The sequence below is a fragment of the Talpa europaea genome (assembly GCF_964194135.1).
Source record: "Talpa europaea genome assembly, chromosome: 2".
Lineage (NCBI taxonomy): Eukaryota > Metazoa > Chordata > Mammalia > Eulipotyphla > Talpidae > Talpa > Talpa europaea.
In genome coordinates, this window is record NC_140068.1 from 30,524,095 (window position 1) to 30,591,392 (window position 67,298).

The following is a 67,298-nucleotide window of genomic DNA, read 5'->3' on the forward strand; positions in this document are numbered from 1 at the left end:
TTGTATAAATAAATAAATAAAGCTTTTAAAAAAAAAAAACCCTAGTTTAAAAAAAAAAAAAACAAGAGAGCCTGGGCCTCCCTGGTGGTTCAGGGGTTAAGTCTCAGCCCTATCAAGCTATCTCCAGTCACTGCTGTATGAGTACCCTATGAGTTCGATTCCCGACCAGGGGACCCACGTGGTGCAGCAGACTTCTGTCTCACCTGCTGTCCCCTCAGCAGTGGATTTCAGTAGAGCTGCCTGTTCTGCTCCCCACTCTGTCTCTGGTGACTCCTCTCCCCCCCTCCCACCTTTGGCCTACACCCCAGTTCTTGTATGCATAAATAATAAATATAAATCTTTAAAAACAAAACAAGACAGCCTACATGAATAGGTTGGAGCATGAACTTAATGTGTTCAAGTTTGTATTGTTTTAAGTGAGATAGAAACATGAGTGTGTCAAGACACACGTGGAGCTACAGCAGGAGGATGTCCGTCTCACAGACGTGAACTATGTTAGTCTCCGAGAGTTGTCCTAGGACCACAAACAGGTAGTTTAAAATAACAGAAATGATTTGTCTCAGAGTTCTGGAGACTGTAAGTCTGAAATCAAGCTGTTGGCAGGACCCTGCGCCCCAGAGTCCTCTAAGGGCCTCTTGTAACCCCAGGCATTTCTCAGCTTGTGGCAGTGCAGTTCCAATCTGTCTGGAGTCACACAGCCATCTGTGTGTCTCTGTGTTTTCACATGACATTCTCCACCCTATGCATCTTCTTACGCTTCTTCTAAGGACACCAGTCATCTTGGATTAGGATCAACTCAAATTGATCATGACTTCATCTTAAGTTATAGTCACAAAAGTCCTGTTCGCTAGTAAGTTCATATTCACAGGTATTGGGAATTAAGATTTCAACATGTTTTTTGCAGGGAGAAGGGACATAATTTAATCTACAGTATGAACTATGGGAGCTAATAGAAATGCATGGGTGGATATGCAAGTGAGAGTTCAGTGAGTGTGTGTCTGTGCATGCATACACGCACCCGCAGTACAGAACTATAACCAAGTAACCGATCCGTTGATCACTACTCTGCCTCCTGGTTCTCCCTCTGTGTTCTCTTGGATGGCTTTTATGCTGTCCCATGACTCCATTCACAATGAGTAATGGATCGTTTCCGGGCTTTCACTCCCACTTTTAATGAATACCAACGCTAATTAACTGACAGTAACATGTAGCTGCTCTTGGCTGCATGCATCTCTCACTGAGGTCATAACGGCTGTTGGTAATGTAATTTATTACCCTGTAAGGCACACTCTGGGACTCTCAGTGTGAAGACCATTTTTGTAAGTGCCAAAGCAGCGTAAGAAAGGCAGGCCTTTCTTGGTAAGGTAATATGTTCCATAGCTCCTGGGCCTTGGCATGATGACGCATCAAAGGCACAATGGTTCCACTGGAATGTTGTAAAGATTTCCAACCACAGTACCATCTGCTGAGAGGGACAGAGAACTACTGTTTGAACAGGGACTAGTGCTTATATCCTGAAAATCAGAAAAGCTACCAAGCTCACGCCTCCCCCAAATTATCAGAACACACTGTATTATTAGCATTATTAGTTTAGAATTGTTCTGGGAGTGACAAAATGGCATCTCAGAAAGAAACAACACCATAAAAACAATATCAAGGATTTCTGATTAAGAAAATGGCAGGCACCCAAACTCCTGTGTGCCCTGCTGTGAGGTCACTCGGGCAGGCTGCTCTAGGCCCCGAGTCTGTACTCCCCTTGAACTCTACCAAATTAGCTCTACACGAGGAAGCCTTCTTGCTTCTCTAGAGGATCAAAGTAGCTGGACCCAGTCCCAATGTTCTGTAGATAACCAGGTCACAGGATATGATTGCACCCTGTTCTCTCCCAGTACACCATGCTACAGATTCCTCTGCATTTCCCAGTTCATGTCCATAGAGGGAACTTGTATCCACATGCTACCTTCTATTATCTGAACTAATCTGGTGACCTGAGATCATTTATGTACCCTCCACTCTTGTTACAATGCTTCTGGAGCTGGATAACGTTTTGGTTTGTTTTTTTCTCATGTAAGGGGCTGCTATTCCCAAAGAAGCCCTTTTATCCTTTCTATAATAACCTTTGTAATAATAACAGCACCTCCTTGTAACACTTAAAATGCTTGTCTCACAAGGGTAGCATGACAAAGGAATGTATGGCAATATGATTTTTTAAATGACATCTGAACAGTGAAAAATCACAAGACTATCTGGCTAAAGAAATATGTAATAATGATAGCGGAAAGCATGTATTCAGATGAGTAAAAGAGACTGGGCGAGAATAACGTTAAGTCGGAATGGGATTTAGCTATTCAATGGTGATGTTATTAGTCAATATGCCATCCTCGGATTCATTCTTCTTTTCCTGCCAATCAGTTCTATATACTAAGATAATACTCGACATAAACATCCATCTATATAAATACATAGCAAATGTGGCTATAAAAAAAATTGACTCACTTTTTTTCTTAAATATCAGAGCTTAAAAATTTACCTCAATCCTAGAAGGATATGGTTATTCCAGCACTATTGTATTATCTAAAAGCCTCGTGGAACTGTTCATTAAGAAACACCTTTGAATTTAATAAAAGACAAACTACAAAATTATTATTTTCTAGTGACATCTTAAATTTGAAAGAAACAATTTAATCATCATGAATACTTACCATACTCAGAAATTTGGTTCCAAATATCTTTGTTTTATTTTTGTTTTCAAAAATCAAACCAGCCTTGTTTGAATGAATATTTACTCTCACATTTTTAATCTTATTAGATATTCTTAATAACAAAGTTGATATATGCTCATTGTAAGAAGTCAGATGAAGGATGTCAAAGAAAAGAGATAATAATATCCATCCTTCTCTCTTCCTCTTATCTCACCTTCATGAAGTAATCAAGTGTTATATCCATGCTAAAAAATAATACAACTACATGTATTAGTTGATTATAATCTAATTCTGAGTATAATCTAATTCTAATTTGTGATTAAACTACTCCAGTATTTGCCCAAACAAAAGCAGCCACTGCGCCCATTTGTGACATTTTCTTATGACATTCCCTTTTCTTATATGATCTCATTTTAAATTTAAATTTTTGTCTATACATGTGTAGATGGATGGCATGAATGTGCAAATTTTATTCATATACTGCCCTATATGTGAAAAGTCAGGATATTTGCAGTTTGTTGATACTTTGAGCAATGTTCCTTATTCATGAGTCTTTATACACAGGTACTGTTGTATCTGCAGATGGTTAGTGTAAGGTGAAATATCTGAGTATCAATCACATTTTTTGTTAATCCTAGGAATAGGAAGAAGTATATAGAATTGGTAAAATATTATTGAAATTCCATAAATAGAAAAACTAAAGCCCCATTTGCATTTCCCTGTGCCCATAATCAGAGAAAACTAACCAGATTATTGTTTACTGTTTGGTGAGAACGTGTTCATATTGTACAACCAGCCCATCACACCACGAGCAGCTGTGCTTGTCACTGTTGTCACACTTAAATGGTTTCTCACTCTTCAAGTGCTGAAAGTCAAGCTTCAAAATGAAAATGACAGTGATCCAGATATTTAAAAAATACTGTGACTATTCTGTTAGATATAACTTAACAAAAAGTACTCAGGATATAAGATATGAATTTGATTATCCTAACTAACTCGTGATTAAACTACTGTAGTATTTGCCAGAACAAAAGCAGCTACTGCACCTATTTGTGACGTTTTCTAGGGTCTCTCACTGAATATCCACCATAGCAATGTCTGCATTTCATTGTTGAGTCATTCTTCTAGCCCAGTCACCCTCCTAATATCAGCACAGTGACTTGTTAGTACATATGAAGCACACTGATGAAAAATACTGAGTGCCATTTCTCAAAGAGTACCTTGGACCAAGAGTATCAAATAACGTGTCTGCTAATAATCATTGCATGTTTTCTTTCATCTGTTTATTTTTATTATAACTTAGTGTCTTCAGCCATTCGGAAGAGGCAAGATACTCTTTATTCTTTATAAAATAACGAGAACCAAGGTCATTACTGGAAAAAAGCTCTAGTGTGTCTCATAAAGTAGACATTTTATTTCATTTAATACTTATTGAGTGCCTGCTCTTTGCTAAGCATGGGGGACATAGGAGTAGACAAATTGATCACTGACCCAGGGAGGCAAGAGATGATTTAGTAACCACATCACACACAGCACAATGTTAGGGGAACTCTGATAGAGATCCATATGGCCACCTACAGTATGTAAGATTTTCTAAAATACTTGTAAGGTCACCAGTATGGTAATAAGTATGCACATAGAGCTGAATGTTCAGTTTGCTAGATAGTACTGAAAGTTCAATGACTGAATCAAATGTCAAGAAAATTGGAAATAAATGATACAATATTAAGTTGAAAATCAGTAAGTTTAAATTTAAGCTTTTCATTTTGAAAAACCTACAATCAAAACAAGGTTTGATTTTATTACTATAATCTTAATAAGCAATGAAAATGAAAATTTTATCTTTTATTTAGTTTTTGTCAACAGAGGTAGATTTCCATGTGACACAGCAATTACAGTTAATTCAGCTTCAAGATTGAGTTATAAAATAAATTTTTAAATTGATTATGTGTTAGCTGTGAGAACATTTGTATAACCCACTTAAAAGGAAATAGTAAATGATGTGAATATACAGAAGCACTTCATAAAATATTTCCATCAAATGTTTAGTTTTAATCTAAATACATGTAACCTATAAAAGCAAAAATTTAACTCTTGAATTTTTCTTTTGGAAAAAAAAGTCTATTTTTCTCAGTTTTTCCTCCACATAGCAGAGGAGTATTTGCTGGCTTTACATTGTTTATACACACAAAGCATTTTTTTTTCTTTTTTTAAAGATTTATTTATTTATGCATACAAGAGCTGGGGCACAGGCCAGAGATATGGCGGATGAGAGGATTCACCAGAGACAGAATGGGGAACAGAACAGGAAGACTAACGACTAACTGAAATGCACTGCTAAGGGGAGCAGCGGGCAAGACAAAAGAGGTCTGCTTCACTATGTGGCCAAAGGGTCTTCTTCTTCAACCCTGGCGGGTGGGGAATCGAACCCGTGCTACAGAGGCTTCAGATTGCATCATAGTGTGGTGCTTAACCCCTTGCACCAACAGGAAGGCTCGCATTTTTTTTTTTCTTAAGAGTTATTTTTATTGGCCCTCCCCAGTGGCGTAGCGGGTTGAGCGCTGTGCAGTGAAGCTGTCTGCAGCCTCTGCAGTGCAGTTTCAATTCCTGGCCGGCCAGGGAGAAACCCACATGGCACGGCAGACCTCTCCTGCCTCACCCGCTGCTCCCCTCAGCAGTGTCTTCAGTCCGTCTGCCTGTTCTGCTCCCCGCTCTGTCTCTAGTGAATTCTCTCACCCTCCCACACCTCTGACTGTATGCCAGTTCTTGTATAAATAAATAAATCTTTTAAAAAAAGAGTTATTTTTATTTATTTATATATATAAGAACTGGGATGTAGGCCAGAGGTGGAGGAGGTGGGAGGATTCACCAGAGGCAGAGCGGGGAGCAGAACAGGTGGATCTACTGAAATACACTGCTGAGGGGAACAGCTGGCAAGACAGGAGAGGTCTGCTGCACCATGTGTGTCAGCTCCTTGGCCAGGGATTGAACTCATGCTGCAGAGGCTGGGGAGAGCTTGATAGTGCTGAGACTTAACCCCTGCAGCATCAGCAAAGCCCAAGACAAAATATTCTTAAGTAGTTTGCTTTTATGAAATATTGTGTACCTTCATTTAGCATTTTCCTACAAAGGAATTTAAAATAAAGTCTTAATTCTTTTTCTTAAGGTTATTTTGCAAGGACTCCAGTATATCACCACATAACACTCATTTACAAACTAGTAAATGATCATTTCTTTCATAGTTCATTCTTTCCGTCTTTCTTTCCTTTAATTTCTTCTTCTTTTCTTTTCTTCCTCTCTTCTTCTTTTCTTTCCAAACTTCCTTCCTTCCTTATAAAATGAAAGAAGATATAAAGAATTAAAGATTAGCATTAGAAAAAAATTTAAAATGAGGTGATTAGAGAAATAGAAAATTTGAAAAGAAAGGTGATGGAGCTATAAAGGAATTAGGTAAAAAAAATGTATCATTCAAGACTAAACTAGAAGGAATGCAAAAGCAAGTAAACACAACAGATAATATCTTTTAAGAATTAGATGACTCAACAAACTAGAAACAGAAGGGAATTTCTTCAACCTGGAAAGGGCATCTATAAAAAACTTACAGCTAATATTGTACTTAAAGACTGAGTGCTTCTCTGAAGTGAGAAATAAAGATAACTTCTCTTGCCTCTCTGTTCAACATTGTACTAGAGGGTCTAGTCAGGGCAATTACACAAGAAAATAAACTAAAAGACATCCAAATTGAAGTGAAACAAAACTATCTTTATAGATGATATGATTTTGTAACAGAAAATTCTAAGGCATTGATTTTGACACCATTGGAACTATTCAATAAGTACAGCAGAATACACGAATCAAATATACAAAAATCCATTATATTTTTATTTTTTTAATAAATTTTATTTTTATATTCCGCATACAATTGCAACCCCCCATTCTGACCCCAATCCCTCCCCTCCCGCCGCCCACACCCCCAAAAGTGTCTACCATCATATTTTTATAGACTTACAATGGACAGCGTAAGTGAAAATGAAATTAAGAAAACAGTTTCATCTATAATAGAATTAAAAGAATAAAATGCTTAGGAATAAATTTAACAAATGTAGTTTAGATTATATATTCTGGAAAATGTAAAACATTAATAAAAGAAGTGGAAATACATGTAAATCAAAATCTTATCTGGTTTCTTCATAAAAATTGACAAGAAGATTCTAAAACACATGTGGAATCAAAACCACAATGAGATACCACCTCACTCCAGTAAGAATGGCCCACATTAAGAAAGCCAGAAACAACAAATTCTAGAGAGGTGTGGAGATAAAAGAACCTTCTTAACACTGCTGCTGGGAATGTAAACTGGTCCAGTCACTATGGGAAGCTATGTGGAGTTTCCTCAGAACACTAAAAATGGACCTGCCATATGATCCAGCTATTCCACCCCTATGAATCCATCCAAGGGACACAAAAACACTAATTTGAAAAGAAACCTGCACTCCTATGTTTATTGCAGCACTCTTTACAATAGCTAAGGTCTGGAACCAACCCAAATGCCCCCAAATAGATAAATGGATAAAAAATTTGTGACATGTTTACACAATGAAATATTGCTCAGTGATCAAAAAAGACAAACACATACCATTTGTGGCAACATGAATGGAGTTGGAAGGGATTATGCTGGCCGAAATTAGTCAGAAGGAAAAAGATGAATACTGGATGGTTTCATTTATATGTGGAATATAGAGAAACCAAACAAAAGGGAAAGAAGTCAAAACTAGCAAGCTGACCATAGAACTGAGTCAAACAGCACAGGAAGGAGGGGGGACAAGACAGGGGAGGGAAAAACACAAGGGGATATGATGATTGTTCACAGATAATATGGTGGCAGGAAAACTATGGGAACTATAAAGATATAAGAAAAAGAATTAATAAAAAAGAATATAAAAAATAAAATAAAATACATGTGGAAAATCAAGTAGCCCAGAATGGCTTCAAAAAAAAAAAATTAAATAAAAAACATGGAAGACAGGCTGGTAGGAGATACTAAGAAGAAATAAAAAAACTCAAAGAAATGGGAAAGGATAAATGTTAACATTTATAATTCAAGAAAGCATTCCTGAGAAAAAGAAACTTTAAACTGTATAGTGAATCACCAGCATTGAAAACTTCTACTGACTTAAGGACTCAAAATTACCTGAAGGATTAAAGTGATGAGGTTTGGAGGGAACATTCAAGAATCTCCTTAGAGGTTAGTAATATTCTATTTCCCAAGCTTGGTCATAGAGATACAGATACTTGTTTTACTATTTATCTTCATATCCCTCAAATGTGGTAGAAATCTTCTATTGTGATTGTGTTCACAATTTACCACAAGCAATTAAAGAGGCTAACAACCTAAGATGCATCTAGTAAGTGCCCAATAAAGATACAAAGTGGGGGGAATTACCCTGTGAGTAGGGTTGTGCTTTCAAACTGACAATATATTAAGTAATATCTGACAATTGTTACACTCACATGTGCAGTAGAAACTATCTAATGTGTTTTGATTTCATTATACATTTTTGTATTTGTTAATTAATTTGATTTTTTTTGGCAGCCATATGAAGCAGGCATTGTTATTTTCCCCATTTGGCAGATGAGAAAGTTAGGGTACAAGTAACTTCTCCAAGGTTTGTACAGTGAGTTGGGGACAGAATGGGAATTTGAATGCAGAAAAACTAGCTTTAGTGCCCACATTCTTAATTCTTATGTTCCATGCTTTGTAGTTTTGCTTAGGCAGGGGCAGTGGTTGATGGTGACGAAAGTGGTAGGAGAAAGTTGAGAGTCATGTCTGCTATCCAAAAAGGATAATAGGGGAAATGTCAAAGAACTTATGAGATTAGTTGAAAAGCTAAAATAAAAAGGCTAAAACCAGATTCAGAAATGCCTTGAATGCCATGCAAAATTGTTGATCTTTACCCTTCAATAATGGCAGGTGTTGAAAGTTTTTAAGCAAGGAAATAAGTCGAATGTCATTTTAAGAAAGGATAATAATAAACTAGACTAGAAAGTTGAGGAAAAACTAAATGAAGATCTATTTGAGGACTCTGAAGGAAATAGATGTATTTAAAAGAGGTGACTTTGAACAAGGAGCCAGAATCCTCAGGTGCTATTTTTGACCACAATACAGAAAGGGTCCCAAGGGAAAGGGTGTATCGAGGACTGGGCCAGCCAAAGCCAGTCCTTTAATATTAAGGAGTCTTGACTCCTAAAGCAGATACCTCCTACTTGAAGTCAGATGGATGCCAAAGTCTGAACTCTGCCTTGCTAGTATATAGTTAGTTATAGAGCTTAGACCAAAGAGTGGTCTAAGCTTGGTCTAAGATTTCTTAGACCAAGAAATCTCATCTTTCTTAATCCTCCACAGCCTACCGTTAGAGTGAGGTCAGGGTAGTCTGAGAAGGCAGGAGAGAGGTGACCGCAAGCTGTGAACAAAAATGGGTACAGAATATCTTTTGAGATGGGTTGAACACATAACCTCCTACAATTCTGTCCCTTGAGACTAGGTTACTCTAGCCTTATGGGCAAGGACAGGGTTGAGATGGGATTCCAGCTGTGCCTGCAGGCAGCAAAGCATAAAAGATCTAAGTCCCCGTGATGGTGGGTGATATGGGAGGGAAAGGAAGGGACTTCAAATGCGATCACAATGATGAATAGGTTATAAAGTCTAGGGATAAAACCAGCATGAACGGATTTGGAGCCCAAATAATGAGAACAATGGTGAGGGAACTATGGAAACCTGAAAAAGGTGCTTACTCCAAATAAGCAACTACTCTTCCCTCTGTTTTCAGCATTGCAGTGTTGCAAAGAACAAAAAACTTCAATGAGATTTCATATTCTAGCTGTACCATGTTGAAGACATCACTGAAGACCAATAACTTAACCTGCAAATTTCTACAGGTTCGTGTTTATTTAGAGAAACCTTTTTTTGGAAGGGAGTATACATGTAACCTATGCATATTCCTTTCTGTGAAGTATAACAGAAAATTATATGGATTTCTTAATTAAAACAGTAGTTTCTATTTCACGAGTATGATTCTCGTTCCAAGCATTAAGTCAACCGCTTTTATACACAGTATAGCAATAAATACTCACAATAGCACTATGAAGACTATTATTGTCCTCGTCTTCCTATACGGAAGTGTAAGGACTAAGGAATGAAAAAATATTCTCCCCGTCTTCCCAAACTTTCCCAAGATAGGAAACAGGACTTTGCAAGGGAACATGGGGACGGGACTGTGAAAGCACAGGAGATCTCAGTTATGCCTCGGATTCTTAGCTCCTATTCTTTTTTTTTTTTAAACATATATATATATATATATTTAGATTTATTTATTTATTTATTTATTTATTTATTTATTTATTTATTTATTTATTTATTTATTTAGACAAGCACTGGGTACAGTCAGAAGCGCGGGAGGGTGAGAGAATTCACCAGAGCCAGAGCGGGGAACAGAACAGGCAGACTGAGGAAATACACTGCTGAGGGGAGCAGCGGGTGGCAGGAGAGGTCTGCGTGCCATGTGGGACCCTCCTCCAGTGGCCGGGGAGCAGCCGGGGATCGAACCGGGGCCGCAGAGGCCGCGGGCAGCTTTGCAACCCAGTGCTCAACCGCTGCGCCGCCGGGGAGGCCCATTAGCTCCTATTCTTCAGGAAAAATTTTTACTATTATTTAGCCCCTCCCCACCCATTCTATGCTCTGTGATCTCATGAAATGAAACTCACATTACAGTCTTACAGCTCCAAACAGGAATTTTACAACCAAGTGGAGCTAAACTCTGAGCAAAGATGAGAAAAAGAATAATGACTTCTTAACAAACCTCAACATAGTTCTTTCCAGCTTTATCTTAAAATCACACCTTTTAATTATTTGGGATGAATGTAATACACTTAGTAAACCATTCCATGAATGCTCAGGTCTCTAGTGTTAAAAATAGTAAAAGTAATGAGGTGAATGTCTTAGAGTTTAGCCCAATAGTGCACATCTGCTTAGACTGGATTCAAATAATGCTTAAAAAATTGTCCCATGTTCAGTCACCAGGAGACTATATCTTGTAATATTGTTCCATTTGATAAGGAATCAATCATATTCAGAAACTCCATTAAATTAAACTCACATCTTGCTGAAATAAATCTTAAAGCAGCCCTCAAATTAGTCACACAGAGAAATAGGTTATATATTGAAATGCAACCATTTTTCTGCATGTGTGGTAGAACACAGAAGCTATTTTGTTTCACAAGTACAACATGATGATTTTTATGGGGGAAGTGAAGAATAATTTATCCAGTGGAGGAGGAATGTAATTAGCTTGAATACAGAGTATTGGAATTGGGCCAGGACAAGCCAGTTACTAAAAAAGAAGACTTCATTTTAGATACCAAAAATCAAAGTGTCCCCCTAGAAGCTTCTGTTTTCTGTGATTATTAATTTCTCTTTCTCTAAGTCGAAAATATACTGAAGTAATGTATCAGATATAACATTTGCTGAGTATCCACTGCCTACCAGGTACTGTGCTAACTGTTCTCAGTCTTCACTATGCCTCTGCCCCAGTGTGTACAGCAACACTCATTCTTTCTACAATCCTACTCCACCCCCCACCCCCTCAATCCTCCCATCGCCCTTGAATCCATGAGTGATCCCCCAGCAGTGCAATGCACTTTCAGAAGAACAGACCCAGAAAGAGCCCTGAGGAGACTGGACATAGGCTCAGGTTGTTGGACAGGAAATTCCAGAGTCCCTGGTACCTGGATGATGGGTGTGTGCCCCCTTGACCTGCATACTCCTCAATTCCTGACCCAGAAATCATAACATGGATTTTATTTTATTTTTTTAAAATAACATAGTTTTTTTAAAAAAAAATTTAAACATTGATTTATTTATGCATACAAGAATTAGGGTACAAGCCAGAGATGTGAGAGGGTGAAAGGATTCACTAGAGCAGAGTGGGGAGCAGAACAGGCAGATCTACTGAAATACACTGCTGAGGGGAATAGCAGGCGAGACAGGAGAGGTCTGCTGCACCATGTGGGTATCTCCCTGGCTGGCTGGGGATCAAACTCATGCTGCAGAGGCTGCAGATTGCTTCACAGTGCTATGCTTAACCCCTTGTGCTATCAGGGAGGCCCATAACAGGGATTTTAAATGTGGAGCCTGAGACAGATCCCCCAATTTTTCATCTCTTGCCTTATTCTAAAGTTAGTGCTACCAAAACAGTAGCCCCAACTCCAAAGCTCATGCTCTTAGCTACTAAGCTAAATAGTTCCATGGAACACAAAAAATATTGACAAATTGCTATTTGAATGAGTGATTATGAGACACCCACTACCTGTTCTTTGGAAATCTAGTAAAAAAAAAAGTGACATGTTATCTATGGAACAAAATTGAAGAAATGCTGGGCTAAATTTAGAAGCAAAAGGCCTCTGGTCTAACAGATTGCATAGCTGTGCTGTTTAGTTATACCTCGTGGCTGGGCTGCCAGGAAGACACTTACTTCCCAGCGCACAGGCTCCTGGCAGGCAGAATTCCAGCTACAGTTGAGAACTCAGTATTCTGGCCTGAGAATCCCTCTCAACCAAGTCCAGAAAAGAGTAAGTCCAGGCTATGTTGCTCAACCGGCTGTGCACTTCCAAGCGTGGATCAAGAAGAAAATAAAATAACTGAAAGTCACTCTAATCATGTTCAAAAATGGTCTCAGCAGGGCCTTCTGGTTAAGGTGTTGATGCATTTGTACTGTGTTTTAACAAAATAAGCCCCATGAGTAAGTTTGCTCCAAATTTAGAGCCTCTTATTAGTTTTTTTACAACAGATAAAAAAGTTTTTTAAATAATTTTTTTCTTTTATGATCACCAAAATGATATATGGATTTGAGGAATAATTTTGAAATGTGGAAATGTGCAGTGAAAAATCAACCAGAACCTACTGACCATAAGCATATACTAGCCTTTTGTACGCTAAGATTATTACCACCGACTCAATTATAGCTTATCCTTTCACCTACCACTTACCCAATTTTTCATATTATCAAGAATCTTTGGAAACATCAGTTTTATTTTTCTTTTTTAATAGAGACATGTTCTATTTATTTATTCGTCTGTTTGTTTGTTTGTTTGTTTTTGTTTATACATGCACTGGGTAGTCAGAAGCGCGGGAGGGTGAGAGAATTCACCAGAGCCAGAGCGGGGAGCAGAGCAGGCAGAAGGACTGAAGTACACTGCTGAGGGGAGCAGTGGGCAGCAGGAGAGGTCTGCGCGCCATGTGGGACCCTCCTCCAGTGGCAGGGGAGAAGCCAGGGATCGAACCGGCGCCGCAGAGGTCGCGGGCAGCTTCGCAACCCAGCGCTCAACCGCTGCGCCACCGGGGAGGCCCGGAAACATCAGTTTTAATAGCTACACTTTTTTTTTAAAGGGCTTCAAACTTCTCTGACATCACTTTTTTTTTAAGATGTATTTATTCATTTATACAAGCACTGGGTACAATCAGAAGCGCAGGAGGGTGAGAGAATTCACCAGAGCCAGAGCGGAGAACAGAACAGGCAGACTGACGGGATACACTGCTGAGGGGAGCAGCGGGCTCAGCAGGAGAGGTCTGTCATGCCATGTGGGACCCTCTCCAGAGGCCGGGGATCGAACCGTTCAACCGCTGCGCCACCAGGGGAGGCCCTTAATAGCTACACTTTTAATATCCATCATGCAGCGTATTAAGGGTTAAGAATTTACTTAATTGACTCTATTATTCTTATTGTGTTTGGATTTCTGTTTTCCATTGTCTGTTTTTGCTTTTATTTTTACTTTGCTGAGTGTTATATTTACTGCCTTATTGCCTTTAATATAATATTACATATGTATCTGTACAATGCATAAACAAATAAAAGTTGTTTTAAGAAGTAGGGTAACCAAGACATAGGGGATAATTATTAAGTTCCTGCTAAATTGCTTTGAAACTGGGGATCCAGTTTAAATATCATATCCTCATTCCATCTCCCCCACCAATGTGAAACATAATTTGTTTGACTAGTTGATAACTAATAAGTAAATCAGACACCTGTTATTATAATTTGTACCTAAATTATGCCACATTTTCCATTGAAATGTATTGAGAGATCATTTTTTAAGCTGGCTATTAAAACCATTTCCCAAGTTTCACCCAATAATAAATAAGGAATAAATATTTCTGAATTTACTTTGTTATTAAAGATTTTATTTTAGTTATTGCTGTCTTTAAAATCAGAGTTAAAGGTGTCCTTGAATTGCTCTACAGAAAAGGGCAGACTTTCGGTTTCATGCCCAAAATTTGAAATTGAGGTAAAGTTGTTCCATTTGTAGCTGAAAGCTTATTCTCTATATGCCCATCAATTTTTTTAAAGATTTATTTATGCATACAAGAACTGGGGTACAGGCCAGAGGTGTGGGGGTGAGAGGATTCACCAGAGACAGAGTGAGGAGCAGAACAGACAGATTGACTGAAATACACTGCTGAGGGGAGCAGCGGGGGAGACAGGAGAGGTCTGCTAGCCATATGGGTAGCTCCCTGGCCGGGAGAATGAACTAGTGCTGCAGTAGCAGAGGATTGCTTCATAGTGCTGATGCTTAACCCCTTGCACCACCAGGGAGGCCCCTCCCTTCAGTTTCTTAAGAATCACACTGGTTTTTTGCACTAGTAGGAATTATTGCTTATTTCAGAAGCTTATTTTGTTATCTTTTTATAAGTATGACATTTCATTTTTATCACACCCCTCATTTTCCAAAGGTATTGCATGCCAAATGTTTATTTTTCCAAGTTTAAATCTAATTTTTTGGTAGACAGTGATGAGAATTACTGATGTGGTATAATTCAAGCTAACTCTTTTAAAAACATCAAAAAGGGTGGGGGGACCAGATATGAGGATTATGAGCTCAGAGAGGGAGACTCACTTGCTAGAAAAGCATCCACACATCAACTTCAGCAGGATGTGGGATTTTTGCCACTGACTTTTTTCCATTCATGGTCTCACTTGTGAACAGTAGAAGCAAAAAGAGTGGTTGGTGGTCTGCGCCGTCCAGTCAATGCTGGGAAACTGTCAGGATTACAATGGTCCTTTGTTGGCTGGCTTGGCAGCGATGCCAAGAGCTGAATGGGCCACAGAGACTGAACTAGTTATGACGACTGCTGGGTTCCCCCAAACGACCAGGGGCCCTCCCCAGCCCATTGCCCAGACACCCTGGGATGACAGCCTGGATGACAGCCTGGAGACCTCCATTCCTCCCACCGATGTGCCGCACCAAATTGAGCAATGGAAACATCTAAGTTAGGAGGAGTACCCATCTCACTTAAAACTTGCAAAAAGAAAGCAGATTAACAAGACAGAAAGTAAACCAGGAAAATGCTATGGCATAATGTGTTAATCTCTCCCACTGAAATTGCATGGAGATTGTTGGAGATGGAGAGTAAAGGATTAAAAAATAAATCCAAAACAAAACAGAAAAAGAAGCTCCCCTATGATGATATTCAAGGGGAAAATCTGATCTGCCCAATTTAGGTCATAATGATTTTGTTTGTTTGTTTTGCTCATATCAAATCTCCCTGAGCCCCAATTTTCAGATTTAGATGCAGCTCCTAATAACAGAAAGAAGGAAACTGAAGATTATGTAGCAGGTAGGACACAAAGATTACTAAACAGAAAAAAAAATAAGTTGTTTTTAACAGCTTTCTGCAAACTCAGACTCCTGGTTTTATTTAAGAAACCCACTGCCTTTGAAAACACACAGGGTCTTTTCAATAGCGAAAGATCAAATGATGTTAATCAGGCAGTGGGGCCTAATCCTTTAATGCAGCTGTCTCTTTACATTATAAACATTCTAACTCTATAAGCTGGACTGATTTTTATCGTAACTTGTCTTCTTCCTTCCTTCTCCCTCTTTCTTCCCTCCTCCTCCTGCTCCTCCCCCTCCTGACTTCTCCTCTCCCTCTCTGTAGCTCTAGCTCTATCTCTAGCCCTCACCTCTCTTTCTCCTCCCCTGCCCCAGAAAATCTTAAATTTTTGCAATCAGTACCCAAAATTTGTTTCGTACTTTTGTTCAACCCGCATGAAGAAACAACCTGTTGTCCTTAGAATGAAAGAAGACAAGGAGATGAGGCAGTAAGTGCCTCTGCCCATCCCTCCCCTCCCCCCAAGTCCCTCACACTTTGGGTTGGCCATGGAAGACCACGTTCCACTGGACGGTCCTAACACGGGGCACTGCCTGGGGCTCAGACTTTCCCTGCTCATAAGCTCTGCTCCTGCTCAGCTATTAGTTTGGCCTGGTGGATTCGGCTCCATTTACCACAGGTGTGGGCTCATTTGCAGCTGTTATCAACAGCTTTTGGGGGGAAGATAATCTTTTCTTCAAGAATTCAATAACCACTGTTTTATTTTTTAAAAGATTTGTTTATGCATGCATACAAGAACCATGGTACAGGCCAGAGCTGTGGGGGTGAGAGGATTCACCAGAGACAGAGTGGGGAACAGAACAGGCAGATTGACTGAAATACACTGCTGAGGGGAGCAGAGGGCAAGACAGGAGAGGTCTGCTGCGCCATGTGGGTAGCTCCCTGGTCAGGGATCAAACTTGTGCTGCAGTGGCTGCACAGGTTAGCTCTTAACCCCTTGTGCCACTAGGGAGGCCAAATAATCATTGTTTTAATTCTGTCATGTTTTGCCTGAAGAAGAAATGATTTGGGGTGAGGACAAGGATAAATAATAGATGTCTTCAGATGTTTGACCTTCCTTTGGATAGGACTTCTAGAGGAATATAGAGCCATAAGAGCAGCTATTGCCTGGGTAGACACAGTTACTGGCACGTCTGCAGGTTACAATCCCTCTCTCTTTTGAGATGCAGACATGTCTGCACTAGAATGACACTGTCACTCAGGGAGTGTGTCCTATTTCTTAGGGACATTAAGATGGAAAAAATGGAGAGATCTACAAACTGGACTATAAATTCCAAGAGATCAGCTGATCTATTTATAATTGCTTCGTCTTTTTATTCCTAAAGCCAAAGGGGACTGACTGAGGGCGATTCTCAAAAATGCTTCTTGAGATATTACGTTGTTGGTGAATTAAAAAAAAATATCAGAGAGGCAAATTTCACTTTAACAGAAATTGAATGATCTAACAAAAGCACTGTCCGTGGGCCTCCCCCATGGTGCAGAGGGTTGAGCACGGTGCTGTGAAGCTGTCTACAGCCTCTGCAGTGCAGGTTCGATTCCTGGCCGGCCAGCGAGATTCCCACGTGGCGCAGCAGACCTCTCCTGTCCTCCCACTGCTCCCCTCAGCAGTGTATTTCATCAGTCTGCCTGTTCTGCTCCCCACTCTGTCTCTGGTGAATCCTCTCACCCTCCTGTGCCTCTGGCCTGTACCCCAGCTCTTGTATAAAAAATTAAATTAAATTAAATTAATAAATCTTCGGGGGAGAAAAGGTACTGTCCAAGGCAGGCTTCCATGAGAGACAGTAAATGCTCAGACATAAACTGGGGGTGTGTACACGAGCTGGAGAATGGAGTCAATCTGTGAGGCTGAGAGAAGGAGGCAATTTGGCTCCAGACCAAGGAAAAACCCCAGCACTTTCGACTTGGTGAACATGGAGAGCTGCATTACTAGAAAGGTGTAAAATGATGCATCCTGTAAAGTCATCAGTTTAACCCAGGTGTCTAAACCCTGTGTCCTGCTTTTTGGGAGCTCTGTGTTAAACATGAGACAGAGTTGATTAAATCCTAAGTTTTTCATTTGTAGCTCCTTTATTTTTTACTAGAGACCCATGTGAATGTTGATACATATTAGACCAGCCTGTGGCACATGGTCCTGAAACCCAGTATGTTGTGCCGACACGGCCAGACTCAGAGCTCACCTCTTAGTCACACTCATTTGGAATCCAGATTTTCAAGTCAGTGTGAGTGTGGTCCACAAGAAAATGCCAATATTTTTTGAAACATTGGAACTTTTTAAAAGATTTTTCTTTCCCTCTCCTCTTCCTCCTTCTGCACCTCTTCCTTCTCCCCCTGCCCCTCTCCTCCTGTTCCTCCAGTTCCTCCTCCCGCCTTCTTTTTTCTCTTCCTCTTCTAATTTTAATTCTGAATGAAGTTTACCCTACAAAGGAATGTGGTCCTTTGAGTCGCTTCTTTGATATCCATGCATTTCACATTCATTTATACTGAACATCTGGGGCCCATTAAAGAGGAGGAATAAAGTGGCCCCATCCGAAACAGCAGGTCTGATCTCTGGGCAAAGAGCGCCATCTTGCATCCGTAAGCCAAGGTGGCCTTTCTGTAGAGCAGGGTCGGGAGGAGACACGATCATCAGAGGAAGAAAGAATCAGCTATCACTAGCATTGTCAGCGGCCAAATAAATACCTGAGACTAGACATCATTCCTGTCAGGAATGGGCACTTAAAAGAAAACTTGTTATCTGTGTCAATATGTTTTCACCATGTAGGAATTCACTTTTGAAAAAGAGAAAGAGTAATGGAAAATTCTTTTTTTTTTTAATATTTATTTATTTATTTGTTTGTTTATACATGCACTGGGTACAGTCAGAAGCACAGGAAGGTGAGAGAATTCACCAGAGCCAGAGCGGGGAGCAGAGCAGGCAGAAGGACCGAAGTACACTGCTGAGGGGAGCAGCAGGCGGCAGGAGAGGTCTGCGCGCCATGTGGGACCCTCCTCTGGTGGCCGGGGAGCAGCTGGGGATCGGGGATCGAACCGGCTCTGCAGAGGCTGCGGGCAGCCTCGCAACCCAGCGCTCAACCGCAGCGCCACTGGGGAGGCCCGGAAAATTCTTAACCTGTTCAGTCTGGACCATTTGAAATTGTGGGTCTTCTGATGAATAAAACACGACTCCTGACTTTATTCTGCTTTGAAATTATTCGTTATCTTTTTAGGGCTCTTCAATCCTAAACTATTCCTGTTACATGTGAGGAAAATGGAGTTCAGAGGGGTGCGGTGACACCATTTACCTCCCTCTGGATTCCACACCCCCTGACTTGCTCTCCCCTGGCACTGGCTGTTCCTGAACTTCACAAGTGACAGAATAGTGGAAAGATTGGGACTGTATGAACACTCATTGTCACATTTGAGGCTATCTCTGAATAGAATTCTTGTCTTTATACTTTTACTAATGTTCTACTTATAGTTACAAATATGCCATAAAACACAGAAAGCGCAGGGGTTGACTCTTAAATAGAATCACTTCCGCTGTCTCTAAAATCATTCACCAACAAGTTTTAAAGCATTTTAGATTCTTCTTCCTTTGTAGAGAGTTTTAAGAGATTTAAAATATATACCTGCAGGTATTATTTGATGTTCATATAGCTTTTACTAACAGCAGGTTAACTTTTAACAAGCTTTGGGGATAAGTTATTCTGAGTGTTGATAGGGAAATTTTACCTATGATATGTTATTTACTATAAAAAGGTGATGAGAACTTCCAAGGATGAGAACTTACAGTTCAAGTACAGTGTCTGCTACTTCATAGGTCTGGGACTTAATCCAAATCACCTAAACGTTCCTGGTAAAGTATGTATGTTAGTGTGGCAAGAGAAAGGGAGTGGTATGAAAATCTAAACTATCTTTCTCATTGGGTTATGGTTAGCATCAAATCTAATGGTATACTTAAAATTTATAAATCAAGTTAAATTAGTATTACAAAGGCCAGAGCATTTGCTCGTTCTCATGCAGCAGGCTGAGTGGAGATAATGCGTTCACAGGTTTAAAGCTGGGATCTCTGATCTGCTGGTATGGGCGAGCCCCAGCTGACCCACTGACTGGCTGTGTGCCGTGTGGTGAGTTTCTGAACCTGCCTGAGTGGACAACCTAAAGGAATAACAAATTACTACTTAGCTTAATGAGTTGTGATTAAGTTGTGGTGAAGAGCAGTGATGCATGCTAGGCATCAAGTAGAATGTCCAGCCCATCACATGCCTTAGTGTTAAAAGATTCTGATTCTTGCTGTGTGTACAATTCTGTGGGGTAAATAATCCTGGAAAGTTAGGTCTCTTAACCCTCAAAACAGTTTACTTAGGTCTGTATTCATTTAGAGCCTCCAGACATCACCACAGAGGACTTAGAGCAAATTAAAGTGTGATGAGATAAAATCATCAACAATAGGAATCTCTGAGTTTGAAGGTTAAACCCCCAAGTATCTGCTTTTTTATTCTGCCTTACCCGTTTTTGTGTTCAGGATTACGTCCCTTCCACAACAATTCTATTCAAAAGAAGAGTAGATTTCAGGGTGTACCTAATAAGTGTCCCCAATAATCTCAAGATATTTACAAACTTCCTGTATTTACAAGTCATATATTGATTTTTTTTTAAAAAAAAGATTTATTTATTTTATTTGTACAAGCGCTGGGTACAGTCAGAAGCGCGGGAGGGTGAGAGAATTCACCAGAGCCAGAGCGAGGAGCAGAGCAGGCAGAAGGACCGAAGTACACTGCCGAGGGGAGCAGCGGGCGGCAGGAGAGGTCTGCGCGCCATGTGGGACCCTCCTCAGGTGGCCGGGGAGCAGCCGGGGATTGAACCGGCGCTGCAGAGGCTGTGGGCAGCTTCGCAACCCAGCACTCAACCGCTGCGCCACCGGTGAGGCCTCATATATTGCTTTTTATCATTTCTCTACCAATAATTGGTACTTTGATTCCTCTGTTTATTTCTTTTCTTAGGCTGAACTTCACAAAGATTTTTCTTTTCACAAAGAAGAAATCAAAGTTTCTTTACTCATAAAATGAAGGCAACTTTTCAGGGTTCTGTGACTCCTGGAAGTAATACCTGGAAAACCCTCAATACACAGCAATCCTTCAATAAAAGGTCACTGTCAATATTTCCCTCCCTCAGGTTGTATCAGATTATGTTTATTCCCACTTGGACGTCATCATCTCTATATCTAGTCCTAGTTATTAGCCCAAATTCCCAAGAACTAAATAAATTCAGGAAAAGAGACTGAAAATGATCAGGAAAAAATGGTGAGAGCCCAATGCTTTCACTAAACTCAAACTGGCAAACACAGCCCCATAAATGTAGTCCACAGTTTGGAAATGAGGGCCCAGCAGGCAGCTTCCCGCTGAGACCAATTCTGAGAACATGCTGCCACCTAGTGGTTGTCTGTTAATACTACAGATGACGACTTTGTAAGCCGCGGGGAAGTAATTGCCAAAGGAATCTCTGATTTATTCCTCCTCGTCTATGGAGGAGGTGAGAACACGATGCTAGTCCCCATACCCTAGTCTCTCGGCCATCACAAGTGGCAGTCCACATGGCTCTGCTCAGAAGCGCTTCACTGTCTTGTTACTTGTCCATTGATAGTTATCTTTTTTGTGCTTATAAAATTAGCTCTCTAGCAACTACCCAGCAATTAAAATCTTATTAATCAACACAAAGCAACAAAGGTTGATGAGATAATTCTTCACATTTGCAATTTAGCTGCGGTCTTGATCTCCATTTAGAATACTCTTTCCTGAACTGAAAATTATGTTAAATATGCTCATAGATGATTATTAAAGTCTGAGGATGTAGATTCCTTCTGATGGTGCATTCTGTGCTTCCTGACAAATTACTGTCTTTTAAAAACAATGATGTTAGGTGAAGAGTCCTGTAGTGCTCTGCGGACATCCAGCTCTGAGTCCCTGGGAAAGACAAAATGAGTACATCCAGTTATCCGTATATTATATGTTCACTTGTTTCTAAATCCGTGAAGAAAACCTAACTCCACTTGGAGAGGGAAAATCCAACAGCCCCAGTGTTAAACAGCCTATCCTGTAACTGTGAGGGAATATTGTTTAAAATGTTAAAATTTTAGAGTTAGAAATCACTTTTAAAAGTAAAACATTTAAGGCCTCCCTGATGGTGCAAGGGGTTAAGTGTCAGCGCTATCAAGCTATCACTAACCACTGCAGTACAAGTTTGATCCCCGGCTGGCCAGAGAGCTACCCATATGGCACAGCAGACCTCTCCTGTCTCGCCTGCTGCTCCCCTCAGCAGTGTATTTCAGTCAATCTGTCTGTTCTGCTCCCCACTCTGTCTCTGGTGAGTCCTCTCGCCCCCACACCTCTGGCCTGTACCCCAGCTCTTGTGTGCATAAATAAATAAATCTTAAAAAAAAAAAAAAAACATTCGTTCCTTCTTTAATAGATGACACTACTTAACTCACATTTTGTGATTTTACGCTTTTTAAACTTGATTGCCATGTTAGGTTCCATTACAGAACCTTCTGGCCTTACAACCATGTCAGGCTATAAAACGCCTTCTACAATGTGTCATTTATTGAGGGAGAGTGGGTCTGGGAGAGAATTAGAAACAGCTAAAGGAACATTTAAGTCCATTGCTGCTCCTGTCCGGAGGCAGTTTAAAAGCTCAAAGAAGAGAGAATGGGAAGAAACAGAAAGTTGGAGAACAGATGTTGCTCTGCTGACACTGTGATGGTAAATGGCCTCAGAGACAAGAACAGTGTGGCATGCTTCCTCCCCAACTCCCTGTCACCCCAGACTCACCTGGGTTGGGGGGAGAGGGCAGCGCAAGTGTCCCCATCCTGAACACCCAGTTCTTCCCTTACTGTGTGATTCTTTCCTGTGCTTCTCCTTTCTGATCATCAAGTGTGTAGCCACGTTTCCACACTGCTGAGCACCTCTGTGACCCAGTTGGGTGTCCTGCACCTTAACTCAATTCTGACACGCCCTACCTAGAGACAACATTGGATCACACAGGTTAAGAGCTCAGTTCCACAAAATGGCCTCCCTCTCCCCGTGCACACCCACTTCAGACGTTAGTCAGAAGTCCAGGTGGTTGCCTGCCTTCTGACTGACGGACTATAAATCAGAGGCTCCCACGACCCTCTCCTTGGATTTAATTTGTTTCTCACACAACTAAGAAGAGCGTTTTACTTCGGGATCTTAGATTTATTGTAAAAGGATATAACTCAGGAACAGCCAGATGGAAGAGAAGCATAGGGCAGGTGTAGGGGGAGGGCGTGGAGCTTCTGCTCCCTCCTCAGGCACCCTCCTAATTTCCACATCTTCACCAACCTGAAAACTCTGTAACCCTGTTGTTTTGGGTTGTATGGATGCTTCATTACAAAGGCACGATAGATTAAATCAATGGCCACTGGTGATTGAACTCCACCCATAGCTGGTCTCCCCTTTCTGGAGGGCTGGGGTGTTGAGGTTGGGAGTGGGGAACTGAAGATTCCACCCTCTAAACGTTTGGCTCCACTGGCACCCAGCCCCATCTGGGTCTAAATGGCACCTTATCACTCTCAACACTTATAAGTCCCCAAACATTTGGAATTTTCTGAGTCAGAAACCATGTGTAAAAACTAAATCCATATTTGTTTCTTCTACCAACATCTGTTCTGGTAGAAGATGGAAAGCATCTCCCAAATAGAATGATTTTGTTCACTGAATTAACATTTTTGAACCCTAGATTTGTGGCATTCTAACTATTTTTTTCTAGAATGTATTCTATGTAAAGTGAGATAAACTTCATATAGAAGGACATTTTTGCTGATTATGATGCCATGCTCTAAAATATGATTCCTTCACAAGAAGGCCCCTTGGATTCACGCAGCACTCAATCTCACACAACCTGCCTGATCCTCTCTCTAGCACTTAGTATACTATACAGATGACTTTAGTGATCCCTGGGTTTTCACATTGAGATTGTGGAAACTCCTAGGAGACAGTGTGGGCCCTGGAGAATACCTAAGCGAGGCTGTCACAAAGTTTAAATCCCGAATAGCAATTTAATAAGAGTACAACATTGGGCAAGTTATTTACCTTTTCTGAGCCTATTTTTTCTCCTACAGAAAGCACATACTGACATTGTGAGGGGTGGGAGGAAGTGTAATAACCTGGTAGAGCTCCTAGCAATGTGCTTGGCATAAGTGAAGTGTCTTTTAAAGGAAGGTGTTCTTGGGCCTCCCTGTGGCACAGGCAGTTGAGCGCTGCACTGTGAAGCTGTCCACAGCCTCTTTAGCGCGGATTGGATCCCAGCTGGCTGGGGAGAAACCCACATGGCACAGCAGACCTCTCCTGTCTCACCCGCTCCTCCCCTCAGCAGTGTATTTCAGTCAGTCTGCCTGTTCTGTTCCCCACTTTGTCTCTGGTGAATCCTCTCACCCCTCCCCACCCCCCCACCCCCATCTCTGGCCTGTACCCCGGTTCTTGTATAAATAAAAAAAAATCTTTAAAAAAAGCAAGGTGTTCTCACTACTATTTATATTTCACACCCTGTTCTCACTCCCTGATGCCTCTCACCAACCCCATACCACCTGCAAGACTTCCCAACTGTGTTGAGCTTTTAGTGAAGCCAAGTTCTGCAGCTTTAGCAGTGGTTCTTCTTTGTATTTTTTTTAAAGATTTATTTATTTATGCATACAAGAACTGGGGTGTAAACCAGAGGTACAGGGGTGAGAGGATTCACCAGAGAGAGTAGAGAGCAGAACAGGCAGATCTACTGAAATATGCTGCTGAGGGGAGCAGCAGGCAAGGCAGGAGAGGTCTGCTGCACCATGTGGGTATCTCCCTGGCCGGCTGGGGATCAAACTCTTGCTGCAATGTCTGGTAATAGCTTGACAGTGCTGTCTTTGACCCCTGCACCACCATGGAGGCCCTTTAGCAGTGGTTCTTGTATCTATTTTTTCTAGAGTCAATGTCTGTTGCTACCATTGGGCAATCTTTACCCTTGTTGCCTTTGTTCTTTTGTCATCCTCCTTGTTTTCATCTCCCTGCCATCAAATTTCCTCTGCTCTTCAAACATGAAACCTAGAGACAACCAAGTACCAAGAGCCATGTTGGGTCAAGTACAATGTAGCCTCTTTTTTCTTTTTTCATGTTTGACACACTTTTAACCTTTTTTTTCCTTTATAACTCTGTGGGTTCCAAGCCATTCTAGAAGTATAAGGTGACTGGAATTTTCATCCCTGTGATAACTGAAGTCTTGCTATAAAACATATAGGCCTACTGCTTACTCTTCAACTGTAATGCATTGGAATATCAATAGCTTTTCCTCTAGTTAGAAGTAAAGAAAAAAACACTCCAAGTGATTATAAGCTGCACAATATCAGAAATTTTTCCTAGTTCTCTTTTAATATAATTTATTCTACATTTTATGGTACTAACTTTTTATTTTAAAGGGAAATACTATTGCTACATATGTGCCATAGTTTAATTTCTTTTTCTGTGTGTGGAGAAGGGCTAGGCCACCAGGTCTAAGATACCCGAGGGGTCACCAAGGTGTCCTGGGTAGTTGTTCCCCAAGACTGTGGCAGGCTTCAAGGTCCTCTGTGAAGTTCACCTGGAAACTGTCCTATTCTTGATGATGTCTGCCAATGAGCAGGGTCAGGCCCTAGCTTTGGTCACTCAGGAGGAGCAAAAGTCCAAATCTGTCCCATATGATGAGGATGGGGTGATAGTCACTAAAGATTCTTGCATAATCATGAACATTTTTTTAATAGAAGGAGACATTATATTTTTATTTGATTTGATTTGATTTTTTAGATTTATTTTTTTTAAAGATTTATTTTTATTTATTTATACAAGCACTGGGTACAGTCAGAAGCATGGGAGGGTGAGAGAATTCACCAGAGCCAGAGTGGGGAGCAGAGCAGGCAGAAGGACCGAACTACACTGCTGAGGGGAGCAGCGGGCGGCAGGAGAGGTCTGCGCGCCATGTGGGACCCTCCTCCAGTGGCAGGGGAGAAGCCGGGGATCGAACCGGCATCGCAGAGGTCGCGGGCAGCTTCGCAACCCAGCGCTCAACCGCTGCGCCACCGGGGAGGCCCAAGATTTATTTATTTTTATACAAGAACTGGGGTCCAGGCCAGATGCGCGGGAGGTGAGAGGGTTCAACAGGGACAGAGCGGGGAACAGAACAGTCTGACCGAAGTACATTGCTGAGGGGAGCAGCAGGCGAGACAGGAGAGGTCTGCTTCGCCATATGGGATTCTCACCGGCTGGCTGGTATCAAACCCGCGCTACAGAGGCTGCAGACAGCTTCACAGTGCTGTGCTCAACCGCCTGAGTCACCAGGGAAGCCTGATCATGAACATTTTTAATTATTGAAAATGATCTGCAGTGGAGAAGATTTGAGGACTTACCAGAAAACTGGTGCAGGGGATTTTTTACAGAATTAATAATTATAAACAAAGCAGGAGTGTTATCTTAATGCATGCAGAACTCCTCCACTCTAGTCCAGATGTGTCCAGGGGTGATACTTACTGGCAATTGTCTTGGAACCAGTTGGCTTGGCTCCACTTGAGTTAACTGGAAAGAAGGCGTGTCTTTCTTAGCAATGTCTCCACATCACCCTCCATGACCACGGAACTGATTTATTGGGTTGCTGCTCATTTTAGCAGAAAGCCCTCCCTTAGCTAGTTAGTTAATGGCTCATTTTGTGGAGGGAGTGGGTGTGCACGCTGACTCTTTTTGCTGGCCACACAGCACCAGAGGCAAGAAAGTTGCAAAATAGAACAAAGCCCAATATCTTTCCCTTAAACAAACATTCATTTTGTACTGTTCCTTGACTCCCAAACTTAATATCTTACATTTATCTTCCGTGAACTGAATTGTTCCATCTTAACCTAGTTACATAAATGATCAAAGTCATCCTCTAATCCCCTCATCTTTCCAGAGGCCCTGTCAGGGCCAAGCTTGGGAGTCTTTCTGTGCTCCATTAAAAGGAGGATCTACTAGTGAAACTTGCTTGTTTACTTTATTTCCTCACTGTAACTGAAATATAATGTCAAGATTCTGCTGATTATGTAACTTATCAACAATATGAGGATTTTAATTATAAGCATTTCTGTGGGGACAGATAGACTGTGACTTGCGAACCTCAGCACCAGTGACATTTTGTGCTGATAATTCTTTGTTGTGGGAGGCTGTGGTGTGCTTTGTAGAAATTTTAGCACCAGCCTAGCCTTTGCCCACACATGTGAGTATGTGTGCATATACTCTTCTCTCTCCTCTCCCCTCCCATCCCCTGTCCCGCTCCCCCTACTCCTCTGTGACAACCAAACATATCTCTAAACATTGCCAAACATTCTCTCCAGGGAAACAATAATCACCCTGAGTTTAAGAACCATTGCTATAAACTCACCGTTAACCCTTATATCTATAAAGATATAGCAGGAAGAAACAATGTGTCTTCCTTAGATGTCTTAAGGCAAAAAAAGAATTTGGATTTGGAGCAGACTTGGTCTCTGTTCTAGTCAGTTCCTAAGGCATACTTATGAATGTTTCCTGAGTAAATTTTCTCCAACGAATGGGAGGTGATCAGCAGTTGAGAAGGTGCCTATTCCCTTCTTTAATTCTTTACATAAATAACAGTTTAGAAAATGATTTCACACTTGGAATTTAATTTCCATAATGATTAGAAGTGGGTGCTAGTAGCCAATTGGCTGGGCCCAGTAGGATGAGATGGAAAGAAGCATCTGATGGAAACAGGTGAGGGGTGCAACTCTGGCGCCAGCTGCTTGCTGGCCCTGCGAGCTAAGGTCAGTTCTATCTTCAGTTTCTCATCTGAAATGTGGGATAATTCATACCCTGGAGGGCTGTTGGGAGAGTTACAGTGAGGTGCGATATGTAACAATCTATCTCCCTGGGTGAGGCTCAATCAGTGTGAGCTTTATTATTATTCTTTTTTTTAAAGATTTATGCATACAAGAACTGGGATACAGGCCAGAGGTGTGTGAGGGTGGTGAGAGGATTCACCAGAGACAGAATGGGAAACAGAACAGGCAGATTGACTGAAATACACTGCTGAGGGGAGCAGCAGGCGAGTCAGGAGAGGTCTGCTGCACCATGTGGGTAGCTCCCTGGCTGACCAGGGATCAAACTCATGATGCAGAGGCTGCGGATAGCTTCACAGTGCTGTGCTTAACCCCTTGCACCACCAGGGAGGCCCTATTATTATTCTTATAACACTAAAGCCAGAGCTCTGTGGACGTGGCCACAGCTGCATTTTGAAGCAGTTTTCTCAACAGTGCAGGCCCCCCCAATCCCACCCACCCCCATTCTGGTTACAGACCACTTCAAGGATATGCTAAACAGGAACTTTCTCATAAGCAATAAGTCTGTAGACAATTTTAGGATATTCACAATTCTCTGAAATGTATACTGAGACCAATTAAAAAATTCCTTCGGTGAGAGCCTTCTAATTGCACCTCTCTTCCAATTGATTCAAGTAAATGGCATCAAATTGTTCCCCATTTGCTTTAAACTGGCACTCCTTCCGTGCAAAGAATTGATTCCATTGGTTGATTCCTGTTTCCCCTGATGCTAGAGGGAGGTGGTTTATCCATGAGTCATTGAAATAAGTCACTGGTTGGGTCAAGAGAAAACAGACTTGCCAATTTCCCTTCTTCAACAGAAAAACAAGGGGAAGAAGGGTAATTGGTTAAAGCAGGTCAAGGTCATCCAATATGACTAGTCCCAGTATTAGTCTCCTATTGCTGCTGTAACACATTACCAGGCTACAGTCCTTTCTAGAGCCTTAAAGGGAAAATCTAATTTTCTTTTCCAGCTTGTCGAGATAGCCTGCAGCCCTTGGCTCTTGTGCCCTTTCATCGTGTCAGCAATGGCCAGGTGAGTCTTCTAATACAGAATCATGACACTTTCTCTTCTGACCCCCTATGACTATACTTGACCCCCCCCCCATGACTATACTTGACCCATCTGGATAATCCAGGAACTCCAGTGATCCCTTATTTTAAATTCAGCTGGACTGCAAATTTAATTCCATCTGCTTCCATTCCCCTTTGCCTTGTAATGTAGCACATTCACAGAAATTAGATGTAGCAGTATTACCTATTTTAAACAATGATATGTAGATAAAGGGCCATATATTGCTTCCAGAGACAGGCTTTAAGAGGTGGGGTGCCTCTTTTGTTTCTTCCTCACTTAGCAATATGCCTGGCTCCCTGAAAGATGTTAGAGCAGCACCCCATATTTGACCAATAGTAGATATTTAGCTTGAGAGAGAAATAAAATATTAATATGCTAAACCACTGAGATACAAAGATTGCTTGTTAGTACAACATAACCTAGTCTAGATTTTGCTTCCTACTAGAGTGAGAAAATAAAAACAATCTGATGAGAATTCTCTAACCTTAATCTGCCACTGGTCATCATATATTGTTCATTCCTCCTGTATTGTGGATGAATTCTCCATATTCCTAAGGCCAGTCTTGCATCTTGTACACTAAACTGCATCCTGTTTTATCTACTTTAGGACATCATTTCAGCATTTCTCTCCTCTGTCTGTTATAGAGGGAATTTGTGCCTTTCTACTAGATCACCTCCATCAATAAATAAACACATTATAATTTCCTCTGTCTTAAAAAAAATCTCTTTCCTAGTCATTTTACGTGAGTTGCAATACTGACTTCCGTTCTCCCTGTAGCAGGTCACCCTATCAAATGAATCTGCTCTTGTCAAGGTCACCAACTGAATTTGCTAATTCTGGTAGTCAGATCTCAATCCTTATGTGACAGAACATTAACTTGACATTCCTTCCTTCTTGAAATATTTTCTCCATTTGGTTTCCAGGACATAATTATCTCTTTGCTTTTTCTACCTTACTTGCTGCTTCTTCTCACTCTTGGGTTGCCCCAGGGTTTAAACCACCGACTTCTTTACTTCTTCACCTCCACTTTCTTGAGAGGTGATCTCATCCAGTTTCTGTGATTTTACAACCAACCTTATATGTTGTTGATACAAATTTTTTATCTTTCCCTGACCTCCAGATTTACATCTCTATTAGGTATCTCAACATATCCCAAATTAAACTTCCAATTCTCACCCTTCCTCAAACCTAGTCTTCGTGCACTTTCCCCCAGCCAGCCAGCCCCCCTGCCTCCCTTCCCCAATTCTTTGTTTTTCTTGGAGTAAATAGCTCTTCCACCCTTCTAATTGGTGAAGCAAAAATATGTGAAATCATCTTTGACTCCTCTCTTTTCCCATATCCCATGTCCAATTTGTCACAAATCCTGTTGGTCCTACCTTCAAATTGTATCCAAAATACAATACAACAACAAATAATACAACACCACCTCACCAACTCCACTGTTACTACAAGGAACCAAACAAAAGATCATCTACCAAAAGAATAATTTCAATTATGTCTTCATTGGCCTCACTATGTCCTCCCTGACCCATATAGTCTATTCTCAACATTACCCTCTGCCCCAAGTCCTTCAGTATGCACCTCCACTGCATTCCTTTAAAAATCGGTGGCCCTGGTTATTGATGGAATTAAGACAGGTGCTTGGGATACACACTGGCCAACTATTTGAGGTGGGGGATTCTTCCTTCAGCGCTTAAGGTGTTAGGGAAGCTGTGATTTCATCACGGGATTGCTTTTACTGCCTAGCCCATGTATGGTTATCTCCAAAACCCTTTGGCTATGGCTACTAATACTTTTCTCACTACTAATTAATTTCTCCCCTCCATAGTATTTTCTTGTGCCTTTATAAACGCAATCTGCCTGCTTTAAAGTAGAATTCCTTATCTCTTCCCCCAAGCAGATGTGCCGATTTCCTAAAAGCAAAGATTTTGGTGCAGAGTGGCATTGTGCTCCGTTCCTGGTCCCTCCTGCAATCCCTGCCAGGCGTTCGACGGTTTGTCTCACAGACGAGTCATGAGTGCCCAGGGACACCAAGCACTGTGTCTGCGTGGCTGGTGCACTGCCCAAGGGGCAGCGCCCAGGCCAAACGCCAGCAAGGTGGACTCGAGAGAACGCGGGTCTGTGAAAACCCTCAGCCCGGCGGGAAAGCGCAGGAAGAGGAGGAGTCAGGAGGGCGAGGTGGGGCGCAGGGGGGGCGGGGAGGGGGAGGAGTTCCGGGCGCGGCCGCGAGGCCTGCTCGGGCCTGACAAGAGGGTGCCCCATGGCTTCCCACTCCGCCGGGGGCGGCGCGGCCCGGAGCCTGCTGCAGCTCCTGCGGCTGGTGGGGCGGCTGAAGGTGAGCGGGCGCCGGGCCGGGGCGTCGGTGGTCCGGGAAGCGGGTGCCCCGGGAGAGGCCGGGGCAGACCGCGAGGCGCCTCACTCCAGGCTCGGCCCCGGCCGTCACCTCCCTCCGCCCGCCCGGCCGCGGCGGGGGAGGGAACGGCCGGGTGCGGTCGCGCGTCCGGACGGCAGGCGGAGCAGCGAGGCTGCCGAGACCCGCGGCCGGGGTGATGGGGCCGACCCCGGGCCCCGCGCGGTCTGAAAGGCCGAGCATCCCATGTTGGGAGGCCAGGCCCGACCGGTGCTGGCACCTTTCGACAGGTGTTTGGACAGCGGCCGGCGTGCTTTTGCTGGACCTTGACCCGCCTCTGCGCTCAGTCCATGTGGGGCTCACGAGCCCCAAACTGGGCTGGTGGGGATGGGTTTCTTAATAGCAGGTGGAAGGAACAGACCCCAGTGGCCCTGCAGCTTTTAAGTGGAATGCTGAAATCTCTCTCATAGAAACTTCTAGAAATAGCAAACAAAACTTTTTTTTTTAAAGATTTATTTATTTATACAAGCACTGGGTACAGTCAGAAGCGTGGGAGGGTGAGAGGATTCCCCAGAGCCAGAGCGAGGAACAGAACAGGCAAACTGACAAAATGCACTGCTGAGGGGAGCAGCGGGTGGCTGGAGAGGTCTGCACGGCCCGGCGGCCGCGGGGATCGAACCGGTGCTGCAGAGGCTGTGGGGAGCTTCGCAGCCCAGCACTCAACGCTGCGCCACCAGGGAGGCCCCAAACAAAACTTTTTTAATAGAGGATTTTTAATCTTTACATCACGTTTCCTACCACCCACCCCAGTTAGGGATTTTGCAGAATTTCTCTTTAAAGCAGGTTATCTTGTTTCATGCTGCTAGTACTGCTGTTTATACTAGTCTTTAGAAAACAAACTTATGAGGAGAACATGCGGTCTCGCAGGAGCACATCATGTTCAGAATAAAGGACGTCATGACTTCCCATGATGCAGTCAGACATGCCTTTCTCTCTTCTTCAGAATTTGGAAGTCTGTCACTTGTTCAAGTCCAAGCACGCACCACAATGTTTTCTACTTATGTCGAGTGCCGTTGTTTGAAGCCAAAAATCCTACCTCCTGTAGTTATGAAAGATAGAGTATTTTACAGTTTTGTCTTTTATGTCTAAAGGGCTTTTATATGTTGAATAATTTATACATTTTTATGTCAGTAATACAGAATAACTTGGTTATTGGATTCTTATATGCTTGAAAATATTCCATACACTCCCCACAACCCATTCTCTTAATTTTTTTTTTTTTTTTTATAGAGGCATGTTTTCCTTCCTTCCTTCCTTCCTTCCTTCCTTCCTTCCTTCCTTCCTTCCTTCCTTCCTTCCTTCCTTCCTCCCTCCCTCCCTCCCTCCCTCCCTCCCTCCCTCCCTCCCTCCCTTTCTTTTTGTTTATACATGCACTGGGTACAGTCAGAAGCGTGGGAGGGTGAGAGAATTCACCAGAGCCAGAGCGGGGAGCAGAGCAGGCAGAAGGACCGAAGTACACTGCTGAGGGGAGCAGCGGGCGGCAGGAGAGGTCTGCGCGCCATGTGGGACCCTCCTCCGGTGGCCGGGAAGCAGCCGGGGATCGAACCGGCGCCGCAGAGGCCGCGGGCAGCTTCGCAACCCAGCGCTCAACCACTGCGCCACCGGGGAGGCCCCACAACCCATTCTCTTACCTCCTTGGTTTATTTGATTCCAGAAGTCAATCATTTTGCTTGGTTATGCATTTTTTAATAGGTTCTGAAACCATGACTCTGCTTCTGTGTTTCATTCCCAGGGCTTTATTTGAAGAGCATAGCAGATAGCTAATACTACACCATGCCCACCCCCAAAGGCCTAGTTACATCCATTGTCGCCTGGCAGGATGGCAGTGTTGGAAGCAGCAGGGGATGAGGGAGAGATTACTCAAAGTCCATTTGGAATAGTGAGACACCTGGGGGGGCTACACAGGAAGGAATATGCAGCCTGGACCAAAGACAGTCTCCTATTATTAGCACTGAATAATCCCGGAAGGGCAAGTATATAGGGAGTGTACATGCGTGGGTGATGGAATTAGGGATGTAAACTAGGGTGGAGTGATCAGGAGCTATTGCGTGGGGGGCTACATTATTCCTGCCAGTCTAAGCATATTATATTTATTCTTTTTCTTTTTAAGATTTATTTTTATTTATATAAGAGCTGGGGTACAGGCCAGAGCTGTGGGTGGGTGAGGGGATTCACTAGAGACAGAGTGGCGAGCAGAACAGACCAAAGGCAGATGGACAAAAGCAGCGGGCAAGACAGGAGAGGTCTGCCTTGCCATGTGGGATTCTCCCTGGCCAGCCAGGAATCGAACCGGTGCTACGAAGGCTGAGGACAGCTTTACAGCGCTGCGCTCAACCCGCTGGGCCACTGGGGAGGCCCTCTCTTCTTTTTTTTTTTTTTTTTAAAGCTTTATTTATTTATACAAGAACCAGGAGACAGGCTAGATGCGCGGGAGGGCGAGAGGATTCACCAGAGACAGAGCAGAGAACAGAACAGGCAGCTGACGAAATACACTGCTGAGGGGAGCAGAGGATGAGACAGGAGAGGTCTGCTTCTCCATGTGGGACCCTCGCCGGCTGGCCGGGATCGAACCTGTGCTGCAGAGGCTGCAGACAGTTTCATAGTGCGGCGCTCAACCACCTGTGCCACCAGGGAGGCCCTATATCTATTCTAATATCTGCCTGCTGTTTTCGAAAGATAGTGGTTTCCCAGTATGTCCCTCATATCAGGACTTAGGCCTTTGGTAAGAGGCCGCCTGCATGACCTTACACCTAGCTGACAAGCAGAAACCTCTGGGCACCAAGACAATATTCCCGAGAATTAGGAGGGCTGAGGATTCCACAACCCATCACTCTCCAGACCTATCTGCCACCCCCTGTTCCATCTGGTAACCATCATTCTGTTGTCAGAATCTAAGGGTCTTTTTTGTTTGTTTATTTTGTATATTCATTTGTTTTGTTTCTTTGTATTCCATATATGAGTAATATATATGGTATTTTTCTTCTGATTTATTTCACTTGGCTTAATCCCCACCATATCCATACATGTTGTCACAAATGTCAAGATTTTATCGTTTTCTATAGCTGAATAATATACCATTGTGTACACACACATACACACACACACACACACAGGCATCTTTATCCATTCATCTGTAAGTGGGCATTTTGGTTGTTTCCACATCTTAGTTGTTGTGAATAATGCTGCGATAAAAATAAGGGTGCAGTTCTCTTTTTGAATTAGTGTTTTCATATTTTTCAGATAAATACCCAGAAGTGGGATGCAGAATAACAGGGTAGTTCTATTTTTAAGTAATTGCCATACTGTTCTCCGTAGAGGCTATACCAGTTTACATTCCTATCCATAGTGCATGGGGGTACCTTTTTCTCCACATTTTTGTGAACACTTAGTGATTCTCGTCCTTTTGCTAATAACTAAAAAGATGCGACATGAAATTTCACTGTGGCTTTGATTTGCATTTTCTAATGATATGCAATTAAGAACATCCTCTCATGTGTCTGTCTTCTTGTTCAAATGCCTATTTAGAGCCTCTGCCCATTTTTCCATCAGGGTTTTGTTTTGTTGTTGAGTTGTTTCTATAACCTATTTCCTGAGGTTTGGTTTGCAGATATCTTCTCTCAGTGTGCCACCTTTTCATTTTAATGATGCATTCTTTCAGTGTAGATATTTTTTAGTTTGATGTAGCCCATTTGTTTAATTTTGCTTTTGTTTTTCCTACAGTTGGAGATGGGAAATCCATAAAAATATCATTAAGGCTAGTGTCGAAGATTTTATCAACTGTATTTTCTTCTGTGTATGTTTTCAGATCTTATATTCAAGTCTTTAATCCATGTTTAGTTAACTGTTGTATTTGGTGTAAGATAGTGATCTGGTTTCATTCTTTGCACATGGTTGTCCAATTTTCCTAGCACCATTTATTGAAGAGACTTTCCTTTTCTTGAATATATGGTATAGGCTCCTTTGTCATAACTTAGTTACCCATATATGTGTGGGTTTATTTCTGAGCTCTGAACTCTTTCCATGGATCTGTGCATCTGTTTTTATTCCATAACCATACTATTTTCATTACTGTAGCTTTGTGGTATAGATTGCAGTTAGGGAGCCTGATACCTCCACATTTTGTTCTTTTTCTCAGCACTGTTTGAGAAATTGGAGATCTTTAGTCATTTCATGCAAATTTCAGGCATTTTTACTCTACTTCTTTGAAGAATGCTCTTGGGATTTTAATGGAGATTGAATTGAATATGTATGTTGCTTTAGATACAATGCTCATTTTACCAGTCTGTTCTGTTCCATGAGTTCGGAATGTCTTTCCTTTTCTTTGTGACTTCTGCAGTTTCTTTCAACAGTGTCTTACAGCTTTCAGTTTACAGGTCTTTCATTTACATGGTTAAATTTATTCCTAGATGTTTTGTTCTTTTTCATGCTACCATAAATGGTATAGTTTTCTTAATTTCTCTTTCTGCTAGGTCATTGTGTATAAAAGCACAACAGATTTTGTATATTGATTTTTGTAGGCTGCACCTTTACCATATTATTTCTGTAGTTTTTTGATGATGTCTTTAGGGTTTTCTCTGTATGCTATCCTACCCGCAAGAAGTGACTGTTTACTTCTTCCTGTCTAATTTTGATAACTTTTTTTTTTTCCTTGCTTAATTGCTCTGGCAGAATTTCCAGTCTAACAGTGATGGGAGTGGGCATCCTTGTCTTGTTCCTCATCTCAGAGGAAAAGCCTTTAATTTTTCCCCAAGGAATATGATGTTACCAATGAGTTTGTCTTATATGGCCTTTACTATGTTAAGATTCCTTCTATATCCATTTTATTGATAGTTTTTAATAACAAATGGATGCTGAATCTTATCAAATGGTTTTTCTGCATCTTTTGAGATGACCATGTGATTTTAATCCTTCATTTTGTTGATGTGATGTATCACATTGATGGATTTGTGTGTGTTGATAGTTCATTTGTGTGTGATGGTGGTTGATGATCCTTGCATCACTGAAATAAATCCTACTTGATAATAGTGTATGATCCTAATAATGTATTGTTAAAATTGGTTTGCTAGCACTTTGTTGAGTTTTATATCTATGTACACCAGAAATATTGGCTTGAATTCCCCCTTTGAGAATATTTGTTTTCATAACTTTTTTATTTTCATTTTCATCAGAGAGTCCCACGTACTGGCTGGGTATACAGAAATGTTGAAAATCCAGAGAGTGTGTCAGATCACATGTACAGGATGGCAATTATGGCTCTGGTGATCAAAGATGACCATCTTAACAAAGACCGGTAAGCTGATGTGAATGTGTATGCTTGTTGTGGGACTCTGGTCTTTGGGTATGTACCACTTTTCATGACTGAGACCTGTGTCAAATTTTTGTAGATTAGTTTATATATCAAGAAAAATTATTTGAGGCAAACCATACAGATCTCAGGTATGGGAAGGGAAACTATGTGTGTTTATTCCTTCAGTTATTGTAAATTATACTCTGGGTTTTCACTTGGAAAGTGAAAGAGCCTGTTTTGGTCTTACGGAAACAGAAATGAAATATTGGGGTTTCCTAGGCACTGGAAGTGAGTGTGTTTTGTCTAAAATTCTATCATTGTATTAGGATACTATGTATTTTTAATCTAGCCCACTCTTAGGAGGTGCCTTTTTGGAATGGTATGTATAAGATATAGCTGAGATAGGGATGTCCTCTCCTTTAGTCAATCAACAAGTGCTTATGATATTTTTTTGAGTACTGTACAAAGTTTCTTAACCAAACAGGTCCAAACTGGCTTGATAAATAGCATAAAAAAAGTTATGCTAGGAAATTAGCAATAGGAAAGATCATCTGTTCTTGGGTGACCTTAGTGGAAGGGGCTGAATCTAAGTTAAGCTATAAAGAGTTGACTCGGTTGAAAAGTAGAAGGCACAGCATGCAGAAAAGAGGACATAGAAACTAAAGTCCTGCTGGTAGAAAAGTAAAGGTATACTTTGGAAATAAGAAATCAATTTCACTGTAGCCAAGGGTTCATTAATGGGTTTGAGGAGTCCTGTTACTCTGTAGATGGGGTGGAACTGAGGAGGTTTTTGGTAAAAAGTACAAGATGAACATGGTTTTGAATGGAGATGAACCGAAGAGTAACCTGAGATTTGAAGTGGATGAAAGAGAAACTATAGACAGGGATACCTAACAGGAGGCTATTAGGCTTACCTTGATAAGAGGGGAACAATGTAAAATAGACTCTGTCTCATTACCTGCTTTCATTATTTTGACAATGATTATCCTAATCATTAATCATTATCCCTAAAAATCATAACCATTTATTGAACAGTCCTGCATAAGAAACATAAATTAACAAATTTAATATTCATACCAATCTTATACAATATTATTATCCCTTTTTTACAAAAAATAAAATGAAGGCTGACAACACTGGGCATTTAAAAAATTATGTAACTTGGCAAAGGTCACACAGCTAATAAATTCTGGTTTCTGGATTCCAACCCCAATCTGTTCAACTCTACCCAATTTTCTATAATGGGCTTCATTTTGACATCTCACTAGTACATTGGAGAAATGATTGTTCCTGAATTAGTGTCAGTAAGAAAACGCTATACCCAGATCATCTTCTGGCCTTGTAATCTGAGGTTATCAACCTTTGGAAGTAGTATTTGAGAAACCAGCCATTTTAAAAATATTTCATGCGAATAATTTCCCCTGCTCTGTCATGTATTGTGTTGAATATTAACTAGCAGTTTTGATTCAGAACTGTTGTAGGCCAGCAGAATATCATCACTTTAGAAAATGCTGCATTAAAATGGTCTGTGAGGGTGGAAAAAGAACAATATATTATCTAACTTCAAAAGAGTACAAAGAAGGAACTTGTAGTAAATATATTCTGTGTAATTATTTACTATTTCTTGCCTGGTCAGATGTGTACGCCTAGCCCTGGTTCACGATATGGCAGAATGCATCGTTGGGGACATAGCACCAGCAGATAACATCCCCAAAGAAGAAAAACATAGGCGAGAAGAGGTCAGTGTTGACTATTGACTTCACAAAAGACCACCAGAAAAACCTGTTGCTGAAGCAAAGTGGTTTATTGCAGTGAAAAAGAGCACTTTGCTGGTCAGGGGAGAATATTTATAGATGGACATTTACAAGATGGGCAGCTAGCTAGTATTGCAAAGAGTTTAAGGCATAATAGCTTTGGATTGGTGAGACAAGGTCTCAGAGAATCTCCAAGATTAAGCTGTTAATACTTACTCTATTTTGGGTACAGTCTTATCTTCCAGAAAGAAGGATTTCCTGGAATAAGCAGTGGATTCATTTTCACTTGTCTTCAACCTTGTTTAACACAAGAATGGGAAATGTGCCTGCTCCCAGCCTTGTTTAATGCTGGGAGAGGAAATTATGTTAGTTTCAGTTGTCATTTGTATGTGCATATAGATAACATGGCTTTCATTAAAATGATGGAAATGGCTGTAACTTGAAGGAATTCTCCAACTAGTTAAGCTCTTTGGCAAGAAGTTCTAGAAATCACAAGCATAGTCATCATTGTAATTATTATTTAGTGAATATTAAATCAGTCCTTTAATTTAGCAGTTAGAAGAAAAATATTTTTATTGGTATGAAATGAACAGCATCAACAAAGTATTACATCATATTGATTTGTGTATTGATTTAAATTTTAAACCCAGAGCCCATAGCCAAAGAGGAAGACATATTTGAAGCAAAAGTAGAAAAATCCAGGAAGACATTTTTTTAAACGTCAAATAAGTGGTTTTCAATTCAGGAATTCTTGCAAGTTATTTTTGTTGTAAGTCAGAGAGATTGATCCTAAATTGTTAAGTGGACAGATCCTTTATTAAAAACAACTAAAAGGACAGTTGGCTTAAATTCTTAAAGCTGGTAAAAAAAAAAAAAAAACAGAGTTCAGTAACTTGCAGCATTTTTGCCCCCTAGAGGCAAGAAGATACAAAAGGAATCCCAGTTTGGGATAGAGTACGGGGAACAAGGAAAATAGTACACGGAATGTACTTTTCCTGCCAAATAAAGAAAAAATCCAGAATACAGAGAGAAATCAGTATAGTCTGAAAATGGAGGAAGCTAAGGAAATTAATGTTACTCTATCAACACTAGGCTGTGATGAAGAATTTCTGGACTGATTGGCAGAATTACTATAAAAAGAAGCTAATTAGCTCAAGAAACTGAGTTGCAGAAAGGAATTAGCTTTGAATCAGGGGTCATGGGGAAATAAATAATAAAGATAAATACTTTTGATGAAATGGTCTATATAAAAATAATTTAGCTCACCAAAGAGCTGAAAAAACTCAAGGATGTATGATAGTTTTATTCAAGGGTGAAGCTGGATATTGTGGAGGAGAGACAGCATGCAGAAGTACAAGAGGGTAGTCAGACCTTCAGGTGCCACAGAGCTACCTACAGATAGACCGTACCTGTCAGGGACACAGTGAATTGGAGGTTTTCTCCACAGAGGAGCAGGTCATTCAAAATGGACTCCGATTGCTGAGGATGAGAGAAAAACTTCTACCCCAACAGGGCTGAGTCCTGGCCAGTGATACCCTGTGGTATAGGCCAGTCATACCCTGTGGAATAGGAAACTGTCAGAAAGTGCTGCTGTTTTCCTGGGCACTATATCCTAAAAGGATGAAAACCTTTCCTATCTCATTGAACCTGGCCTCTGTGCTTGTTTCTGATTCACAAAGGAATAAGTGTCATAAGAAGGGATAAGGGAAGCATCTTAAGGGACCACAGGTGGCTAAGAAACTAAAGGCTTGGAGAGTGCTGGTATCCCTTTGCTTCTTCCTACTGCTGGCTAGGATTTGGGAATCAAAAGAAATTGTTTATGCAGGTGGTGTTTGGGGACAAGGTTTGGATGTCTGAACCATGCATTAAGATAATTAAATGAGGGTTTCTTGGCTTGAGGTGGAATGTCCAGAATGAGAACCTGGAAGCTTCATTTGCCCCAATGCTAGCTGACTGCTCAGGAAGGTTAAAGACTGAAGTAAGAGAGAGGAAAATTATTTGATAAATCTGGAAGGCTGATTGTTTTGGAGGAAAATAGGTATTAATATGAAAGGGAGAATGAGGGCATAAAAGAAAATAGGTAAGTGGCCGAAAGCAATACTGGTTGTCCAATCCCCTTTGTAAACAGGACAGATAAAATCTTTCTATGATAACCTGCACTGCTAAATGCTGCGAGGTAGGACTCAACAACTAATGGGATATCTTTGGTGGTGGGTGTGGTGTGGTAACATACACCTGAAGAGGTGGGGTCCTGTATTTCTGAATCATGTACAGTGTTGTAAACCAGCCTTGCCTTAATAAAAACAAATTTTAAGAAAGCACAGTTTGTTGGATGGAACGTGAAGCTGGAATACAGAGGTGTTAGGTTATATTCCTTTGCAAAGGGAAAAACAACTTAAAAGACCAGCGTGGTATACGTGCGTCTGAGGGTTAAAGTTGCTAATAACTGAGAGATTAAGAGAAGAACCAAACTTTATCACAGGTGACCATGACAAGATGGAGAAAATGAAAAATACAGTTTTTTAATGTGCCAGATCATAAGTATTTTGCATGTGTTAACTATTTAATCCTCACAACAATCCTTTCAGGTAAGTACTAGTACTAACCCCATGTTATACATGATAAGCCTGAAGGACAGAGGACTGAGTAACTTGCTCAGGGTTCTACTGCTAGTAAATGGTGAGCTGCATTTAAACCCCATCGGAGTCTCTAGTTTGCAGTTAACAGCCTCACTAATAGTGTGTGAATGGTGTATAGTACTTTCTGGGTATTTGTCATAAAACTGACACAAGACATTTACTGAAAGCTTCACTCAGCTCAAAACTTGAGACACATTTTTGACATGCTGTGCTAACAAGAAGATGCTGGAGAAATTGTCACCCTGAATCTATGTGTGAACAAGGTGATGAAACTCAGTGTAGAAGGGTGAGGGGCAGGGCTCATCAGGAATGTATAGTCATGTACCCCAGACATTAGTAAAGTTAATTTCGGAGCTTTTCTTTAAAAGATAGGCGTGATTCTGTGATATATGCTGACAAACAAGAAATATTGACTGGGAAAGAGGTCTAAAAATGCAATTCTGGATATAGCAGAGCTTAGATCCAGAAAAGTATTACTCAGTTTCAGGAATAGAGCAATATGTTTGTGTTTTGGTTTTTTTTTTTTGTTTGTTTTGTTTTTTTTTTGTTTGTTTGTTTTCTTTTTTTTTTTTTTGAAGGACATGGTGATTATTATTGACAGGAAGCTTGTTAATTAGTCAGTAATTAGATGTGATCTCTAAAAAGCCAATTCAGTCTTAGGCGCATTTATAGAAAGATAGCATCTAGCATAAGGGAGGTGATGATTTTGTTGATGGATAAATCATTTTAAATAGAATAAAATAATCTCTAATCAAGCAGTACTTTTGTGTTTCCATTCTAAAAGTTTAGTTTTTAATATACCTAATACAAAGAAGAATGTGGCCACCTGATACCCTGTTCTCTCTTGAACAAGCTATTCGAGATGATGATGTTACTTGTAAGAGCTGATTGTTAACACTGGCAAATATGGTTTACTTTGGAAGTGTTTGTATTCCTTAGTTTTTTTCTTCCTAATAGTAAATGTACACAAATATTTGTTGTTTGTAATCAGTGCTTTTTTCCTACTCTGGTTTTTAAGACCTTTGTATTGTCAAAGTGGTTCTTATAATGTATCTTTTCAAAAAGCCTAACTGTTGTGGTTAGAAGAAATGAAGCAGATTAAAAGGTGTAGGATGAAGATCGTGAAGATTTTGAAGTCATTTGACAATTAGTTGTGGATTTCATGTCCCTACTATGTGGTTTTTTAGAAGATATTGAAGCAACAAAAATGAAGGAAGAGAAGGGAATGATGGTGTCTCTTGGGCCTTGGGGCACTAGAAATAAGTTTAAAATCTCCTTAACTTTCTTGTTCTCTCATCTCTACTTTTCTTTGGATTTTGTTTAATCTCTGACTTGTGACTTTTCTTTTTCGTTTTTATTACAAATGCTGACTACAAAAAGAATTTATCCATACTGATGGTATAAGGAACACATATGGTTTATGTGGGAAGAAGGACGTAGTATTCCAGAAAAGGTTACAGATTTCACTATGATTCTCCTTTGCACAGAGAAGGGGCTCATAAACATCTTGTGCCATGACTACTTTGTGTGACTTGAGATTTTTTTCCTCCCACTCTGCGCTAGACCAGTCATGCATATGGTCCCCAAGTGACTAGTTTGAGGTCCATGGCTGTTCTTTGGACCAATCACTGTGGCTGCAGTGATTCTGGCCCAGCTCTGTCCACCTGTTTGACATTGTTTTTGTGTATTTGAGAGGAAAAAAGGATGGATGGGGTTAGGCCGAATAGAAGAACTGTGGGAACAATTTGCAGCTTAATTTAAAAATTACCTCTTGTGTTAGGTTCCTTGCCCCTGGATGGAGGGAGGACAAGAAGTTTCTGTGATGCTGTTGAAAGGTTCATGTACTGTATGGATGGTGGCTAGTTACTCTTCACTATCCCTTTTCAGACTGTGAATCTCGGAGCATACAACATTCTATTGGGTGATTTCCTTGATGTTAATGATCACTGCCCATTTGTGTAGCACTTTAAATTTTTCAATAAAAATTTATTAAAATTAGAGAATGAATGTTATACTGTACCAAAAAAAATACTGAAATTTTTGATCTTTGTAATTCAGTGCTACTTTCTTATTCTCCTCCTTTCAGATTCGTTTTGCTCTCCAGTATGCTTATGATTGAAATTTATATGGGCATCTTGTAATTTATCCACAAGATGTAAAATCCTTGTCCTCACTTCTGATATTTCTATAATTGTCTCACTGCTCATTTTTCTTTTTTGTGCCTACTGTACTGCAAGCCACAAAATAAGTGCCCAGTGAAGCCCATATAAATAATAAACTTCATTACTTAGTGTACATAGCTGCCCTCCTTATAAGCTGTAAATAGTGTGCAATATAGTTCAATTTATTCTGCTGCCTCATTGATAGCTATTCAGAGTCTGAGTTCATTACTTGGTTTTTTTGTTTGCTTGTTTGTTTTTAAAGATTTATTTATGCATACAAGAACTGGGGTGCAAGCCAGAGGTGTGAGGGGTGAGAGGATTCATCAGAGACAGAGTGGGGAACAGAACAGGCAGACTGAAATACATTGCTGAGGGGAGCAGCAGGCGAGACAGGAGAGGTCTGTTGCACCATGTGGGTAGCTCCCTGGCAGGCCGGAGCATCGAACTCGTGCTGCAGAGTCTGTGGACAGCTTCACAGTGTGGTGCTTCACCCTTTGAGCCACCAGGAAGACCCTCGTTATTTGGTTTTTTAAACTAGTTGGTCCACCTAAATAAATGTGAACATGATTAAAATAATGTGTGGTGTTTCAGGAAGCGATGAAACAGCTAACCCAACTTCTACCAGAGGATCTCAGAAAGGAGCTCTATGGACTTTGGGAGGTAAGTATATATGTTAGGTTGCCTTTGATGTATTGTAACAATATATACTGTTCATCAGTGTTTTAGTTGACTTAGGTTTATCTTAACCAGCTATCTTTAACTTACTACTTCCTGGTTTGCACCTGTTTCTCTTCCACCAGCTGCTACAGGATCTCATGGCTAATCGAAATTTCTCTTACTTCCCATTTCCCCCTTTCCTTTGTCACCGCAATACCAGGTTTGGTCCTTGACTCACAACCCCTGGATTTCCTAATACATTGCTCTTTACCTCCAACCCTAATATCACCGCACTCACCCACCCATTTCTAGTTAATGGAAAGAACAGAACTGGGTTTGACTCCTACGTCATCACTTCTTGGCTCCGTGACCTGGGGCGATTCCTCCCTGTGAGTCTGTTGCCTGTTTGTGAAACTTTGAAGGGTTGGTAGGGCTGGATGAGGTCAAGGGAAGAGCTGCCTTGATGCTTTGCACAGGACAGAAGTGTCGGTGCTGCCCATAGCAAGAATGTAGAAGCAGATTGACTGGAGGGAAAAGACAAGAACAGAAAGGGCGAGGAAAGCCTTTGTGCCCCATTGCTACCCCTCTTACTGCTGCTTTTCATTTGTGACGGGAAGACAACAAATAAAATTCTGCTTACTGGAGTCTCTCCCTTCCTCCTGTCCACACTGGCCCTTCCTTTCTTGGGCCACTCGCATTCCTTACTCTCAGGTAGTCCTGCCTCCCACTTGCCCCTTCCACATTTCTGTATTTCCTTCAAAGCCCTATTACCTTCTCATGTCTTCAGAGCCCCATCTTCTGCCTTTCTTTCCCCACATGCTGAGACTCCCACACTCCCTTGCGTTCCCCTCAGCTCTCTGAGCTTACCCTCCCATCATGTGCTAGGCCAGGTCTTCCCTTGACTTGGGAAGACAGGGGAACAAGATGGTAAGTCCCAGGTGAAAACCCTGAACAGATACTTCTCTAGACATGCCACTTTAGCAGCAGGCACGTTCTGCTATATACTGTTGTTTCTGTGGTTCGGCTGAATTGTAGGATGATATAGTGCTTTTAAGGCAGTAGGGAGTGTTGGAGAGAGCAGAGGTTTATGTCTGGAAGGACCTAGATGTGAATCCCAGCTCCTGGCTCCACTCCAGGTGAGTGTGGGTGAGTCTCTTAACTTGAGTCAACCTATTTGTCCTCTAGAAAATGAGAATAATGAAACTTCACAATCCCTTAGCCACAGTTTGGAAATTCACAAAGCAGAGCGAGTCAGATTTTTTAAAACATCACCTAACCTGAACAGATTTGGCAGGAAAATCTTACCTGAATCAGTAAGAAGCTATGTAGAGTCCCCACACATCCCATCCCCCTTGATGTGAAAATTAATACCCTTTGATGTAGAAATACTCACCAGTTTGGTAACCAAGTCTGCCCTAGGTCACATTACAAGTTTTCCTTAATGCATACTATGTGTACCATATTATATTTTAAAATAAAAGTGTTGAAAACTGAATCAGTTCTGGCCTCACAGTTTAAGATAAGAAAGTATGGACTTTTAATACTTCCCTTGTCAAATCATTGTAAAATTTAAATCTGTCAAAAAATGTATGGTATGTAGTCTGGACCCTGACTCAGTTGACATCTGTTACTAGGGATAATAGGGTTTCTTTAGGAAAAAGAGTCCCTTATTCCTAAGTGTGCAGCTTCAAGGGAACTTTTGGAACACTGTGATTGGAATAATGCAATGGTGTTTGGTTACATTTTATACATAAAGAGAAAAACGCTAGCACCTTAATTTATGAAGCTAATCCCATGTATTTTCTCTTGTGGAAGGAAGACCTTTTTACAAGAATTTATGCCCTTTTGCCTTGTAATTCTTAAACATGCTTTGGCAATATCTGTTAAGTTATTTTCTTAGTTGATTGTCAACAACTGGCTCAATAAAGGTTAATATAAATTTTACTTTATTTACAAAAGAATTTTCCAAATGGAGGCATTCCAAAGTCAATTAGAATTCTGTGACTTTGGGTTTGGAAAAACATACAACAGAGAACATTAAATGACTTGATAATCCCCAAGAGTTAACAGTTTTATCATCTTGTAAAAGTCTTTGACAGATACACTGTGGCTGTCCTTGAATGTGACAGTCTTCCTATAGAACTGTTACTTCCAGGCCAACCAATAGCTTTAAAAAAGATGGCAGTGAATTAAGTTTCTTTATTGCTAATCCTGTGGGATATTGATGATTAATGTGGAGGAGGAAAAAAAACTGAGGGCTTGTTTACTTTCTGACATAAAACTCATCTTTACAAGCTATCAGATTGTTGGGGAACTCTTCTCTTTTCATAAAGGACAAAAGGAGAAATAATGAAGACCTTATACAGAAGCATCCACACATTTTGCAGTCAGAGTTATAGAAATTTATTCATAGAAAATATTATGCATGATTCTTAAACTCTCCATAACAAATTCCCAAACCCGATAAAGTACCTGTTTCAGGTTAGTGGGTGAGATTAAGAGGGAACACAGAGGTACAGACTGAGGCATTAAATAACATAAGCTTCTGTTCAATTCTTGAGTGAAGAGTTGTGTCTGTATATGCACATGCTGGGGTATATATATTTAAACTTCACAGAAAATTATCAAAGGAGGAAATCTACATCCCTAATATAACAACATCTTGTAAAGAGAGTTTTAGGAATTAGAATTGCCCCTAATTTCTTTGACCATTTCTACCCATTCTGTACCTATAAGAAGCCTGCTGTTTTAAGCACTGGGGTATGACTTTTTCTATACAAAGTATGTTTATCACAGCTTATACAATCTTTTGACAGGAAAGCCTATTATTCTCCCATGCTCCCTTCACTGATCTGGCTTGCAATTATTGTGTCTGCCTAAAATCCATATGTTGAAGTGTTAATCTCCAGTACCTTATGTTCTTATTTGGATACCAGTTTTTAAGAGGTAATCATGTTGGGCCTCACCAGTGGCGCAGCGGTTGAGCGCTGGGTTGCGAAGCTGCCCGCAGTCTCTGCAGTGCCGGTTTGATCCCTGGCTGCTCCCCGGCCACCGGAGGAGGGTCTCACATGGCGCGCAGACCTCTCCTGCCGCCCGCTGCTCCCCTCAGCAGTGTACTTCGGTCCTTCTGCCTGCTCTGCTCCCCGCTCTGGCTCTGGTGAATTCTCTCACCTTCCCGCGCTTCTGACTGTACCCATGCTTGTATAAATAAATAAATAAATCTTTAAAAAAAAAAAGAGGTAATCATGTTGAAATGAAGTCTTTGGGGTGAACCCTAACCCTCTATGACTGTGTCCTTACAAAAAGAGGAATTTGAGGGTCTCCCTGGTGGCGTAAGGGATTAAGACACAGACTATGACGCTATCCCAGCCACTGCAGCACGAGTTCAATCCCTGGCCAGTTAGGTGACCCACGTGGCGCAGCAGACCTCTCCTGTCTTGCCCACTGCTCCCCTTAGCTGTGTATTTCAGTCAATCTGCCTGTTCTGTTCCCCACTCTGTCTCTGGTGAATCCTCTCATCCCACCCCTTCACCTCTGGCCTGTACCCCAGCTCTTATATGCATAAATAAATAAATCTTTTAAAAAAAAATCAGATGTCTTACAGTGTTGAGGCTAGAAGTCCAAAGTCAAGGTGTTGGCAGAACCACTCTCTCTGCAGAGTATGGAGGACCCTCGCTTGTCTCTGCCTGGCTTCTGGTGCATGCCTCCTCCAGCTTGGCATTCTTTGGCTTATAGACTAGCATATCGAGCTCCTTCTCTGTTATTGGATGAAGTTCTTCCTGTGTCTGTATTTGTGCCCATGTTTCCTTCTTTATATAAGGGCACCAGTTATTGGATTAAGGTCCACTTTGTTCTGGTATGACTTAACTTGATTAGATCTGCAAAGATGCTATTTCCCAATTAGGTCACATTAATAGGTTTCAAGTGGACATGAATTTTTGGAACACTCTTCAACTCAGTACAGAGACTCTTAATTGTCTTACACATTTTTATAATTCATGACCAACATTAGTACATAGGCTTTATATCAAACTGCCGGGGTTCAATATTAGCTCCCCTGTTTACTAGCTGTGTGGCCTTAGGCAATTTAGGGGATCTCTCTGTGCCTCAATTTCTTCATCTATAAAAATGGCAATAAAAATGTTAGACCTATTTTATAGGCATGTGTGGCAATCAATATATGTAAAGCACTTAGAATATTGTCTGGCATATAGAAGGCTCTTTTTTCCTCTATCTCTACTCCATGTGTTCTGAGTTGAGTTTAAGAAAATAAGAGTTTAAAGAAAAGTTGAGTTTAAGAAAATATGGTCATTCTGTACCCACGGAACTTTGAATAGTATTGGTTACATAGAAAATGCTAGTTGATTGATTTCTACAGTGTTAATCACAGCTATTCACCATTATAAATAGCTATCAGCCCAAAGGGTCATATCTATTTAAAGCAATTAAATATCCTTGATTATAATTTATCTTTCACCACACAAGTGTGAAATCAAATTTCACCAAAGCAGGAGAAAACATTTTCATCTTTTTCCTCAAAATGGTGCAGAAAGATAACCACGCCACCACCCGCATTTAGTTTTAAGAGATATGCCTTTAAGTCCCAAGGCCTAGTGGGAAGCCATTTCATTTCCCCCATACTGAATGCCTGGCATGTGCCTGCCCTTGGATATCCTCCATGCATACACTACACACAAATACACACAAACACACACACACACACAGAATGAAAGTCAATCAGTCAATCAACTGCCAATATGATTGGGTTAACAAGTACCCTTTTAAAGACCCCTCTGTTCTATCCTTTGAAATACAGCTGCAGTGTGGCAGGGGGTTGATGTAGAGCAACATGAGGATCCTTTATCCTTGGAGGGAGAGCAATAGGAGGGTAAAAGATGCAAGAGATAAAGTTCATATATGTCAATACTTAGTATCAACCTTTCCCCAAGGAGAGGGAGGATACTGGTGATCTCTCTCTCTCTCCTTCCCTCCCTTCCTCTTCCCTTTAATTCCTCCATTTTCAGAACCCATTGTGCTGAGTCATTTCCCTTGTGCTGAGTCATTTCTGTTGTGCTGAGTCATTTCAGGTACTGGTACTCCCCAGTCCCACCAGAAGGTGCCAGAGTTCTGATGCACAGACCCTCCTGCCCACCTCGGGATTAGGGGTCACAGTCTGCTGAGCCTCAGTGCTGCCAGCAGCCCCTCAGTGAGCACCCAGTCATCTCCCTTTCTCTGATCCCACATCATTCTCTCTTCAACCACCTACTTTGCCACTTCCCCCAAAGATAGCAAGTAATCTTTCTCCTTCATTGAGAAAATATTTTAAGTAAAACATTTATTGAGATAAAAAGCTTCAAATGGAAACTTTTTCATCTCTTAGAAACTTTGTAAATACAGTCACCCCCTTTATTAGCAGTTTCGCTTTTCATAGTTTCAGCCGTGATTTCAGTTAGCCATGGTTCAAAAATATTATTCAAGGTTTTATCACTCACGTGTTTCATCCTTAGATATTTTTGTTTAATTTCTTTTCTCCTGTTCTTTTCCCTTTCTTGCAAGTTATCTGTTGAAGAAGAACCCAGATCATTTGGCCTCTGGAATTGCCCATAATCTGGATTTTGCCGGTCACACACTTACGATGCAGTCCATTTTCCTCTGTCCTCTAGTTTTCTGCAGATTAGTAGCTGGGTCCAGAGGCTGGATCAACTCAGGTTGGGTTCATTTGGCAAAACTATAGGTGGTATTGGGTTTTTTCTCAGGAGCACATAATGCCTAATTTTTCCATTTTCTTCTGTCATAAAGCATTGCTGTCAAAGTCTGTACATCATTTTATTTTAGTTATATATCAGATGTCCTTTTTGCACTGGTGTCCAAAATGCTTTATTTCTTTAAGTCTGGAAATTTTATTAGAATATGTATTGGTTTTGGTCATTCTGGGTTAATGTCCTTAAGTAGGATTATTAACATTCTTTTCATTATTTCAAGAAAGTTTTCTTAAAGTACAGAGTTTCCTTTTGCTTTGCTTTTCCTTTTTTATCTTTCCTACAACAGCTATATCTCAGTATGCTAGTTCTTATCATCAATATTTGTCTCTTCTCAAATCCTTTATATCATATTCATTTCTTTCTGCTTTTAAATTAACCTCTTTTTTTCAATTTCTATTTCTATTTCCCTTAAGGCATTATTTATCATATTTAATTACCCTTGTGCTCCTTATTGTTTGCCCTTCATTTCTAAAATTATTTTGTCTCTAATTCTTTTATGTTGTTGGCTCATGTCATCGCCTTCTTAATATCATTTAGTTCTTTTTGAAGTAGTTTGTTGTAACAAAAAAATGAAAGAGACTCTTGTAGATTTGATCTTTTTTAAAAAAAAATTAGTAAGGTCTTTCTCATGTGAATTTTCTGTAGAGATGTTATTTTTCTCCTTAGTCTCTTTTTTATTTATTTATTTATTTTTTATAGAGGCATGTTTTTATTTATTTATTTATTATATTTGTTTGTTTTGTTTATACATGCACTGGGTACAGTCAGAAGCGCGGGAGGGTGAGAGAATTCACCAGAGCCAGAGCGGGGAGCAGAGCAGGCAGAAGGACTGAAGTACACTGCTGAGGGGAGCAGCGGGCGCGACAGGAGAGGTCTGCCACGCCATGTGGGATCCTCCTCCCGTGGCCGGGGAGCAGCCGGGGATCGAACCGGCGCCGCAGAGGCCGCAGGCAGCTTCGCAACCCAGCGCTCAACCGCTGCGCCACCGGGGAGGCCCTCTCCTTAGTCTCTTTATCTTATGGTAAAAGTTTGTATGGTATTTGACTTTGTGCAATTTTTGTTACTCATTTTGTCTTTTTTTTTTTTAATAGAGGCATGTTTTATTTATTTGTTTGTTTGTTTGTTTGTTTTTGTTTATAATGCACTGGGTATAGTCAGAAGCGCGGGAGGGTGAGAGAATTCACCAGAGCCAGAGCGGGGAGCAGAGCAGGCAGAAGGACCGAAGTACACTGCTGAGGGGAGCAGCGGGCGGCAGGAGAGGTCTGCGCGCCATGTGGGACCCTCCTCCGGTGGCCGGGGAGCAGCCGGGGATCGAACCGGCGCCGCACAGGCCGCGGGCAGCTTCGCAACCCAGCGCTCAACTGCTGAGCCACCGGGGAGGCCCTTTGTTACTCATTTTGATATGCAATTAGTTTTCCTGAACTTTGGAAGGAAACTTGGCTCAGATAGCTTTTTTAACTTTATAGACTTTCCTCTACTGTTTGGTTGTGTGTTGTTTTTTTTTTGTTGTTTGTTTGTTTTTTAATGTAGTGTTTTAAAAATATGGTGATTTGCTTTCAGTGATTTCCTGGCTTTGCTCCCCTTCCTTACTTTATTTATTATTTATTTAATTTTTTGTAGAAGAAAGGGGTGTAGGTCAGAAGTGAGGAGTGTGAGAAGATTCACCAGGGATAGAGTGGGGAGCAGAACAGGCAGATCTACTGAAATACACTGCTGAGGGGAGCAGCAGGTGAGACAGGAGAGGTCTGCTGCGCCATGTGGGTAGCTTCCTGGCCGGATATCGAACTCAGACCATAGTGGTGATAGCTCTGAGACTTAACCTAGGCGTAGGCCACCAGGGAAGCCCCCTTTCCCTGCTTTAATCTGGACTTTTTCTTTTCTTCATCTCTGTCCTTACTGCAGTCACTTCACTGGAACAACAGTATGCAGATTGGCGAGTCTACCAGGACTGGACTTGTATCAGCTGCAGGTGGAGTGGGCAGGATCCCACTCAGTACTGGCTTTTGTTCTTAAAATTTGGGACTTCTTTGGAGACCTGTGGACTATTTTGATTCTTCTGTTCACAGTTCCATCAGACACCCTATTATTTTTTTAATCTTCCTTCCAGGCAGAGACTGATCACACATAGGACTTATGGCTGGACGGGGTGTGTCCCTGTATATTTTGTAATTGGTGGTAATATAATGTTAACTCTGCTATTTTTGTTGTCCATGAGGTTTTCGTTTTGCTGCTTCTTTATTCTGTCAGTTTTTTTAGTCTATTTCTTCTCTTTTGCTCCCTACCTAGTTACCTAAGCCAGGAACTAGGCAGTCTTTTTTTTTTTTTAAAGATATATCTATTTATTTATACAAGCACTGGATACAGTCAGAAGCACGGGAGGGTGAGAGAATTCACCAGAGCCAGAGCAGGGAGCAGAACAGGCAGATGGACGAAATACATTGCTGAGGGGAGCAGTGGACAGTAGGAGAGGTCTGCGCGCCATGTGGGACCCTCGCCTGGTGGCCGGGGATCGAACCGGCGCTGCAGAGGCTGCAGGCAGCTTCTCAACTCAGCGCTCAACCGCTGCGCCACCGGAGAGGCCCGGCAGTCATTTTTGACTCTCCCTTTCATTCACCTTCACATTTTGGTTCACTTCTTTATCATTAACATTTCTCAATCTTCCCACCTCTCCCCATCTTTACTGCCACCATATTAGGCCAGACCATATTCTCATAACTTTCCTACTAGTGCTGCAGAGTCCCCGAATCATTTTTTGTCTAGCCATTTTCCACACAAAAGCTAGATGATCTTTCTAAAATGCAAGTCTGACCATGACCCTTCTTGCTTGAAATCTTTGTAGATGTCTACTAACTCCAGATAAGCTGAAACGTCTTAGCATGAACAAGGTCTTTCAGAGGAGATAGCGCTTCCTCCCCATTTAGCCTCTCCCATCTCCTCTTCCTCCTCACAATTCTTCATTTTATTATTAGAAATTACTTGAAGTAAATTCCCCAAAGATCTTGGCTCCTTCTTACCTTTAGGGTTTTGTGGTACTCCTGCCCTGCCTGCACACTGGAAATGAAATTCTAGAATGCTTGTATTACTATTTTTTGAGGGAAATCCGATCAATTCTTATTTTTAAAAGAAACCTGTAATTTCACCATAATTTGTTATAAAAAGTGTCATATTCTGGGTCTCCCCTGGTGGCGCAGCGGTTGAGCGCTGGGCTGCGAGGCTGCCTGCGAGGGTCCCCCCCCCAAAAAAAAAGGTATCATCTTTCCTAATGCTCTTAAAACTTTTTTCTTAATTTTCACAGGCAAAAATTCTGAACTGCTTATTTATAGAGTATTCCATTTCTTTTTGCCAAATAATGTTAACTTTGATTTATCAAACACAGATATATAGCTATAAATGTTAATAAATATTTAAACAAATACGATTTTAAGGGCCTTTTAAATAAAACAAAATGTATTTGACTATGTTAAAATGATTTCCCTCTATAGTTTTAAGTTCTGTCAAAATCCAAATAGCTGCCTTTATAAGAATAAGGTATCTAATAAAAATGAAGAAACCTTCAGTAATTCACATCACGTCACCCCACCATGAAAGCATGACAGGTTCATTATCCGAACACGTCTGGGTGGAATTACAAATGAGAACTTTGCTGGGAAACCAGTTGGGAACACTTTGGTCTTAATAGAAGAGTGATTCTGTGTAGTCTTAATTGAGACTTGTGGTTGTGTGACATGTGTCATGCTCTGAGCAGCAGACCTCCTGGAGCTTCTTGTTTCACATTTGTGTTGAGGAGGGAGGGAGCAGGGGGAACAGGAAAGGTAGAAAAGCTGCTGTTACCACCTCCCTGTCACCATCACATGCACAGAAATTCACGGGTCTTAACTGTATCCTGAAATCAGACCCCAGAGGGATTTAATTAAATCCTCCCTATTTGGAAAGTAAGGACAGAGATTCCTGGTATAAAGTGGCAACCAAAATTAAATGAGAAAGCGAAAAATTTGCTTCAGAGGAACCTGACGTTAAATGGCAATGGAAATTATTTGAGGTGTATAAAATGAAATATTAATTTGAAGTTAAAAAGATCTAAATCACTAAGGTGGGTTAATGAATAATGATCTTGAAATAAGATATTAAGCAAGAGGAAAAGCGCTTGGAAGTGTCAAGATGAACACATGAGACTTCCAAGGTATCTGTTGGCATACTTGGTGTTATGGGCCCATCTCTCTTGCGTGGAGAACTGGTTTTAAACTGTGAAATTGCAAGGGAGACGTCTCTGAGAAGGGCTTGTATATTGTATATAGTGGAGAGAGGTGGACAGTACAGAATGTGCTTTAGTTGTGACTCTGCTCTCAGGCACCAGAATCAGAAATTTCTCTGGAGCACCCTGTCATGCAGTCCTGATAATGTAACTTCTGTTGTGTCTTTACTCAGGAGTATGAGACCCAGTCTACTGCAGAAGCCAAATTTGTGAAGCAACTGGACCAATGTGAGATGATTCTTCAGGCATCTGAATATGAAGACCTTGAGAACAAGCCTGGGAGGTTGCAGGACTTCTATGATTCCACAGCAGGTACTCTGCTGCTCTCTCTCTCTCTCTCTCTCTCTCTCTCTCTCTCTCTCTCACACACACACACACACACACACACACACTCACACGCGCACACACACACACAGCAGGTGAGACAGGAGAGGTCTGTTGTACCATGTGGGTCGCTCCCTGGACAGGGATCCATCTCCTGCTGCAGTGGCTGGTGATAGCTTGATAGCACTTTATCTTTAGCCTCTCCGCCACCAGGGAGGCCCTGTCAGTGCTGCTTTCAACAAGTATCATATGGGTTTGACTTCCTCCTAGTGCAATGACTGAGGTTATGGTAGTGAAACTCACTGTTGTTACCCTTTTCGGATCTTTCTATAAGGAGCGTTTCAAAAGAAAATGGTGGGGTTCGTGTTGAGAGGTGGCCTGGTTGTGTGAGTGTGTCGCCCCTTGCGGTCTGAGCTGAGTCCAAGTCTGTGTCTGCACCTACTACCTGTATGCCCCCGGGAAGCCTCATAACCTCTCAGAATCTATGTCCTCTGAAAATTGGAAATCTTAGTACTCACCTACTTAAGTCATAGGTTGGTTTTGAGATTCAAGAGTGATATATATGAAAGTGCTTTGTAATCTGCCTGTATGTTTATAGATGTAAGATGGAGGTAAGAATGGAGATTCAAAAACAGAAAAACCCCAAACAGCTGAAATCACTATCGTTATTATAGCACATCATAGCAAAGCTCCGGAGCCAAACAGCTTCAAAAAGAATCCTGGTTGTACCACGCAATCTGTGGATCCTCTAGTAAAGTGCTCAATCATGCTTAACCAAGGTACTGACCCAAGATCTTAGTTTCCTTATTTTTAAAAGGAGGATAATTGGGGCTTCCCTGGTGGTGCAAGGGGTTAAGCACAGCACTGTGAAGCTATCCACAGCCTCTGCAGCATGAGTTCGAACCCCGGCCTGCCAGGAAGCCATCTGCATGGTGCAGCAGACCTCCCCTGTCTCACCTGCTGCTCCCCTCAGCAGTGTCTTTCAGTAAATCCACCTTTTCTTTTCTGCTCCCCAATCTGTCTCTGGTGAATCCTCTCACCCCCATACCTCTGCCCTACACCCCAGTTCTTGTGTGCATAAATAAATCTTAAAATGAGGATAATTATGGATCATTCATGGGGCTTGTTTGAGGATGTGGTGTGTTGATTCATGAAAAATGCTTAGAATCTGGCAATAAGCTTTGGCTAGCTGCATTTTGATCCAGTTTCTTGAGCGAGGAGCTCAAGAGTGCACTGTGCTGGTGGTGTCTGGTGTTTGTGTTGCTCCTTGAAGTAAAACTCAGTGGATCTTCCCTGGGAGTTGGTCTGGCCAGCTCAGCCTCCATGGGCCTTACCAAATAGAGGGAGGTCCTGCCTGGTGGATTGGAATTTGCATTACAATGAAGTTGATTCAGTTTTCCTTCTCTCTCTTTCAGCCCGACTACCTCTGCCCTAAACCCTCACTAGTTCTGTATTGAACAGTTGTTAAACTAAACCAACTCAAACTTAACCTGCCAGCCTGGCTACTTCATCGCCTGTCTCAATGTTTTCCTCTTTGTAAACACAGGTCATCACAGCTTTGCTTTCAAAACTTTTGTGGCTTATCTCTTCCTAAAAAAATATCCTGACACTTCTGAGTAGTCTAAAAAGCTTGGCAGTCTAAGGCATATGTCTCCGGTTTCCTGTCCAAATCCTCCCTATCAAATTAAGGGTTCCCTCTTCTTGCTCAGTCTGCATTTGGTCTAGAGCTTGCCATCATGTTGTCACAGTCTTATTTGCATTCAACTTACTAATGTTCCTCTCCAGTTCTCCTCACAAGCCCCCACTTATTTTCCCCTAACCCCATTAGTGAGCTGTTTGAGGGCCTAGTCTGTTTTCATATAGGAAGTACTCAAAGATGTCTGACTTCAGTTAAACAGAGTAACATTTATAAGCCAGGGTCAGCAAACTGTGACCTGTGGGCAAGGTTGACGTGCTGCCTGTTTGTGTAAATAGAATTTTACTGAAGCAGCCACATGTACTTTTTACATACTGTTTGCGCTGCTTTTGTGCCCAACAGCAGAGTCATGTGGTTGCCACAGAGACCAGATAGCCCACAGCACCTAAAATAGTTAATTCCTGGCTCACTGGAGAATAGATTTCCCAGAGCCAGCAGAGCGTATTTCACTGATAATGTAACCAAAATATGTCACGTTTCTGTGGCTCTTTGTATTTTACACACTATTATCTTCTATTTGGATATAGTCACAATGAAAAATAGAAAACGACATCAGAATATTGTAGAGTCTAACAATGTGTGAGCTAGTAGGGCCATGTTGTTTCAACTCCACATTTTGTTGAGAAAGAAAATGGAGCCCAGAACGATGGAGACTTGCCCATAAGAGAGTTGAGATGAAGATTCGCTGTGCTTCCTGTGTGCTTGGAAGGTAGACTTTCAGTGGTGATCACAATGTGGTGTGTAAGAAGTAAATGAAATATGCTACACTTCCCACTCTAGTGCACTACTGCTTTTAAGAAGCTACTAAATAGAGTCTCCCTGGTGGCCTAGGAATTGAATCTCAGCATTATCACCGCGGTGGCCTGAGTTCAATCCCAGCCAGGAAATAACCCATATATGGTTGTAACGGCAGGACAGGCCACTGAGCAGGTTTTCTATGATCCAGCAGACCGGGTAAAGGAGGAGAGAGTCCTGGAGCCCTCGGTGGCTTTTGCAGGCTTTTATTGGGATTTACCAGGTACACGGCAGGCAAGGGTGCTGGGGGGCCGGGAGGCTGGCAGTCCTCCTAGCCCCCAGCAAGTCTTCACTCTATCTGGGCTCTCCAGCCTTTTCTCGTGTTCTCTCTGCTTCTCTGCTCTCCCGCTTCTGCTGGCGTCCCTGTGACACGGCCCTTAAAAGCCCAGTCTTAACCCAAGTGGATCCCGTCTACCTATGCCCACTCCCTATTTCAGGTGCCCGCCATCAGGCATGCATTCAGGACCGCAGGGAGGGAGGGCAGAAAAGCCTGATACTTTTACCTTACCCTACAGCAGACCTCTCCTGTCTCTCCCAAGGTGAAGATGTAAACTTCAACCCCTTTGAGGATTTTAAAGAAGGCTTAAAGATTTTAGTTAGATAACACTTATATTCTTATTTCTCTAATTCAGTTATAAATTGGCAGTCTCTTTTTCTGACTTTTCTTGTTGAAACCTTGTGTGCTGAGAAACAGCATGGAAGCCAGTGTGGCTGGTGGGGGTGGATGAGAGGAAGGGTGAGAAAGGAACCTAGAGAAGCAGACTGCGCTTGCAGCCAGCCTAGGATGTTGCCTTGTGCTGGGAGTGAGATGAGGACCCCATGGAGGAAGTGGAGCCCCGGGTGTGATCTGGCTTGTGTTTTCAAAGGGTCACTTAGGCTAAAAGCAGGGAGACCATTTGGGAATTAGGGAGTTAATAAGTATCCAATTGAGAAGTGATGGTGGCTTGGGTCAACATGGCGGTAAAGGAAGAAAGAAGGCAAATTCAGGCCTCCCTGGTGGCGCAGGCTTAAAGACTCACCATTATTGAGCTCTCGCCAGCCACTGCGGCATGAGTTCTAGCCCCCGCCAGGGAGCTAACCTACATGGCACAGCAGACATCTTCTGTCTCTCCTTCTGTCTCTCCTGCTGCTCTTCAGCCGTATATTTCGGTAGATCTGCCTGTTCTGCTCCTCACTCTGTCTCTGGTGAATCCTTTCCCTGCCACCCTGCACCTCTGGCCTGTACCCCAGTTCTTGTATGCATAAATAAATAAAATAAATCTTAAAAAAAAAGTGGTCAAATTCTAGATATATTTTGAAAACAGAATCCTTAGGATTTATGGAACATTGTGTATGGGTGTTTATGAGAGGAGTCCAGGGATTTTGACCCTAGCAACAATAGATGGAGAAGCCAGGGGGAGAGAATAGGTTTGAGGGAAGAAAATCCAGGGGTCCCAGAAGCCAAGGGAAATAGGCGTTTCCAGAGAGGAGTAGCTATCATGCACCAAAATGGGGTTCTCTATAAGAGCAATTTTGGTGGAATAGTGGCTTAAATTTTTTTAAAAACCTGACTGGAATGTGTTTAAGAGATGATAGGAAGACAGGAATGAGAGACAGTGAATATAAATGAATGATCTTTTGAGAATTTGCTTAAAGGGGAATAGTCACATGGAGACTGTAAGTTAGAGAGGGAGCCATGGTTGGGGAAGGCTTGTTTTTAAGATGGAAGATCAAAAGAGCATGCTTATATGCTGACAGAAATAAGGAAAGAAAGACGAGAAAAATTGTCAGGCTAGAATCTAGTGTGCAAGTGGAGAGGCTGGTTGGGGGCAGGGACAGTTCTTGCTCAATAACAGTCACTGTGATGAGTTCCAGGGTGTGCCTGTGGGAGCAGTGATTGGGCTGGGGGCAAGGAGGGAGAGGCCAGGACACTGGTAGGATCATCTTTGTAAGCATTGAAATCATCAAGAATCATCATGGTTTAAAGAGACTGGCAGTCACCTTGAAGCTATAATTTTCCAGGCAGAAGACTTGTAGGAGGGCAGTGGGTGATACAGTCTGACCTTTACACAATGTGGCCAAACAGCCTGGAATGAGGGCTGTGGAGGACACACACAGGCCCTGTGGGAAAAGCCAAGTGAGAGAATAACAGCCTCTTCGTGGGAGGTGCTGCAGGGAAAGCCCTATTCCCAGGACAAGGCAATTAATACAAGAAAATTAAGGGAACATTAAGAGCAGAGGTTCAGTTTAGGGAAGAAATAGAATAGGGCTTAATGTGGAATGAGCGGTAAGTAATAAAGGCCCCTGGCAAGAAAAGACAGAGAAGAGACATGGGTTAACGTTCCTCTGCTAGCCACCTTCCCTCCAAGCTAGCCTGGAGCTCGGCTGCTGCTGCAGGGGCAGAAATGCAGGGAGGAGGGCTGAGGAGCCAGGAATCAGCACAGCTGAGCTGGTTTTAACGTGAGGTTTTTGCAAGAGATGTTTGCATCCTGGGAGAGCCTCAGCCCCCTAGTTTTCCTACTTGTCTCTTTATGTGTAGGTGCTTTTCCCCCCTTAATTAATTGTCAGTGTGGAATGGGCAGAGCTTGTCTTCAGCTCTCTGGACTCTGTGCTGCCTGAGTGGGGCATTCAAGAACTGCCTGAACTTTACCCCAGCTCCACCTAGTTGACAGTTCTCTGCCTGATTGGCTCCTCTCTAAGACCCAGAATCCAGATCTTCTGCATGGAAGTTGGATAAGAGTCAGATCACAGATTCGAGCCACTGAAAAGCCCTGAGATCACACTGGAGAAACTGATGTTTTCTCTTGTCAACATTTTTTTTTTCTGTCTTCTTGCTTTGCAGGAAAATTCAGTCATCCTGAGATAGTCCAGCTTGTATCAGAACTTGAGGCAGAAAGAAATGATAATATAGCTGCTGCTGCTAGTAAGCCATGCCCCTGAGCTGCTCTCTACGTTGCTGCACTTCTGTAACAGACCTCATTTTTCGGTTTCTTCGTGTTGTGTTTGCCACCACTGGGCTGTTGATTTTCCCCCATGTGTCTATATTTCCAATGGCCGGACTCCAGCAAGAAACGTGATACAATTTGGACACTAAAAGAAACTACAGAACAGGATGTGCTGTGAAAATGCCTTGGGGGTGAGGGGGGGTAGGGCTGCACTTTTATGAACTAAATAAATTTTAAAAACCTAAAATTTTGCAATGCTTTTTGGAAATTTTGAATCATTTTATACTGACTTAGTAAACATACATCCCTGAAGGCCAGATTCACTGAATGATAGAAAGTTTAATTATGTTTGCTTTTAAGAACAGAATCTTCATCTGACTTAGTGAAAAGAATCCAGGGGGGATAAGTGTATGTAGGGTAAGGTAAAAAGCATCAGGCTTTTCTGCCCTCCCGCCATTAGCCATTAGGATAGATGACGGAACCCTGTGGTCCCGAATGCATGCCTGATGGCGGGCACCTGGAATAGGGTGTGGGCATAGGTAGATGGGATTCACCTGGGCTAAGACTGGACTTTTAAGGGTGGTGTCATGTGGACGCCAGCAGAAGCAGAAAAGCAGAATGGAGCAGAACCACAAGAGAAGCAGAGAGAAGTACCAGAGAATGCCAGAGAGCCCAGATAGAGTAAGACTTGCTGGGGGCTGGGATACCTGCCAGCCTCCCAGCCCCCCAGCACCCCTGCCTGCCGTGTACCTGATAAATCCCAATAAAAGCCTGTAAAAACTACCGAGGACTCTCCAGGACTCCTCCTTTACCCCAGTCTGCTGGATCAGAAAACCTGCACTGTGGCCCATCTTGTTTTATTCAAATGTTCACTGTCTGCAGTAAGATACTTAATTTAACTGCTTTAGGCTTTAGGACCCGGATCATAGACTTGTAAATCTGCTAACAGGTTCCGCTCCCCTCCTCATTTCTCATTTGGGAAAATAAATTGGGACATACAGTTTCAAATACCATTGTAAGGGCAGGACTGGGCATAGTGCAGGTTTTCTGATCCCATGCAGACCGGGTAAAGGAGGAGTCAGAGTCCTCAGTAGTTTTGCAGGTTTTTTATTTGGGGTTCACCAGGCATAGGGCAGGCAGGGGTGCTGGCTGGGGGGCTGGGAGGTTGGCAGGCCTCCCAGCCCCCAGCAAGTCTTCACTCTATCTGGACTCTCTGGCGTTCGTTCTGCTGCTTCTCGGCTTCTGCTTCGGCTTCTACTGCTGCTACTGCGGCTGCTGCTACTGGTGCTGCTGGCGTCCCCCCGTGACGCCGCCCTTAAAAGCCCAGTCTCAGCCCAGGTGAATCCCATCTACCTATGCCCACACCCTATTCCAGGTGCCCGCCATCGGGCATGCATTCAGGACAAGGATCCATCTATCCTGATGGCGGAAGGGCAGAAAAGCCTGACATTTTCTTTACCCTACAGTCCACCCCCTCAGGGTTTTCTGCCATACAGTCTATACATAAATATACACAATTTTCTAAGCAAACAAACAATGCAGCCATGGCCCACAAAAGCAAATACATCAAATATAATAAAATACAATATAACAAAATACAACAGAACACAAATAAGTCCAGGCAGGGCACCAACCTAGTGCAAAAGACAATTATTGGTACCAGCAGATAAGCCACCAAATCTGCTGCCGAAGGCACTGCTCATACGAGGGAGGGGAATCACTCACGGCATCTACTATATCACACCAGGAGCCGTCAGGCTTCCTGGCCTTCTCTGGCTGTAGTCTGGACTACAAGGCACACACAGCATCCACCCCCAGGATGCACTAGCTCTGGGATTGGCAATTTTATTCTGTTGGGGGTAATCGCCAACCCTCAGGGTTTCTGTCTGCAGTCGCTCCAACACTCGCCTTCACAGCAATGCGACTCACAGACCCCTGCACTCAAGCCAACCCACTGCACAAGCACATGGGTCGGGGATCAAAACTTTGCATTCGGCTTGGGCTCCACCCCAAGCCACATTCCCCACCCGTCCCCCAAGGACAGGTTCCTCAGCTCCTCACCCTCACTCAAGAATAAGCAGGGCATCACCCACAGGTGATTTTACGAGACTCACAGTTCTTCAGCATACTCAGGCCGCTTAACAGCCACTCAGGGCTTCTCAACTTAGCATCAGTACCAGCTTTTGCTTTCTTAGTTGGCTTTTCTCCTCCACCTGGCTGCTGGGCATGCACAGGCTGCTTTTGGCCATCAAGGCCCACTGGCCACCCCCAGATTCCCATCTCCTGGGGTTTACAAACAAAACTGTTCCACCCCCAGGGTCCCAAAACATATCAACCTGCAAGGTCCTCCGCCTTCTGGCAGGATTGTCAGTCCAAGTTTATCAGTCCATGTCCTTTGGCCTCTCCCTGCATCAGCAGCGGCCTGCTGCCTCAGGGGTCATTGGCTGGTCCTTTCCGGTGTCGTTGGCTGGTCCTTTCCGGTGTCGTTGGCTGGTCCTCTCAGGCGTCTCCTCCACGTGAGGTCTCGTCCCACAGCTCCGGACCGTATCCAACTTCTGTGCCGCCATGGCACCTCCAGCGTCATCACAGGCAAACAGTCTGTTCTCCTTAGTCCCTCCTGGTCTTTGGAGGGCTCCAATACCCGTCTACATGGATCTTGCCGACTTACGCCAATTGTAAGGGCAGGACTGGGCACAGTGCAGGTTTTCTGATCCCATGCAGACCGGGTAAAGGAGGAGTCAGAGTCCTCAGTAGTTTTGCAGGTTTTTTATTTGGGGTTCACCAGGCATAGGGCAGGCAGGGGTGCTGGCTGGGGGGCTGGGAGGTTGGCAGGCCTCCCAGCCCCCAGCAAGTCTTCACTCTATCTGGACTCTCTGGCGTTCGTTCTGCTGCTTCTCGGCTTCTGCTTCGGCTTCTACTGCTGCTACTGGTGCTGCTGGCGTCCCCCCGTGACGCCGCCCTTAAAAGCCCAGTCTCAGCCCAGGTGAATCCCATCTACCTATGCCCACACCCTATTCCAGGTGCCCGCCATCAGGCATGCATTCAGGACAAGGATCCATCATCTATCCTGATGGCGGAAGGGCAGAAAAGCCTGACATTTTCTTTACCCTACAACCATTTACCACCCTCTGTATTTTTCCTTGTCTGATTTACAAATCCTCAGCTCTTGATTATAAAAACGTATCACCTGGGGCCTCCCCGGTGGCACAGGCAGTTGAGCACAGCGCTGTGTAGCTGTCCGCAGCCTCTGCAGTGCCAGTTTGATCCCCACCGGCCTCGGAGTAACCCACTTGGCAAGTGGACCTCTCCTGTCTCGCCCGCTGCTCCCCTCAGCAGTGTATTTCGTCGGTCTGCCTATTCTGTTCCCCGCTCTGTCTCTGGTAAATCCCCTCACCCTCCCGTGCATCTGGCCAGTACCCTGGCTCTTGTATAAATAAAAAATAAGTCTAAAAAAAAGTATCACCCGTGCAGATAACAGAAAAAGTATCCCTAGGGTCACTGCACCTTATGTCGGGACTACATAATACCAGACCAGATCTCTTCTCATTTTCTGTTCCTAGAGTAAGCAGTCTGCCCACTTGCCTCTAAATAATGCACAACCAGGCCTCCCTGGTGGCCTAGGGGTTAAGTCTCAGCACTACTACCCTGAAGGCCCACCACAAAGGCCTGAGTTTGATCCCCTGCCAGGTTGCTGACCCACATGGCATCCAGTAGACCTCCCCTGTTTTGCCCACTACTCCCCTTAGCAGTGTATTTCAGTAGATCTGCCTGTTCTGTTACCCACTCTCTGGTGAATCCTCTAATCCTTTCCCACTTCCGACCCCTGGGCTATACCCCAGTTCTCCTATGCAAAAAACAAATAAATAGGGCCTCCCTGGTGGTGCCAGGGTTAAAGCTACTGCCAGCCACTACAGCATGAATTCGATCCCCAGCCACGGGCCAGGGAGCAACCCACATGGTGCAGCAGACCTCTCCGGTCTCACCCACTGTTCCCCTCAGCAGTGTATTTCACTCCATCTGTCTGTTCTGCTCCCCACTCTGCCTCTGGTGAATCCTCTCACCTCTCACTCCTCTGGCTTACACCCCACTTCTTGTATGCATAAATAAATAAAAATAATAAAAATAAATAAATAAAATCTTATAAATAAATAAATAAATGATGCACAACCCGTGCATGGTGAGGAAAGGAAGGCCATCTGGGCAAACCTGTGCATTGTTTCAGTGGGAGAAGTGATGCCTGTCCCTTTAATTTACATGCCAGTTTCCATTTGAAGAAGACCTTAAAAGGCTGGCATGGTGAGGCTCCTAGGCACCGTTTCTTTGGAAACTCTTAGCTGTATCCATGGATACCCAATCTGCAGGAAGCAAGGTGCACGATCTTCAGGAGCGGCACACGTGTACATACAGCTGCTCTGTGTTGAAAAGCGCAGTGCTGCTAGGCATTAAAATACGGTTGCACCAGAGAACCCGTGTTTAAAAAGTGGTAAATGGTTAAAAGCCAGTGAAGTCTGATTATTATAGGAGATATGGTTAGTAGGAAAGCAGAATTCTATCAGCATTTCAGTTTTTCCTCCTGGCTTGAGAATGTGCACACAGCCCCAGAAAAAGTTTAAATATTTATAACCAGAAGATGTTGGCAGTCCTGGAGCTTTATTTGGGATGTTTTACCTGCTATAACTTTCAGAAATTATAGACTTTGGAAGCCTCTGTGGGTCAGACTTAATACTGGTCACTTAATTATTACCTCAGTTTTCCATCTATCTACCAAATGGGGTTTTAGACCTATGTTTCCTTAGTAAGGTAATGTGTTCAAGAGCAAAAAGGCTATGTACCCGTGCTATATCATTTAATAAGAACAAAGTCATGATCAACAAAAGAACATACTGATTTCACCAGCCAATGTCTACAAATATTTGAGCATTAGCACTTAAAAAAAAAAAAACCACTTTTATTCATGGATGATATCTGCTACTTGCCTAGAATTGGTCTTCTCAATAACAAACCCTAGAATTATAATACTGAGTAAATAATTATTCTTGGGTTGAATTCAACAGAGAAGAATTCCTTGTTGTGTTTTTCCTTTTTGCACTGGCATTTCTCCAGCTGTTACATAATTCTCAGTGCCCTTGTATTTGAAAAATGTCAATTCTGATAGAATGTCCAACCTGTTTATCTCAAAATCTTATGTTGATACATGAGCTGGGATACATAACTGATGAAGAAATGTCTTGTGAGAAGCTCATTCTGTCCCTAGTATTTTTATTTAAGTAACTTGTCAGTGTTCATATTCAAAATGAGATTGAAGATGATTTCTATAGGAGACTTATGTTGATATTCTTTTTTAGTTTGCTTTGAGATATATATATTCTTTATGGTAGTGATACAGGGCAACAAGGGGCATTAAAACAGGCCACGGACAGTGCCCAAATAGTTTACAGATCACCATCTGAGTTCTTCACCTGCGCACTTGATTGCAAGACTATTCAGGTTCAGAAAACAACAATAATGCGATTTATTTAACAAACCAAGAAAAAACAGTTACTGAGGCCAAAAATGGCAGTTTACCTCAACCAAAGCAGTGTCCAGGGTTTTAAAGTACTAAACACAAGGGCCCCCAAGATGGCGTCTTCCCACCACTGAGGGCCTGGAGCATGTAGCAGCCAGAGTATAGACCAGGATCCAACTCATGAAGACTGCAGAAGACACAACAGGAGATGCTCACAGAGCTGCCGAGATGTGCCAACATAGCACCAGATAAGTGACACTCAAATCAGCAGCTGCAGTGGTCGAATGATAAGAAAAATGGCCACACTCACGCAGCAAAATGAGGCACCCAGCTACAGGTCTTTGCCTTCTCTGTCAGGCGCTAACAGCAGCAAAACCGGGGACAGTTTCAGTCACTTGGCTACTTGCAAAGTCTCTGAAGTTTTCTTCTCTGAGGTTGGAAGAAGATTTTCTGGAAGATTGGCACGGTGGGGGCAAAAGTCGCTGACTCTGCAATCGCTGATCTGAAAACGCTGAAATCCTGAACACTGAATCCCCAACATTGAAATCCTGAAGGCTGCTTCTGTGAGTACCTTCTATTTTTTATCAGTCTTCAACCTCATGGATAATTTGTTCTTATTTTTCCTGGGCCTAGCAATCCTCACTACCACCCCCTCCAGGGGGCGCCACCTGTAACAGTCTTTGGCTTCAACCATAGGTTACAGTAGGCACTTAAAGTCAATTAGAATACAGGATTTTACACTCTTAAATAGAGGTTATCAAAAGTAACCATGAGCTTTTGCCAGATATTCTAGTTGGAAATTATATTTGAACAATAGTTTTGAAGAAGTTGTTTTACATCTCGTGTTGAACTCACTTTTTTTTTAAAGATTTATTTATTTATGCATGCATGCAAGAACTGGGGTACAGCCTAGAGGTACGGGGGCAGGAGTGGTGAGGATTCACCAGAGGCACAGTGGGGAGCAGAACAGGCAGACGGTCTGAAATACACTGGTGAGGGAAGCAGCAGGTGAGACAGCAGAGGTCTGCTGCGCCATATGGGTAGCTTCTTGACTGGCTGGGGCTCGGGGATCGAACTCCTGCTGCAGAGGCTGTGGATAGCTTCACAGTGCTGTGCTTAACCCCTTGTGCCACCAGGGAGGTCCCTGAACTCACTTTTAAACCTTACTACCACCTCCCTTTACTACATCCACCCATATTCCAATTTGGGAATAAATGAGAGTGTTGGGGTTGAAGTTCACAACCTTATGCACCATTTTATAGTGAATTTCAATAACTTTCAAGCTCATTGCTAGTTTGGGAACAATGTAGTATGATAGAAGAGCAGCTTCAATTCCCAGTGTTTTCTTTATATTGACTACTGTGGATAGAGTGGCATAGCAAATGTTTTGCGATAAACATACAATTTTGTTTTCATGGTTTAAGTAAAGGATTCTAAGAAAATGTGTAATTTAGTGTAAAATGCCGATGTCTCTACTGATGGGACTTAACAACCATCACCGTCTTTATGAGATGAGTTTAAGATAAAAGTTGCTGATACAGGGCAGTAAGGGGCACTAAAACTGTCCAAGGGCACTGCCAAATAGTTTACTGGTCACTGTGTTCTTCACCCATGCACACAATTGCAAGACTTCTCAGGTTCAGAGAACAATAATGGGATTTATTTAACAAAGAAGGGACACAAAGAGTCACTGAAGCCACAAATGACCATCTACCTCACCTGAAGCAGTGTCCAGAGTTTTAAAGTCCTAAACACTCTCCCAAGATGGTCTTCCCATTACTGAGGGCCCGGAGCACATGGCAGCCAGACTATATGCTGGAATCCAACTCATAAAGATTGCAGAAGACACAACAGGAGATGCTCACCGGAGCTGCTGAGATGCCCCAGCACAGCACCAGCCAATTGACATGGGAACAGAAGCTGCAGCAGCTGAACAACCCGACAAATAGCCCACACTCAGCAGCTCAGCATGGCACCCAACTCTGGGTCTTCCCCTTCCCTTCCAAGCTATAACATCAGCAAAACTGGGAACCTTTTCCGCCACTCTGCTACCTACAAAACCTCCGAACTTTTCTTCTTTGAAGTTGGCGCCTGGAAGCCTTTCCATCTTCTTCAAAGAACCGCAACAGCCTTCTGGAAGTTTGGCATGGTGGGGGCAGAAATGGTTGACCCTGGAATTGTTGAAGATCTAAAAACACTGAAATCCTGAATGGTGAATCCCAGGTGGTTTCTTCTGCAGTCCCTTATATTTCTTTTTTTTTTTTTTAAATAATAAATTTTATTTTTATATTCCCCATACAATTGCAGCCCCCCCATTCTGACCCCAATCCCTCTCCTCCCGCCCCCCCCACCCCCCAAAAAGTGTCTCTGGTTCATAGTTTTTTGTTGATTTTGATTTTCACTTTCTTATAGGTATTCATTTTCTTGGTCCCTTATTTAAGTTTTCTAGATTCCTGCTATGAGTGAGACCATCCGGTATTTTTCTTTTTCTTTCTGGCTTATTTCGCTGAGCATGATCCCTTCCAGCGCCATCCATGTTGCTGCAAATTGCATGTGTTTATCTTTTTTGAATGCTGAGTAATATTCCATGGTGTATATGTACCACATCTTCTTGATCCAGTCATCTATTTTTGGGCATTTGGGCTGTTTCCAAAGCTTAGCTATTGTAAATAGTGCTGCTATAAACATAGGGGTGCAGGTGTTCTTTGGAATTGATGTTTCTGGACCTACTAAACATAGAGCTTCCATATGATCCAGCAATTCCACTCCTA

At 42.2% G+C, this 67,298-nt stretch overlaps 1 protein-coding gene across 1 annotated transcript; it reads left to right on the forward strand.

The window, feature by feature from the left end:
* Positions 1-30,619: 30,619 nt before the first annotated feature.
* HDDC2 (HD domain containing 2) lies at positions 30,620-59,054 on the forward strand (the record flags this gene model as incomplete). Its single annotated transcript, XM_084227933.1, has 6 exons — positions 30,620-30,694; positions 35,938-36,059; positions 37,693-37,795; positions 43,203-43,271; positions 53,456-53,594; positions 58,919-59,054. 6 exons carry the CDS (start codon positions 30,620-30,622, stop codon positions 59,014-59,016), a joined length of 606 nt encoding a protein of 201 aa, XP_084084059.1. The 3' UTR covers positions 59,017-59,054.
* Between the last annotated feature and the right edge of the window lie 8,244 nt (positions 59,055-67,298).